Here is a 72,089-nt window from a genome sequence, read left to right as displayed (position 1 = left end):
AGTAAATATGTAGCCCATTGTTAATGTGGCCTAGTTTTAAAAAATAGGTTATTCCGGCCACTAGCAAACCGCGGAAAAAGAACTGCACTGACTACAAGAAAACAAATAAACAAGACAACGGAAATAAATAAGCAAGCAACTTACGCTAGGCTATCACGGCTATTACACATATTACATCCACTGGGCATCAAAGTTCGCCACAAGTGCAAATATAGGGAACAAAGAAACATATAAACGCCGCAACAAAACAAGTCCAGAACTGAAACCACTTCAGAAGAGCTCAAGAAACAATATCCTGGGTACCCATAATGCTGGCAAGATGCTTAGCAAGCTTATTAACTTTCTCTTGTTTGGCGCTTAAATCCAGCACTTGCTATTGCACCAGAAAGTATGCATTTGAATTCTGCAGGGACTTCCTCAGTCCTTCGGCTTCCTATCGCATAACATCTGATCGATGTCTTTCAACTTGAAGTTGAGACTCAAGAAGCCGAACTGATTCAGGCAGCGAGTACGAAGAGCTGGTGCCAGCAGTAGTAGCCAGTAACTCGAACACTACATCAAGATAGGACTTTGGGGTTGTCTCAGTGTATTCAATATAGTTTTTATCAGCTTTCTTGGAAAACAACAGGGATGTCTCACTATCTTGAACCTGATCTGCATTACTTGCTTTACCATTGCATAATGGGGTACTCTTCTCCAATATTTTATCCGCGTTCTAAAGGAGAAACAAACAAACACATCACAGGTTTACAATGTAGTATATGAAACTCATTTTGGTAAACCAGTTCAGTAGTAAGGTGGACAGGATAATAGCATGAAACAAACATATATCTATGTAGTATGGTCACTGTATGGTCTATATCATTCTAGTTTATGTTGCCAAATCAAGATAGATACAGTTCGAATCATATCTATTTAAGACAAAGCAGCATAGACATAATATAAGTGTGGGAAACTACACAGCAATAACAACACTTGTAATGTGCATGGCATGAGAACATAACTGTTTATTCAATTGAAACTAAAATCAACATAGAGCAAGTTACAACAGCAAACATGTTAAAGAAACAGGTTTAAAACATACCTGTTGCGCCACTGGAGTTTCAATTGCAACCTTCAAATTTGAAATTAGTTGGTATGAGTAAATACAGTGATGCAAGAGCAAAGTAGTATGAACCATAGCTACGGAACCTGACCTGAGAATAATTCTTCTTCTGCTCTAAGCGTTGACTTGGGGTTCAGAGTGGTGGTCCTCGTGCTTTGGGCACTGCAGTTGCCTTACTAACTGCTCGTGTTTGGGTGCTCAGTGGTGGAGACGGTGCTGTGTCAACGGGAACTGGGTTAGTATCTGCTGGGGTTGGGGTTAGAAGGGGTGTAGCTGGTTCTCTGTCCAACTGGGTAGGGGTACAATCTATGTGAGTCTGGGTTATGTGTGGTTGGGCTGGTTCTTGGGCAAGTACAACCGTGGTTCTATCTCCATCGACAAGTAGCACGATCTTTTCTGAAGACCGTGTTTTTACTCCCACAGATACTGCCATCACCCCCTCCAATTGAAATGGCTGATAAACAAGAAAAGTAATTGAATGTACAGACATTATAAGATAGAAAGGTGCAATGGATAGTAGGGACGAAAACAGGGCATGAAATAATTCACATTTATGTTGTCTAACCAAACAGAATAGCAGGACATAATTTCAAATATATGATGGCTAATTAAACAGGATAGCATGACACAATTTCACATGTATGATGGCTAACTAAACAGGATAGAATGACATACTTCAAAATATGATGACTATGTAAACAGGATGACATGATATAACTATACGATGTGTCTATTAAAGTGGTTGGCTTGCCATAAATCACAAACATGCTGTCGATGGAAACATGATGGCATGATATAATTCACGGATAGAATGGCACAATTCTAAATATGATGACTACGTGAACAAGATGAGATGATATAACTATATTATGTCTTTAGAAAATGGGTTGGCATGCCATAATTCAGATACATGCTGTCTATGTAAACATCATGGCATGATATAATCAAATATATGATTTATATACTAAGGAAGTGAGCAGTGGGCAATCGCATATATGATGTGTCAACTAAGGGATGGCATTCAATATCGTGTATATGATGTAAAAACTAAGCATTGCAATACAACATATGCATGATATGAGTAATATAACCCTGCCAAGTTTGAGCATACACCTCAGGGGGATAATAGGACTGATCATCTGCCTCTGAATCCTCCTCTGAAGAGCTATCTGTAACTAGCAACATATCTGCTTCACCAGGTAGCATTGTCTGCTCTGAAGACCTTGTTTTCACTCCAGATTTCTCCATCACCAATTCAAATGGCTGATGCACAGGAAGAGCAGTTGAATATACAAACATTGTCGACAAAAACAATGAGAAATACAAAAAAAGGATGGCATGATATAATTCACATATATGACGCTTGGCTAAACAGCATGGCATTGCATAATTCACATATATAATGCCTTGCAACAAGATAGCATTGCATAATTCACATATATAATGTCTTGCAAAAGATGGCATTGCATAATTCACATATATGGTAGTTAGACACTAAACAGGTGGCATTCACACAAATCATGTCTAAACTAAGCAAATGACATAGCAATGCAAGATACCATACACACAATATGAGCAACATAACCCTGCCAAGTTAGAGCATGCACCTGGGGGGGGGGGGGAATAGGACTAGTCATCTGTCTCTGAATCCTCCTCTGAGGAGCTATCTGTAACCAGCAAGACATGCGCTTCGTCAGATAGCATTGTCTGCTCTAAAGACCTTGTTTCCACTCCAGATTTTTCCATGACCATGCTGAATGGCTGATGCACAGGAAGAGTAATTGAATGTACTAAAATTGTTGACAAATTTCACACGTAATAAAAAAATGATGTCATGATATAATTCACATATAAGATGACTGGCTAACCAGGGTGGCATTGCAAAATTCACATATATGATGCCTGGCTAAACAAGATGGCATTGCATGATTCACATATACGATAAAGAAACTAAACAGATGGCATTGACACAAAGCATGTCTAAACTAAGCAGATGACATCTTTGATGTATATAGTAAGCAATGCAAGGCACCATATGCATGATATTACCAACATCAACATGCCAAGTTAGAGAGAAGATCTCATGGGGTAAATAGGAGTGGTCTTCTGCTTCTGAATCCCCCTCAGAACAGTTATCTTCCTCTTGATTACGATCCAAAATTGGTGGAGGGGGGCTGCCTTTGCGCCCACCATGGAGCGCGTCTGCATGACATTTTATTGCCACGCAAGGCTCGTCTCTTTTGCTCTACATGTTCAGTTCCATTGTGTACAATAACTGACATGCATAGGAATAAAACATAGTGAGATTATGTAAGGAGTGCATGCACAAGTCCAGAGTGAAGGTAGCAAACTGTGGATAGACCCAAAACCAATGATAGCAGGCAGATAATAGCTTTAGTTAAAAAATACAGATAATGGCTCCTTTAATGTTTGTTTGCACCCAACATGAAACTCATAGTAGACACCCGAGATTAACCAGATAGTAGATAGATAGTACTAATTGCTGCCCCAATATGTACCCCACAACCATTTAAAAACTCAAGTTTCAGCATAAGTTTGGACCTGAGTCGGAGTCTAATAGGTGAACACGACGATAAAGTAGCATGTCATCATATTAAGCGATGCATAACGTAAGCAGACTCGGAAGAGTGCGACCTCTCTTGCGGACCCGTGTAGTCCTCAAGGTCATCTGCTCAGTTGATGATGGTAATGCAGTTGTCGTGGCTGCCGACGACGGGGAAGAAGATCTGAGGCGGCGAAAGACAGTCTGGAGAGCGGACCCCTGCTGTGGTGAACCCTTCCGTCGTTGGAGTAGCTGAGCTGGGGTGGAATACAGCACCGCAGGAGCAGGACAAACCACACAAGGTTTTCTTTGACACATATCTGTAACAGAAGTAATTGTGTAAGGGCTTGCTTGAATTTGAGGATTCTAACAATGCAGGGATAGGAAATAGATAGGAATAGGATAGGAATGCACGTGCAAAACAGAGAATTTAAAAACACAGGACTTCTGCCAATCTGGGTGTTTGGATCACAAGAATTGGAAGATCATAGGATGCAAAGAAGCATGGTGAGATTAAGTCAAACCACAAGAAGTGTACAACCTCTTTGGCGAAGTCATGTCGATCTCAGCGTGATTGGGTTGGCCGGTGAGGATGCTCCGGCTGACTTGGCTGTCGGAGGAGGGGAAGAAGATCTTAGGCGTCTGGAGATGGAGCCCGAGGTACTGCTCCGCTGTGATGGAGGGTTTCGTCGTTGGAGCAGCTCCGGTGAGTTGTACGATGCCGAGGCTGAAGCAGGACAAGAGAGACAATGTTAACCTGAGTGGAATTCTAATAGCATCTCCAATAGATGACGTAAAATACATAACCACAAAGTGGTATATGTATACATCAGCCGCTCATCTCTGAACTTAACTGTCAACACTGAATTTAACTGTCGAAACTGAACTTAACTGTTGAAACTGAATTTTGCTGTCGAAACTGAATTTTACTGTCGAAACTGAACGCACTAGAGGTGAGGCTACATGTCAGTCCACTGACTTTTTCATCTCTGGTCAGTCGATTTTGCAGCCGTTGGATATGAAATCAAGGGCCTGCAGTTCATCTTCAACCTCCACCCCCCTGAGCCACCAGCCACCACCAGCCAAACAGCCGCCCCCACCGCCCGCGGCCGGCGGTGCACCGCCCCGCCCGCCCCGAAAACACTCCCGACCGCCGGTCCACCGCCGCCCTGGCCATCCCTGTAGGCCCCCGTGCCGAGATTTTTCTCCGGCGATCCCCACGCCACCGCCCCACCACCGCCGGCGACCACCGCCCCCACCCTGAACCCTAAGATATATAGTGGGGTACCTCTCCGGCGAGCCCCCTCCTCGCTGCGGCTGGTTCTTCCTTAACTCCGGCGAGCCCCCCACCCCCTGAAAATCGACTGACCCAAAAGTCGATTCAGTCGACTGAAGTGTAACTAAATCGAAGCAGCATCACAAGCAAGAGCAAGAGCGAGAGCAGCAGCGCGAGCAAGAGCAAGAGCAGACCAGGCAGGGGACCGAGAGCAAGAGCAGAGCAGCAGCGCGAGCGAGAGCTAAAGCAGCAGCAGCTCCTACTGATGTGGACGTCACCGCCGAGGGAGCGACGCCGTGGAGGAAGTGGCCGGCGATGCCGCCGTGGATGGAGCCGCGCTGTGTCGGCTCGGGACCGAGCGCCGGCAGCACCGTGAGATCGAATCAAGAAGAAAATACGACGATTAGTGTACAACCTCTTTGGTGGCGCCGATTAGGCCGCAGCTTCATCCGAGGAAACGGTAATGATGATGCTCTTCCGGTGGTGCAGGTGAAGACGGCGGTGTGGGAATGGAGGTGGCGCGAAAGATGAGGGGAACATCGGGGTGGCTGAACCGGCGGGATGACTAGATCGACGACGGATCCTCATCCGGTATGGTGGATGAGGGACGTCGAGGTGCTGATGTGGACGACGTCGTCGGGGAAGAGGCTCCAGCTGGGTGGCGGACGGAGGAGGGTGTGGGGCTTCGCGGGTTTTGCCGGCCTCGGTGTACGAATGGGTGGGCGGATGGGATGGGAGTGGGGAACCATGGCTTAGGGGCGCGCTTGTCCGAAATGTGGGGTAAGTTATGAAAGTACCCCCACCGATTTGAGGCGGTTCTTTCGGTTCAGGGGTATCACGGGCATTTCGTGTGTCGGGATTTCACAGGAGGTGGGAGTTTTCGCACGCGTTGTAATTTTGGAATAGCAAGGCGTGGGTTGATATGGAGGGAGTTGTCGGAGCACAACGAGTCAAAGATATATCTTAAATATTTTGGGCTAATAAGGCGCGGGTTGAAATTTCCGGACAAGCCTAACGTGTACTGTACCAAATCAATTCGCACTACAAATGTCATTCAAAACTTTGAATTCATGTTATGTTCAATTAAAATATTTCTCTACGTGTATGATGCATGCATCCTAGTACTCAAATGAACGTTTTAGTGCATTCCAAATGTATATACTACTGCTTCAATATGAACTAAATTTGAATTCGTTTCTCATTTGAATAAGATCTACAATAATTATTGTTGTGAAGTCAAAGCATTTGAATTCATTTCTCTGTTTTAATAAGATCTACAACCGTCATTATTGTCAAGTTAAACCATCATTTGTGTATTATCTTCACAGCACACCACATGATTAGTCTCGAGTTACATATGAACTATGTGTACTATATGAACTCGAACTCGATTTTTTTGAATCCACTTTATGTTGATTTCAAATCATAGTACATTTCAAGCTCTAGCTAGATCTTCACAAACTAAACCATGTCTCATATGTACAATGTGTTTATCACATTATGTATGGTGCCCCACCCCCTACGCCTACAAGTATTTAGATGTGAGTTGCAAACACCACACATTACCACAAATTCAAATAAAATGTGAGAATGTTCGATATATAGTATTGTTTAGATTGTTTGATATTTAGTTGTAAGCTGCAAACGCCACAAATTATCACAAATTCAAATAAAATGTGAGATTGTTCGATGTATAGTATGGTTTAGATTGTTCGACATTTAGTTGTGAGTTGCAAACGCCATGCATTATCACATTATGGTATAACATGTGCAAAACCACAACACGCGTATCACCGCTATATTCATGCATGCATATGTTTAAAACACTATGATCTCCTATTCAAATATATGAATCCACTTTCATATCAAATTATGATCTTTGTTAGTCTCTTACACCCACACAATCCTCTAACCTTTGTAGCTACCACTAACTTTCTCTCGTGCATGCACACGCCCTCCTCGCCCTCCCCCTCCCTCAGCATTCTATCCATCGCACACATTCATTTTTTTTTCTTTAGGTCATTCTCCCACAGTCTCCACAACTCCTTTCCGACACACACCGATCGATAAACCTCTCCAGCGATGTCTGCCTACAACATATACACGCACCTTCAATCTCCTCCTTTATGTGTCCTTGCCTCGTGTCTCTCATACGGTCCCACACACGTGTAAACTCTCGGCCCTCTTTTCATCGATCTCACAACCGCACACTCCTCCCCCTATCTAGCTAGTAGCTGGGCCTCTCGCACCACCTCCTAGCTCCATTCTCTCTGTCTATCCGTCTCGCCGGGCCTTATTTGCCTCTAACAAATGGACGTACACCGACCGATCTCCCGCTATACATATAGCTAGCTAGATCCTTATAACTCATTTTTCCCCACGCGTCGATCAATCTACCTCATTAGTTATGTCTCTCCCTTCCTCCGACAAACAACAATTGATCTACCGATCTAGTTAGGTTTGCTTACCAAACACATGGTTCCCCTTCATCATCCATGGATGTGTCCAGACAGATCTATCACGCACAGGCACACACAGAAACACATCCCCACTCTTATTGATAATATTGCAGTTCCACCCTCAGTTTGTCTAGTAGGCCTCTCCCACCATCTTCGAGAAGCAACTCCATCACCCATCCAGCACTCTACCCCTCTCCCTCCCTCCCTCTCTCCTCTCTCTCTGTGTCCCATCCTATTTCCCATCCTTCAGTTATGTATGGATGTCGACCGATCTCCCTCAAGACATAGCTGGGTCTCTCCTTCTCAACACATATACGAGTCGTTCTACCTCTATAATTAGGCCTCTGCCTACCCCTCCCCCACCCCCTCGCACACACACACACACACACCGATACATCGAGCGCTCTAGTCATGTCTCCCTGCCACACACAAACTTGACCTGTGCCCTCTGACGTTCCGGTAGCTAGGCCAGTCGCCCTATATCTTTGACTTGCACACACACACACACACACACAATTTTGATGGATCTCTTCATCGATCTTGCACCCACCACTTGATCCTCTCTTCAACTCTATCGATATCTATGACCCCTCCATCTCTTCTCGTGGATCGCCCGACCCTCTATATATGATATGGATAGGCCTCCATTTCATACACATTGCATGCAAAATTTTGTTTGAGATGTCATCGACACATATTCCCACAAATACATTCACGAAATCACCCCCCCCCCCCAAAATAAAAAAACACTCACGAACGCACAAGCCATTTGTCTAGGTTTGTATCTCTCTCACGCACCCACGTAGGTGGGGAACGTGCACGAAGAGAAGAGGTGCACGCACGGCGCACGTACTCCCGTCTCTTTCCCAACCACACCCGCGCGGGTACATGTGACACCCAAGTTTTTATTTGGATTTTTCAAATGATTTTATTTGACTTGAGGGGAGTGATTTAAATTTTTCTTCAAGAGAACTCTCACTCTCAAATATTTTTCTTTATGGCAAAAGTTTTATTTGGATTCAACCAAGATCTGTCTTTGGTCTTGGAGGTTCTTGCTTTTCATTTGGACTCAAGACAAAACACTTTTCACTTGGGAAATTAACTTTTGAAAATCTTTTGCAAATGCACTATGGCTTTTGGAATAATCCTTTACCACTTTCAACAATTTCCTTCTTGCCATGGCCTTAGTGCAAATCCTCTCTCCTAACCCTTTCCTCACCTTTGGATCATGATTTGCATCAAATCCAGCAAGTTGAACCTCCCCATGTGATTATTTCCATTTATATTTCTATTCAAATAAATTTCTGCCTTCTTTCCTAGCACTTGGAGATTTGCAAAGGAACTCCACTTTCTATCTTGATTTTTGCCCCCAAACCTTTTTCCCTCCTAGTCCTTTGAACCCTCAACCAAGAACCATGAAGATCCACTGGTCTTCAGTTCAAAAATTTCAAACTACACCTGCTGCAAGTTTGGACCAGATTTGTCAAATTTGGTGAAATTCATTCAAAACCTTCTCCAAAAATTCCAAGTAAAATCAGGCAGCCTCTGGGTGCATTGAGTGGTCACCTCACCAAGTTACAGCTCCAGAAAAATTTATCTCATTGCAAAATCCTCCTGTCGAACACCTGCAGTGCACTGTCTGTATCAAGTTCAGAAAAATTCAGAGATTCAGTCAGTGGCTTGCTGTCGTTTTCTTCAGAGAAGGACATCGATCTTGCCAGTACCACTGCGTCGCCTTGCTCCTCGTCCCTGCCCTCTTGTTCCTGCACCGCACGAACGCCTGGCGCCTTGCAGAAGGTGCGCCGCCCCGTGACCGACGCCGGCGGCGGCTTTGCGGACGCCAGGGGGAGACACGGCGCCGACGACGCCACCCAGCGCCGCCCAAACCACCGGAGCTCGCCGCGTGGCCTTCCACTCCCCCGAACGCGCTGCCGCTCTCGTCGTGAACCACAGGGCGCGGAGCGCGCTCTCTGCCGCCGTTGAGCCCGTGCGGTCACCTCACCGTGGACCGACGCCATTACGCCAAGGCCATCTCCGTTTAGCTGGGAAACGACTCCAGTAACCTCCACTGACGCTACCTGGCCGCTCAAACCACCTGCCAGTCCACTGCTCCGCCGTAATCGCTCGCCGAAGATTTTCCGTTCACGGTCACCCCGTCGATCTGCCTATAAATAGAGGCCCCGAGCTTCAACTCGAGCACCCACCATCCCTGCACTCCCCCTAGAGCAAGCCTAGCCACTGGTAGAACCCCGAGGAGATCCCCTTCCTCGACTCCGGCCGCCGCGACCCGCCACGGGATCTAGCCCGATTCGCCCCCGTGTGTGCTTCCCCGCCCCCCATTCTCTTGCCAGTAGCTTCACCTTGCATCCCTCGTTCTGACCCGCGCCTCAATTCGTAGTTTGCAGCCCTCCACCGGAGTTCCCCATCCTCACCCGAGCCGCCGTCCGCCGGAGATAGTGTCGCCGTCGACGTGGTGCTCCCCGTTGGACGAGTCCACCACCCACCGCCGCGGAAGAAGACGCTGAAGCTCTTGGTACCCTCCGTTTCTCCTAACTCGCCGTGGTTCGATGCCGGCGTCCACCGCAGTCTTCGGGCGCCGGCGAGCTTTTTAAACCTGACAGGTGGACCCCGCCTGTCAGCCTCTATTCTATTCTCCTCCGAACCGTTTTCTGTTGGCGCCTTCGGGCAAATACGTTTTCTCCTTTGCGCTTACGCATTCCCAACCGAAGCGTTTTCTGTTTTCTCAGTTAAAACCCTGAAACTTTTCTGTTTCATTACAGATAAGTCCCTGGACAGAAACCTTTATAACTTTTTAATAAAAAGGAATGTTTGAGTGATTCTTTTTCTGACAATCTTCAAATTTTGTCTAGTTTTTTATGGGATTTATTTGAAAATTATTTGGAAAAGTTTCTGTGCAAGTGTTGGTTTTCACGTTAGTGCCCGTTTCGTGATTGCCGTAGGTTCCGGAAGAGGTGACGGAGCCGCGAACTTCGCCGAGCTAGACTCCGACTTCTCCGAACCAGGCAAGCATGTTTTGAACATTTGATATGACAGGTGTTTTACATGTTCACGTGAGAGTTTGTGCGTGGCATATGAGTGTCAGTAAATACCTCGTTGCTTGTAAGGCAACGACCCGGTTGTTCCAAAGTTGCGATGATCTCTGATGAGAGATGGCCAAATCATGTGGTGACATGAAGGGCAGCAAGGTGGTACTGTTGTAGCATACCAGCCTTGCGTCATCCGACTTCCTCCGACGTTAACGTGGTTGGAGCCACGTTACCGTTCTTTCCCCTTTCCGTGCTACCACATGTCTCATTGCCAGGATGCGGTTTAGTAAGTTGGTAACCTCTTTCCGTGTACACACCAAACAGAGAGGCCGGGTTGATGGTACCTTGGCCCAGGATTAAAGCCAGTCATCCAGTCAGGGGGCATGGGTGTTTCCGGTTGGGACCGAGAGGGGGGCACCCCCTTAGAGCGCGCGTATAGAAATTTGATCCCATGCTACGCGAGGTTGTAGCCTCCCCGTCTCAAGGTTTTTCTTGAATGTTGCCGAGGGTGATCCCTGGCTTCGGATGGTTGAATTGGGTGTGTACTGGTTAGACGTGTTTCTTCCAAAACACCGTAGACGGAACTAGTCCCCGTGACTACTGAAATCCGTTGGCTGTGGTTAAGTACAAACTCTGCAGAGTCAATTCTTTCCAAATCATCGTATCCATGATCAAGTAGTGTAAACATTATACCCATATCTATCCGTGTGAAAAACTTGTCCCCGGTGAACAAGCTCAAGTAGTAAATCCAGATTTATTGTTATTCCTATGGATGGACTAGCTTTATATTTGTCTCATGCTTGTGATAATTTATGTTCCCGAACTATTGTATTATTGAGCTGTGATACAAGCCCTTTATGTGACGTCGCGCAGACGTCCGACTGTGGCGTGTTCTTGTTTCTTACTTTAAATATAAGCCCTTTATGTGATGTCGCCCAGACGTCCGATGTGGCATGCACTGTCTTTATTTCCTGTTATAAGCCCTTTATGTGGTGTCGCCTCGACGCCCGACTGTGGCATTATTATTCCGCATTTTCCGCTCGAGGAGTCTTTCAGACACTCGTTTGGCACCTGTATTATTATTCCGCATTTTCCGCTCGAGGAGTCTTTCAGACACTCGTTTGGCACCTGTATTATTATTCCGCATTTTCCGCTCGAGGAGTCTTTCAGACACTCTTTGGCACCTGTATTATTATTCCGCATTTTCCGCTCGAGGAGTCTTTCAGACACTCGTTTGGCACCTGTATTATTATTCCGCATTTTCCGCTCGAGGAGTCTTTCAGACACTCGTTTGGCACCAGTATTACTATTCTGCAGTTTCCGCTCGAGGCGTCATTCAGACCCTCGCTTGGCACCCAGTATTTATTATCTCTATGTCTGAACGCACGGGTTAACTTGTTCATATGCTTCATGTTTTGCATTTGTTATATCTTATGTCCGAACTGTCTTGCGAGTACTTTCATAGTACTCACCTGGCTTGTTGATTTGGCCAGATGTTGACGAAGGCGATCTCTTGGATGAAGAGTTTGATAGCGCGTCCGACGCCTAGAGGAGTCCCAGTCAGTCCTGCGCGATCCCGGATATTGGTCACTTGTATTGTATACGCTTCCGCCACCCGCAATAAGTCTTCTCGAGCCTCACTCCGACGCTCAAAGAGTTGTAGTCTTCTGGAATCATATCACTCGCTTCGCGATGATATTTCCACCACCGTTATTATCGTGAGTTAGTAGTTTGCCACCCTATCCGCCGTCTTGTTTTAGCGGCGTGCATGTAATAAATTGTTGGGCAGTCTCTGCTCAACCTTGTATTATATTTAGTACTCCTGGTATTTTTCTTCTGTGACCAAGATATTGTCTACCAGTGAGAAGGAATTCTTCCTCGCTGGTCCGTAAAAGGGATTGGTCTCTCAATAATTATTTTATTGAAAAACCGGTCGTGACAGTACACGGTGGAGCTCATTTCCGTACGAAAAGGCAGCCCACGTGGTAACTTGACACGTGTACTGGTTGTCCACTAGATGGAGGGAGGATCGTCTACCACGGGTGAACAAACAAATTGTGACTTGACGTGTTATGTTAAAAAAGAGGCAAACCATGTGTGGCCTACCTTAGAGGGAAGGCTCTATACACTGGAGTACTTTTGATGTGTCCCGTCAACTCACAGAACGAGGAGAAGCTTTCTTAGTACGCCGTCTCCCCCGCCCACGGGCGTGGTGGCTCGCAGGATGAGGTGAAGCTTGCTTACTATGCCTTACGCCCGCTCCCTCGCCCACACGCGCGGTGGCTCGCAGGACGAGGAGAAAATTTTACTAGTACTCCCTCCGTTTACTCCTCGTCCTTACCTTGGTTAGAGAGATTATCATATTGTTTGGAATATATGTCCTTTATTAGATTTCAATATGAACTACTAGTACATACTCCAAGCACTGATGTATATAGACGTATTTTAGAGTGTAGATTCAGTCATTTTGCTCCGTATGTAGTCCATATTGAAACAGACGTAATAGTACGCACTCTCCCTCGCCCCTCGACCCTCGCCACGTGGTGGACGTGCAGCAATTCATTTGGTCTCATATAGCCAGAACGATATATACTGTAGTACCATTATTGCTCGACTTCCCGAAGAGGCGAAGAGCCAATCGCAAGGTTAATAGTTTGGAGATGCCAAGCGCAAGGTTTATAGGAGAATGAGTAGTAGGTGCCGCGTCATTTAGAAATAAAGTTTTTTTTTCTTCAGTGGCACATACGCAATATAAATAGGTTCATATGGAGAGAAAAGGAAACCGCTCCACTATATACATAGGCAGGACGAGCCTACATGGTTGCTTGCTGGGGTTGCTCTCTTTAGTTTTCACACTCTCTCGCACAAAACCACTGTGGCCACATCTCTAACATCCCGGCGGATCACGTCCGCCGGGGGAAGGGGTGGATGCTTAGTGTAGATGCGGTCGCCGTCGTCGATGGCGAAAACCCACTGTCGGCACGTCCCGATCAGGGGTCCTCGCCATTCTCTCTCACAAAGCCGGTGAGGTTGCCTTCGTCCATTGCTCACTGCCGCAATGTGGGTAGTTGCCTCCTCTCGCCGCCCTCCTCTAGGTTGAGCTACGTCCCGACATCCCTCAGGTACAACTCCCTTTACAGCCGGCTTGCACCACTGCTCCAGCTGCCCACATCACTCGATGTGGATATTTCTCTACTTCTTTGCCCCACACATACCTCTACTGGCTTCTACGTACTGTATTTGTGATGAGTTTATGTCTCATCAACTAGTCCCAGTAATCTTATTCTAATCACGCTTCTTCAATTTCTTTGCCACATGGATGCTCATCTCGATTTTGGTGAAACTGCACAAAATGATCCGATGGTCAAAGGGTTGCAAACTTCATTTCTTAGGAAGCGTCGACGTTGCGAGCAAATTAAAGCCTGGTTAGAGTTTACGGTTCAAGGGCTAGGGACTGCATGGATCATTTTTTTCTTTAGCTGTCTCTGTTTCAATGGCTAGGGCCTGCATGAGTAGTAGTAGTACTGTACGCCTTATGCCCGCTCCCTCGCCCACGCGCGGTGTGGCTCGCAGGACGAGGAGAAAATTTTACTACTTCCTCCGTTTACTCCTTGTCCCTACTACCTTGGTTAGAGAGATTAGCATATTGTTTGGAATATGTATGTCCTTTAGTAGATTTCAATATGAACTACTAGTACATACTCCAAACACTGATGTATATAGACGTATTTTAGAGTGTAGATTCACTCATTTTGCTCCGTATGTAGCATAAAGTTGAGACACTTATTTTGGAACGGAGGGAGTACATATTTGCTATGATATGTCAATCATTGAGATGCAATAGCATGCATGTTAGTCTCCTTTGTATTTGATGAAATGTTGCAATGGACAACCTTGGATGCAAGATACATGTAACAGAAGCTGGAAGCTTCATAGCATTGTACTATCTCGCTGATAAATTACAGTACGTACTATACAAGTACTTCCTCCGTTCCTAAATATAAGTCTTTGTAGAGATTTCACCATGAACCACATACGGATGTATATAGATGCATTTTAAGCGTAGATTCATTCATTTTGTTCCGTATGTAGTCCACCTAGTGGAATCTCTACAAAGACATATATTTAGGAACGGAGGAAGTACTATGTAAAGAGTTAGGTGTCGCACGGTGTCCGGAAAATATGGTGATAGTGTGAGGTGGGCCATGTAATCAATGAGCCTGCGTGTTTTCACTGCTCTTGCACTCCTCTGCCGTAAGAATGGAGAAAATTGTAATCTAGTAGTACCTCCTTTCGCCGAAAGCGTGGGACATCCAGGAGTCCTACTACCTCAGTAATAATGACAAATGAGCCGTCAAATCACATAGACCCAGCGGTAAGTTGGACGGACGAAGCAACCATCACTCTTGAATCCACTTCTCCCTTCAACGCAGGCACCAGTGAGAGGTCGCGTCTACTCTGCCCGGGCATGAATGCAGCACCGATTCTTGAGCGGCGCTGACCGTTTCAAGCGGGAAGCGCGCGCGGGCGATGGAGGGGCTTTGGGTGGGCCAGGCTGGTCAGGAGCGGGCGTGGCAGCTGTCCTCCTGTTCCTACCGGACGCCCGGAAATGAGAGGATGCACCGACTCTCGCGGCTAAAATCGTACACTACACACCATCTCTCTGATGGAGTAGGTCGATCTATCGCTCTCTCTAACACACATGTGCTGTTAAACACACACACAGGTTCATAGAATAGGAAAATCGTGCGAGTGCGAAGCCACAGGAAGTGAGATACAAATGGAGTACATACAAGAAGAGAGGAGGTGACGAATATTCCATCAAACCTGGACTGAGGAGTAGTACTCCCTCCGTCTAGGTGTTAAGTCATCTTACAGAAATCAGATATTCCCAAAATGGTTAGGCGTCGTCTATTAACTTCACATCTCAATCCCCTCCCGGCCACGTTGCTAGCGAGCGTTGTTACTTAGGGAGGGTTTGAACCCTTAGCAAGAACAACTTATAGTATAGCCGGGCAAGGTTAGGCGTTTGGAACTGTTAAAATATGTTAGCTTTTGTGGGCTAGCTAGCTTGGGTGGGCTAGAAAAACCTTGCTAGCTCAGGAGAGCCAGATCGGCTCGCTTTCGACGGCAAACTTCACGTAGTGGTAACATAGACTAGTAACATATGCATTTTGTACTAGTCCAAGTTACTCACCACTATGACCAGCCTAAGCAATGTAACCAAATGCTCCTTACTCTACCTTGTTATCTCCCCCGGAAACCCAATGCATGGAGCGGAACTATGCGTTGATCAGTCAAGAAATCAAAGTCGGCTTGCATGCGAGTTAATACGCGGCCCTGCATGGTAGCTAAAACGACATCTCTTATTTGTTTGGATTAATTGTTGCATTTAGAGATAGAAATCAAGGCTTTGATTAGAGGAATGACCGGTCAAGTTTCTCCTTCTCCTCCAATCTGCTTGCACCTTGGTCCCGCTACACCTTCTAACGTGGCTTATTACACCTAGACGGAGGGAGTCGTACGAGATACGGTGGCACACTGACTTAGGTCGAATACAAGTGCCCAAAATTGTGTGCATGTTATAATAAGGATTCACTTAAAATAGTACATGAGCGAACAGAGGGATCAATTGGACAGTGTTCCCGAGCAGTAGTGAGATGTGTGAGGTAAGATACACCGCTGGCACTTTTAATTTTTCTTATTAATTTGTTTGTTTCACCCTCTGACTGGTTGGACCCAACGTACTATGTGGAGAGAGGTAAGGTGACTAAGGCTGCATTATTTCTGCACCACTGTGGATAGTCTTACCACCAAAGCCACATGACACGATTATGATTTAAATCCCAATGACTCCCACACACAAAAAAACACGGCATGCTTGTCACACGAATGCAGGAATGTATAAAAGGTTATTTTCCTCTCGTTGAACATAACGGGAGGGTTGTCTAGCTGGTTAGCCTGTTCGCTCATCAAACTTGAGGTCTCGGGTTCGATAACTACACTTGAGCATAATTCGTCCCAGGAGGATTCTTTGACTGGTCAAAATGGATGGATACGGAGCTATACGATCTCGTAGTGACCGTATAATCACCTCATCACGTATAAGTTGCAGCCTCGGCGCTTGTTTTCTAGGGTTTGCACTCTTCACACTCTCTCCAGTAGATATATACACGCTGGAGCCTCAGCGCTTGTAGTTGCTCTCTTCACACTCTCTCACCCTCTCCAGATCTAAAGAAGACTTCGTTGGCCTCTCTCTCTCCCCTCACTGTTGGTCTGCTTGTAGTTGCTCTCTTCACACTCTCTCACCCTCTCCAGATCTAAACAAGACTTCGTTGGCCTCTCTCTCTCCCCTCACTGCTGGTCAAAGAGCCGGCAGGATCCATCCGTCGGGAAGGGAAGGAGGCTTAATGCTGTCACCGTCAGCGAGGGAGGGAATCCACTACCGGCGCAGCTGTTCACTTTCACCCAGTGGCAGCGCGGGAGGGCCTCCGACCCCTTCTTCTTCGCTGCCGTACATAGTGTGGGTCGAACAGCCTCCGGTCGCCCACCGAACCACACCCCAAGAACCTTAAGGTATAATTTACTTATTCCACATGCATTGCTCTAGCTGCATGTGGGCTTTTTCCGCTTCTGCACTCGAATCTAGGTGTTGGATCAAACAGGAAAGTAGTGGGGAAAGTTGTATACCATGAATCTAGGATGTGGTTCAAAGAGGAAAGGAATGGGGAAAGTAGTGGGAAAAGTTGTATAGCATGAATCTAGGACGTGGTTCAAAAAGGAAAGGAAGGGGGAAAGTTGTATCGCATGAATCTAAGACGTGGTTCAAAGAGGACAGGAATGGGGGAAAGTTGTGGGGAAAGTTGTTTAGCATAAATCTAGGACGTGGTTCACAGAGGAAAGGAAGTGGGGAAAGTACTAGTACAGACTGGCTATCCAGCACCTATGTTGGTCGAAAAGGGAAAACAATGACAAACGCAGTACTCATATCTGTACGAACTGATCTTTTGTTTTGGGGGACAAGGCTGTAGAGTTTGATCGGGACTAGATTTGCTGCGCTCACATAGGGAAAGGTGTCTAAAGATAACAAAACTGGGACCAACACAGATATGCTCCTTGGTTGTTTGTTCTTTGTTGCAACAGACTGTGCATCACCCCAGTACATCGGTAGATGCACATGGTGCTGGTGCATCCACTGTCCCGTGCAACTCTTTAGCTGTTGTTAATCTAAGGCCATGTTTGGTTAGAAACTCCCTAGTCCCTACCTGCTTGGTTCTAGGGACTAAACATGGACTAGAGGTTATTAAATGACATGCTAAAAGACCATGTTACCCCTAGTAATGAACTAATAGAGACAAGGTGCGATGCGTGGCAGGGGCAACTGTTGGAAAAAGTCCCAAAAAGACTCTCCCTCGGGGTCTTCTTTCTTTAGTCCCAATTGCCCACTTTTAGTCCCTAAAAGTCCCTCCTGTTTGGTTTAGATGGGACTGACACGGATTTTTTTAGTCCCTCTACCAAAATGTCCCTGTAAACAAGCACCCTCTAATAATACCGCTGGAAAATTGATGCAATGCCACAGTTAAAAGCAAATTACATGTTTAACGAATTTTATTGTTAATATAATCTCTCTGTTAATATTAATCAATGCCGCCGTTTGAGAAATGCTACTGTCTTGCTTTCTTTCCCATTTAGATAAGGTAGATGCTTCTTTTTGTTGGCTTCTGTGTCATCCACCGTTATTGACCACTAGTTGTTTCCTTTGCACCTCTGTGTAAACAGGGTTATCTACTTCACCTCGTTGCCATTGTGACCTTTTGTTGCACTGCACAAAACACTTTTGTTTTAAGAGTGTTTTGTTCAGTTCAACCAAAATGTCACACCGACAATGTTGCTTGATTGCTTGATCTTAGTGGAACTGCACAAGAGATCTTACTTCCTATCCGTGTTGGCAAATTTGGTTCAGGTCTTCTTCTTGTGAGTTGTTTGAATTCCGCATCATGAGAGGTCAGTACTAGCCTTCTTTCACATGATTCTGCAGTGTGCTTTCATATGTTGTGCTACTTGTACGGTAATGTTGCTTGATTTTAGTGAACTACACAAATGGAGACAAGACTTCCAATCTGTATGTGCACCGCAATATCCCATTGAGGTAAGATAAGGATATTTCACAACAGTTGGCCTGTATTTTGCCACTTTCATCAGAAAATTAATGTCATTGTTTAGTGCTATACTTGTGCAACCTAATTGACATGCCAAATCTTACATTGAAGGCGAAGCTTCTCTGTTATTGAACCAAGTGATGAAGGGGAAGAACAAGCGGAAGAAAAATAAAAATCAACTCCTGGTGCTGTAATGAAGCACTGGAACTGTGATGACACAAGTAATGATATAGTTTGCATCTTAATTTATTGCTATGGCTGGAACGAGCAATTGTTTTGCCACTTATTTGATGCCACTCTTAATGTAATACGTAATTATCTCTACTTGTGCAAATAGGGATCTTCTTTGAAGATACCATATATTTTAGTGGAATTGCACAAGAAGATGTTGGAAACATTAATCTAATCGAGGAGTATATAGTAAGCATGGCCACCACAGCAGATAGCAACAGATGGTTCCGGAGAAGTGCTTCATCTGTATGCTCTACACAATAAGCCTCCATACAAAGGTTGCTACTCGCCCACTGATTTCATCCATATGATTGAGCTTTGTCATCTCTATTGGTGTTGTGCTACTATTTAGATACTGTCATCAAAAAGTGGTATTGTCCTTGAGAAGTGCTTCATCTGTGTTGTTTTAAATATTTCCTTTCCTTTTTTTCGAGCAAACAGGGATGCTAGGATTTAGTTATCCTCTTGTCTTTGCACAACAGGATCATCCTCCTCTGAAGAAGAATATGGAGTACGTGAAGTGACTAGTTCCGATTATGCCAGGATGAAGAAGCCCTGTCTATCTTCTCATCAGAAGGAGCATTTGAAGGATGGTTACATTACTCCCCACAAGACCAAACTAACTTCAGCTCAAAAGGACTCACAAATCTCCATTTTCTTGCTGTGATGCGCGAGTACAATGTTGTTCTAGGATTCTTTCCGGTGAGTTCCATTTTCCTAAAAGTTACATGGACCATGTAGGTGCCTGTTTAAACTGTCAATTCATAGTACAGTTTGCTTTATACTAATCACTTTTTTTGTATTTGTGCAAACAGGGGTGCTCAGCTTGATTTCAATGGGAACTGCACAAAATGTTCATGAATACATCGAATCATTCATTTCCACCACAAGAAAGGAGGTGCCGATAAGTTCAAGGCATTGCAACATTGTCACGCCCAATATGCGACGCTATCCGAGAGGAACTCGAAGGTCCCACCAAGGATAGACCCGCATATTGAAACGCTTTTGCAAGGTGGATATCATTACATCAACATTACATAATAGTTGGGGATACATACAAGAGCCATACAAATGCCACAAGAATACATCAATACATCATCCATAAGATCAACATCCGACTACGGATGAAACACAAACAGAAGCTCAAACGACATCCACCCTGCTAGCCTAGGCTGCCGACCCGGAACCTAACCCAAGATCGACGAAGAAGAAGAAGAAATCCAACACGAATAAACATCGCTCTCGCGTTATGATCATCGCATAACCTGTACCTGCAACTGTTGTTGTAGTAATCTGTGAGCCACGAGGACTCAGCAATCCCATTACCATGGGTATCAAGACTAGCAAAGCTTAATGGGTAAGGAAAGTATAGGTGGTGAGGTTGCAGCAGTGACTAAGCATGTATGGTGGCTAGCATACGCAAATAAGAGCGAGAAGAGAAGCAACGGAACGGTCGTGAAACTAGCAATGATCAAGAAGTGACCATGAACTCCTACTTATGTCAAACATAACCCAAAAACCGTGTTCACTTCCCGGACTCCGCCGAAAAGAGACCATCACGGTTACACACGCGGTTGATGCGTTTTATTTAAGTCAAGTGTCAAGTTCTCTACAACCGGACATTAACAAATTCCCATCTGCCACATACCGCGGGCACGGCTCTCGAAAGTTTATACCCTGCAGGGGTGTCCCAACTTAGCCCATTATAAGCTCTCACGGTCAACGAAGGATATTCCTTCTCCCGGGAAGACCCGATCAGTCTCGGAATCCCGGTTTACAAGACATTTCAGCAATGGTAAAACAAGACCAGCAAAGCCGCCCGATGTGCCGACAAATCCCGATAGGAGCTGCACATATCTCGTTCTCAGGGCACACCGGATGAGCAAGACGTCGGGTTGGCATAGACCCTGGTTGCCCAGGGGGCGCCGGACATCGCTCAGTTTGGACCTGCACTTGGAGAAGCACTGGCTCGGGGGGGTTAAAGTAAAGATGACCCTTGGGAGCGCGACTCCCAAGGGAAAAGAAATAGGTGATAGGCAAATGGTAAAACCAAGGTTGGGCCATGCTGGAGGAGTTTTATTCAAAGCGAACTAATAAGGGGTCCCCATAACACCCAACTGCGTTAGGAACGCAAAATCAAGGAACGTAACACTGGTATGATGGAAACTAGGGCGGCAAGAGTGGAACAAAACACCAGGCATAAGGCCGAGCCTTCCACCCTTTACCAAGTATATAGATGCATTAGTTAAATAAGAGATATTGTGATATCCCAACAAAGTTCATGATATCCATGTTCCAACATGGAACAAACTTCATCTTCACCTGCAACTAGCAACGCTATAAGAGGGGCTGCACAAAAGCGGTAACATAGCCAAACAACGGTTTGGTAGGAAGGGTGACAAAGGTTAGAGGTTCATGGCAATTTGGGAGGCTTGATAAGCAAGTGGTAGGTAACGCGGCATAGCGATAGAACGAAGCAACTAGCATAGCAATGATAGTAGTGAGATCCAAGGTGACGGTCATCTTGCCTGAAATCCCGCTAGGAAGAAGAATGAGTCCATGAAGAAGATGAAGCCACGAAGATGAACCAAGCGTAGACGAACGAATCCTCACGATCGCAACGAAACGGGAACTATCGAGAAGAAGCACACAACATGGTAAACACACCACACATGAACAAGGCATGATGCTCAACCAAGTATGATGCATGACAAGGCTACATGAGACTACGCGTGGCAAGAGATGATGCACACAAGAGCAACACATCAAAGCAAGTTTAAATGAGGCCGGAAACAACATATAGCAATTCCGGTAAATCCCCATATGCAAATTTCAAAATTGGTCCAGATCTGAATAAACCTTATGTTCAAGTTGTTAAACAACAAGTTAAGATGCACCAAGATGATCTACACGAAATTCTAGTCAAGTTACATATAAAGTTCATTTAATTTGGAGCTACGGCCTAGAAGATATGAGCAAAACAAGTTAAACAGGGCATTGATGAAAAATGCATACAAACATCAAGCAAACACACTCAAAACATGGATGAACATGATAAGATGAAACTACATGCAATTCTAAGCAAGTTTCATATAGAGCATGCTCAAAACGGAGCAACGGTGCAACACATACACTCCAAACAAGATATAGCAACAATCTGTCCAAAACAGCAACTAGGCATCTTGCAAGCATCATGAAATTATGCTACAACACCTAAACATGAAAACAAAAGGCATGAGCATGATTTACAGGTAAAGCATGACAAAACATGAACACTGAGATATCTCCAGAAACCACTAGAACATGCTCAAAAGGACATGGCAAGATTGCAAATAATAACAGTTCACAGACATAGCAGAAAATCACTGGGCATGACAGAAATAACATCAGGTTGCAATGTTCAGAGCTATAAAACAGCAAGGTACAGCAAGCTATCATGGAAAACTTAAGCATAGAATGCTAATACTGAAGACAAAGAACAAAACTCCCTTACTGAACTAATTCCAAAGATCAACATACAAGATGGTAGCACCCATGCAAACATGGCAAGTGATATGACAGGTTCAGACAGTGAAAATAACAGCACAAGGCAGGAACAACGATAAGTAGGCATGTTGGTGAGCTTGTACCACTCACCATAGAGCATTACATGGCATGAAAAGGTGACCAACAGTAAGAAGACACAATTATGAAGCCAAGAATGGCAAGAGCAAGACCATAGGGTGCATGGATCACTAGCAAAACACATGGCAATACTGGGCTTCATGTTAACAGGCTGACAACAACATTATTTAGCAAGTTTGGAGCAAGATTACAACAAGCTACAGCAGACTATAAATGCAAACAAAGGCATGGATTGATGGAGCACCCCATGTACAGAAAAACATCCTTAGAGAACATCTCTAGAATATGCATGGATTAATTGTTAGCATCAATCAAAGGTAGCAACATGATATAACAGTTTCAGCATTGACAGAACATTAACAGCAAGTAGCCCACTTCATGAGCTTGATGCACTCACCACAAAGCACACAAAAATACATGGATTGCACCACAGAAAAGATAGCATGGAGATGCTTCACGAACATGTAGAAATTACGCTCATAGGATGCACACACAAAATGCAATGAAAAAGACAAATCATCAAGTTCTGATAACAGACAACAGTTAATATCACATAGCAGTCTTGCAACGATGATTAGGGCATCAAGATGAACTCAAACAAGCATGGCACAGTGGAACAAAATGAAGAGCATCTCATGATGAACATTTTGACATATCATGCAAAACGGATGTACGGTCAGAGAGTTATGGCATGATGAACAAAGCAACATAATGCAATTTTTCAGGGACTTGGTCGTTTTAAAAAAACAGGATGAGCGTGGCACATTATATTACGCTCAGGGCGGTGAATAGGGGCTGCTCACCATGGGATCTTGGGCCGGTCGGTTGAGGAGGCAGGCCGGGGCAGAGGCGGTTGGGCCGGTGGCTGCTGGGCTGGGCCTCGCGTGGGACGCGGCCCACGGAGACGCGTGCGGCGGCGGCGTGGTCAACGGCAGCGGGCGCTGCCTCGTCCACCTTGCATGGCAGAAGAAGACCGGCGGCAGGGGGGCCTCTCCGGCGACGGCGACGAGCACGGAGGGGTCTGATCCGGTGGCGGGGACGGTAGATCCGGCGGTGCCGGAACTATTCCGGCCGGATCCGGCGGTGGAGGAACTTGGCGGCACCGGCTGCGGAGCACCATGGAAGCCATGGCGGCGCTGCAGCAGAGGGAGAGGGAGGTTAGGGGAGGAAGGGAGAGCGGGGCGGCGCTGGCCTGGGTCGAGGTGGCCGACGGTGGGCTGCTCCGGCGGCCTTGGTCTCTGGCGGGCAGGATCCGGCGAAGGAGCGGGAGGCGAGCGACGCGAGGATCGAGCGAGAGCGGGAGCTCCTGCTGTGCGGGCGGCGGCGGGAGGCACGGGCTCGCTCGGGGCCCAGATCGGCCCAGGGCGGGCCGGTTGCAGGCCTCGACGGTGGGGAAGAGCGGGGTGAGGTGGCGATGCCACATGGTGGCGGGGCAGTGGCTGGAGACGGCCAGGGGGCGACGTGGCGCGCCTAGATTGGTCCGGGGCGCGCCGGCGGCGGCGCCAAGTGGCGGAGCAGGGTTGGAGCGGCACGGAATGCGAGGAAGAGGGGGGTTGGCTGCAGCTAGAGGTAGGTGGAGGGTGCTAGGATTGCCCAAAAATGGCAAGGTGGGTTGATTAAATAGGCAAGGGGGTTAGGAGAGGTGGTTTTCATCCGTTCTTGGACCGTTCGATCGCCATCGGATGGCCGGGAGCGGAGGGGGAGGTTAGGTGGGTCTAGGGGGCTGTGTAGAGTGGCTAGGGAGAGAATAGAAGACAGGCCCGACAGCAGTTTCAGAGACCGAAACGTCCGACGAATGTACCGGCAACGGTACCGCTACATGTTTAACGGTTGGGCTATCAAACGGGTTTCGAATGCGACGAAATTTGGCAGGCGGTCTGTCTACACTATAATAAGACCGCTCGACAAGTTTCATCCCATTCCGAGAGCATTTTATGCCACTTATAAAATAATATTTCGGAGGTGCCGCGGGCGCGTGCGAGAGTGGTCTGGGCTCGAAATGGACAACAGAGAGAACTGGGAGGACCCGGACGGATGCAAGTTTTGAAAAGCATGCAGATGAAATGCAGATGATGACATGGCAAAATGCAACACGCAAGCAAATGACATGGCAACAACGACGAATAACTGGAAGACACCTGCCGCATCAGATCCGGGGCGTTACAAACATATAAGGGCGAAATCATACAAGCTACGTGCGAATTTGGTTGATTTTGATGGAGCTGCACAAAAAGAACAGCTGATTTATTTAGCACGAGGTGCCATGTCAATGTCCGAACTGATGGCAAACCCTACCCATTCCACAATCGTAGGCATTTGATATTTTGGAATGGGAAAACCTTGTCAAATTTTGCTCATTGATTTTAGCAAGAAGACATGCGTTTGATTCTTTCTTTATTCTTTAGTTGTGAAGTAAATATTGGCTCTGACATGTGAATCACTGAGATGCATAATCATCGATTGTTTTGAATGTTCTCTATGAATTGCCAGGCCTGTGTGTTTGATTGCAATGTACAGGAACGCTAAAAACTGCTCAAACTCTTTGTACTCCTTCTGTTCCTTTTTACTTCGCACATTGTGAAAGTGCATACTTTTTTCTATTAGATTGGTCAAAGTAGAGATACTTTGACTGCAGACAAAACTTGTATGCAGACTAGAAAAGACCGGAGGGAGTACATGTGAAACTGCTGCAAACGAGGTGATCACCCTAGGAATAATGCTAGTACGTATTGTTTTGCATGTTCATCCAATGCCAGTGATACAAGAATTCGAACTAATCGAAATAAATTCATTCATACACGGTCGGATTTCATATAAACATGCCAGATTTCATTACATTTCATACATTCTTCAACTAAAAAGGGGTGCGCTGGAGGTATAATTAATTAACTGAAGCTACCCACCTGTGTCCGGCTGAGCCGAACAGAAGCTTCAGTGACTTAACTACAGGTGCGGTTGCGTAACTGACATGTGGCCCAGATGCCTGTTGGGCCCACGTGTCAATCAGCCAACTGCACCAGCAGTTAAGTAGAAGCAGCGTCCTTCTCCAACATAGCTCTCCGACTCCACGTCGCCGCCAAGAAGCTAACCGGCCATCAGTGGTCAACCCGCATAGCTTTTCATAGGGATTAGGGCAACTAGGAGCCCAATGATCAGGATCCCCACATGACAAACACCTTTCTTCTTGTCATTCTTCTTCTTGAAGTTCGTGTGTTGCACAACCTTGTTCTTCCCATCAAACTTTGCTTTACCATCAAACTTGCCCTTGTTCTTGAACTTGTGGGGCTGGAAGTTCTTCTTCTGTACTAGATTGGCACTAGATCCTCCCTCAATTCCTCGAGCAGATGTGTCCTTTGCTCTCGCCTTTTCTTCCACATCAAGAGTGCCAACGAGATCCACGAAGGAGGAAGCTTAGTGCTGATACCTCCGGCAACAAACTTGTCCGGTAGCATACAACTGAAGTGCTCAAGTTCTCTAGCAAATGACTGTATCTCATGAGCTTGCTCAACCACGGAGCGCTCTTCAATCATCCTGTAATCATAGAATTTCTCCATGATGTACAGCTCAGTGCCAGCACCCGGAGGGTAGCAGCGGTGGCCTTACTTGGACCCGAGCGGCGGCGACCTACCATGTTCTAATCTTTTTCTGTGTGGCACGGCCTCTCGTTGGCAGCGGGGCAGGGCCTCGGCGGAGCCGGCGATGTCCTCTGTCTCGTTGCCGGCGGGCGGTGCCTCGGCGGAGCGGGGGGAAATCCTCCCCCTTGTTGCCGGCAAGGTGAGGCCTCGGCGGAGCCGGCGGTTTCCTCTGCCTCGTTGTTGGCGCCATGGGGCCTCGACGGAGCAGGGCCTCGTCGACGCCAGCGGAGCGGGGACTTGTCGGATCCGGCATTGTCCTCTGCCTCGTCCTCGGTCTCGCCAAAGAACGCCTTGCCCGCTTCATCGCCCTCTTTGTAGGCGGCCGCAGACTCCGCCACCTGCATGCGGTACCGCCAGCGCTCGAGGCGGCCCTCGCGGGTGGAGCGGTACGAGTCGAGCAGCGCCTCCTGCTCTGCCCGCTCCGCGGCGATCTGCTCCTCCGCCTGCAGGTGCTCCTGGAGGAGATGGTGGTTGTAGGCGGCGTCAGCCTGCGCCTCCCGGAACTGCTCCTCACGCTTCTGCCTCACCGTGTCCATATATTGGGCACGAGCCTTGCCGATGGTCATGGTGCAATGCACCAGCGAGGATGGCGCGGAGGAGGGGGTTGGCGCCGGATCGTCGACTACCATGTTCTCCATTGGGATGTCGTCTTCCTTCGGCTGCCTGCCGGCCATCCAGTCGGCAGCAATGGCTGCCATCTCCTTGTGGTCCGTCGTTTGCCCGTCCCGAAGAGCGCTGGAGCACGAGGAAGCCATGGTGGGCAGTAGTGGTGTGGACAGGAGAATAGGAATGGATGCGGATGACTGCGGCTATGGACGGCGCAACAGTTTATATAGCAATGGTGGGCGGCGGAGGGACGGACGTGTGGCGCCGGAGTAGCCGCCTCGGCAACTGCGTATCATTAATGTGGGCGGCAGAAGGACGGACGGACGACACTTGTGTCATTTGAAGGCGGAGCAATTGCATGCACTGGGAAGCGGGGCGGGCGGCGCTGACCGTTTCGGGCGAAAAGCGCACGTGGGCGAGGGAGGCAGTCTTGGTGGGCTAGGGCAGTCAGACTTGTGCTTGGCAGCGGGTCGGTCCAGCAGCCGGACATGCTGGCTCGCCAGCTACCTCACCGAGCTGAGCGACGACAATCAGACGATGGACGTAGCTTCCGACCAGGAGCCGGCGCCACTGTCCAAGCCGGTTCATGCCGTGTTTACCATAGAGAAGGTGCGGCCGCACTTCGACGCCCTAATGGCGGAAGAGCTACCAGCGCAGGAGGACCTATGATGCAACCTCCATCTCCTCAACGAGCACCGGTGAACAAGCGAACGACAATGCCGTCGCGGGCATGTGGCCCTATGATCCTGGCTTCCCGAATGAGCAGCGGGCGCTGTATCAGACCATCCGTAGGGCCTGCGAGGCCCTCTCCGTCGTCCTTCGAGTTGTTGCGCTCGCCGTGGCACCGCTGTCTCGCATTGTCAACATGGTCAACGGACATGAGGATGAGGAGATGAATTTACTTGGAGAGGATGACAGTGGGGACCCACCAGGGCCATAGCCGCACGTACGCAAGTGCTTCCTTATTAGTATATAAAACTATAATTTTTTTGCTTCCTCCTGGTTTCCTGACATCATGGTCCCACACCATTGTCAACCTATGTAGTCAATAAATGAGAGAATTGCACAAGAAGCGGCCGACAGCTGGGACCAAGCAGGTTTTCGAGGTGTGAGCACTGCAGAGTTTTTCATGAGCGATGTTTAGCCCAGATATTAATTTTTCTCCTCCGAACAACAACGAAAACATCGCTGCAGCTATTAACTGGGCGGGCTGTGGCCCGTCTAGCCCAGGCCAGATATCCAGCCCAGATATTAATTTTTTTCAAGCTGAAAATGGCTAGCGCAACTATACTATTTTTAGGAATACCCAGGCAAGGTCAAGTTGTTATTCTCCGCCCCGCTGGGCTGCAAATCTTTCCTAGGAGGGATGCATTAGGCTTAACAAGAAAATGGGCTTTAAGAAATAATAAATGAGATGTAATTATAAAAACTGGGCAGTAACTATAAAAAATGCACCAAACACGTAATTACTTTATAAAATATTATTTTTGGATATTGAAAATTTTAATTTCATTAATTGTTGCGAGCGCAATGTTTCGTTGGATTTTTACGTAATATAATTTTATATTGAAATTGTATTTAATCTGACTAGAAATTTCTGGATGAAAATACTTCGGATCCCATCAAAATGTGGGAAATTTTTATTGAATTCTGTTTTGAACGGTTGGTTGAAATGAGTTGTACTTTTAACAAACTGTAAATGGGCTGTAGTAAATTCCATTAGAATTCAAAAATTGGCTGCACATTCTTACAAATCTCAAATGGGCCATAAGTTCTCTGCCACACACTTGTGGCCTTACTAAGTTGACACGTCCCCTCAAAGAAAGAGAGTTGACGCGTATGCAAGGCTTTGTCAACTTATAGTCAACACACGGTTCTAGCAGCAGTGGCCGTTGGATGTCCATCCAATGGATGCCGTGCTTCTTCTTCAATCTCGGATATTCTAGCTTCACCTGCCCAAAAAATGATTCCTCCCCCTGACATCTGGGGCGCACTGTTTCGGAAGCTGACCCGTGGGCCTACTAAGTTGACGCGTACCAAGGGCTTTGTCAACTTAGTCAATATAAACGATTCTAGCTGCAGTGACTGTACGATGTCCATCCAATGGCCGTCATGCTTCTTCAACCTCTGGTCTTCTTGCTCCAGCCGCCCAAAGCAGCGCCGGTTGTGCCGTCTGCTCCTGCCTCCCGTGGCCGGCTGTGCTGCCGCGCAGGCCTCACCGCCCCTACTACTCCCACCGCTGGCCAGGGCATCCCTCCACTCACCCCACACCCCCTGTTATTCTGCGGCGACGGCAGCTTCACACCGCAGCGGAACCAGTGAACCCTCGTACTCCTCTCCGCGTGGTCATTGCCGCGTCTTCCCCGGCTCCGTGTCGTCCCCTTCTTAGGCTTTGCCGTTGTCCACCGCCCTGGTGCTCTCGGCGCGGCGTGGTCAACGTGGTCAAGGAACGACTTCCATCAAAAGAGTAATGTACGTGGAGAGGCTGACAGCTGGGTCCACGGCAGCCGCAAGGAAGTGCCTCCTTATTATGCGGAAAATAACTATTCCTCCACTTGACAGCAGGGACCCACCGGACGGACGACCGTATTTGGCGAAAAAAATGTTTCCCCCCTGACTGCTGGGACCCACCGGACGGGCCAGTATTTCGCGAAAAAACGCCCCCCCCCCCCGCCCCCGTTGTCAGCTCAGACCCACCGGAGGTGCCTCCTTATTACGCACAAAAAATGAATACTCCCCTTGCTAGTTGGGACCCACCTTGGTGGGAGGATGACTTGTGGGCCTACTAAGTTGACGGGGACGGAGTGCTTTGTCAACTTAGTCAATATGAACAATTCTAGCTCCAGTGACCGTACGATGTCCATCCAACGGCCGTAGTGCTTCTTCAACCTCTGGTCTTCTTGCTCCAGGCGCCCAAAGCAGCGCCGGTCGTGCCGCATGCTCCTGCCTCCCCTGGCCGGCTGTGCTGCCGCAAAGGCCTCACCGCCCCCTACTATTCCCACCGTTGGCCAGGCCCTGCGGCGACAGCAGCCTCACACCGCAGCCGAACCAGTGAACCCTCGTACTCCTCTTCGCGCGGGCTTCCACTGTCGCGTCTTCCCTGGCTCCGCGTCGTCCCCTTCCTAGGCCTCGCCGTCGTCCACCGCCCTGGTGCTCTCGGCGCGGCGTGGTCAACGTGGTCAAGGAACGACTTCCATCGAAAGAGTACTGTACGTGGAGAGGCTGACAGCTGGGTCCACGGCGGCCGCAAGGAAGTGCCTCCTTATTACGCGCAAAATAATTATTCCTCCACCTGACAGCGGGGACCCACCGGACGGGCCACCGTATTTCATGAAAAAAATGTTTCCCCCTGACTGCTGGGACCCACCAGCTACATCTTCGCATGCAAGGAAGTGCGTCCGGGCAAAAAAACGATTCGCCCCCCTGACTGCTGGGACCCACCAGCTACATCTTCACAGGCAAGGAAGTGCCTGACAGTCGGGACCCACCTGGTTGAAGCGTATGTAGCGTTGTCATTCTGGTCGCGAACGTGTACGTACATACTGGTCAATGTAGAGGCGCGCACGTGTCATAGTAGAGGCGCGCACGTAGCATGTACACGTACGTACAGCGGCCAGTGTGCAAGAAAGAAAATACGGCCACATACATACATATGGGCAGGGTCTCGAACGCCTACTCGCGCATACGTACGGCCAGGGCTCGTGTACATGGCTCGGTCGGAACGGAGAAACTGCGTCGTCGCCGTGTTCATGGGGAGGCAACGGAATGCGTCGTGTTCATCGGGAGGCAACGGAACGCGTGGGAGCCAACATGCTAGGACGGAACAGCCGATGGAAATGAGGCATGGCGTACCGCAGAATGGAGGAAACGGCCTTGTGTTCGACCGGCCACGGTCGAAACGGGATCCTGTTCATCGGGAGGGGTCTGGCTTACCGCAAAACGAAGGAAACGGACCTCCTACGGTCGAAACAGGGGTCCTGTTGATCGGGAGGGGTGTGGCGTAGCGCAAAACGGAGGAAACGGACTTGTGTTGGAGCGCTACCGTCAAAACGGGGTCCTGTTCATCGGGAGGGGTGTGGCGTACCGCAAAACGGGACTCCACGGGATACTGTTCATCTCCACCGTCGACCCCCTCCAGCCTCCACGGGCTACTATTATCCACCGTCGACCTCCTCCAGCCTCCACCTGCGACTGTTCATCCAGGGGCTCCTATTCATCCAGGGGCTCCGGTTCATCCAGCCTCCACCGCGCGCTACTCCACCGGCTACTGTTCAACCAGCCCTCTCAACCGGCTCCTGTTCAACCACCCCTCCACGGGCTACTATTCATCCACCCCTCCACCGTCTACTATTCATCCTGCCCTCCACGGGGTGGTCCTGTTCATCCAGCCCTCCACGGGGTCCTGTTCATCCAGCCCAAACCGGGTGTGTCTTTTTTTCGTTCGGCCCAAAATGTCACGGATGTGTCTTTTTTGTAGTGATGGCCTGCGGCAAAATGAGGTACATGCCTGAAAATATGTTCAACAAAGAGGGCGCATGCAAGGTAATAATCTCACAATAATTTTTATCAAATATCAATTTATACTTAAGCATCTTCTTCTTATCATCTTCAATTTGCTTATCCTTCGAGCTTCGGCTCGAAGAACCCCTCAATAATCTCTTCATCATTCTCTGAAAATTTCTGTAATTTTTAGTGACTCAAAATAAAACTGAACCAAACTAAACAAAATTGATAGCAACTACTCCCACAAGTGCCTAGAGACTATATCATGCATTAGAACTACTTGGGACCAAATAAATTTGACATGCAAGCTCAAGAACAGGGTCACCTAAGCAGCAAAAAATTGCAATAAATAAAGCACTAGAACAAAAACTAATTGGACCATTGGAGGAGTCACATACCGAAGAACAATCCCCCAAAGCAGTTTTGTGAGTGGAGCTTTGAGCAAGGCGATCGAAAATCGCAGCAAAATGAGCTAGAACACGAGTTTGAGCTGTATGGTGATTTTTTCTGGAGGAAGACGAAGTGTGTGGGTGCTGGAATAAGTGGAGGGGGCCACATGGGGCCCACGAGACAGGGGCGCGCCCAGGGGGTAGGGCGTGCCCTGGACCCTCGTGGCCAGGTGGTGGCTCCCTCTGGTGTGTTCTCAGTGCCGGATATTCTTAAATATTCTACAAAAAATCATATTTCAATTTCAGGGCATTTGGAGAACTTTTATTTTTGGGGTATTTTTTATTGCAAGGATAATTCGGAAAACAGACATAAAATACTATTTTTGCTTTATTTAATCTAAATAACAGAAAGTAAAAGGAGGGTACAGAGAGTTGTGCTTTCTAACTTCATCCATCTCATGATCCTCAAAAGGAATCCACTAACAAGGTTGATCAAGTCTTGTTAACAAACTCATTCCGAATTGCATGAAACCGGAGAATTTTTGAATAGCACTAGGTTACCTCAACGGGGATATGCACGTCCCCAACAAAAAGAATATCATATTTCTTCTTGGCAGTGGGAACAGGAAATTCAAAACCTCCAATAGTAATCGTTGGAATTTTTCCAATAGAATTGATAGTGTGGACTTGAGGTTGTTTCCTCGGAAAGTGTATTGTATGCTCATTACCATTAACATGAAATGTGATTTGCCTTTGTTGCAATCAATAACAGCCCCTGCAGTATTCAAAAAGGGTCTACCAAGGATAATCGACATATTATCGTCCTCGGGAATATCAAGAACAACAAAGTCCGTTAAAATAGTAACGTTTGCAACCACAACAGGCACATCCTCACAAATACCGACAGGTATAACAGTTGATTTATCGGCCATTTGCAAAGATATTTCAGTAGGTGTCAACTTATTCAAATCAAGTCTACGATATAAAGAGAGAGGCATAACACTAACACCGGCTCCAGAATCACATAAAGCAGTTTTAACATAGTTTCTTTTAATGGAGCATGGTATAGTTGGTACTCCTGGATCTCCAAGTTTCTTTGGTATTCCACCCTTAAAAGTATAATTAGCAAGCATGGTGGAAATTTCAGCTTCCGGTATCTTTCTTTTATTTGAACAATTTCTTTCATATACTTAGCATAAGGATTCATTTAAGCATATCAGTCAAACGCATACGCAAAAAGATAGGTCTAATCATTTCGGCAAAGCGCTCAAAATCCTCATCATCCTTTTTCTTGGATGGTTTAGGAGGAAAAGGCATGGGTTTCTGAACCCATGGTTCTCTTTCTTTACCGTGCTTCCTAGCAACAAAGTCTCTCTTATCATAACGTTGATTCTTTGATTGTGGGTTATCAAGATCAACAGCAGGTTCAATCTCTACATCATTGTTATTGCTAGGTTGAGCATCAACATGAACATCATTAATATTATCACTAGGTTCATGTTCATTACCAGGTTGTGTTTCAGCATCAGAAATAGAAATATCATTGGGATTCTCAGGTGTGTCAACAACAGGTTCACTAGAAGCATGCAAAGTCCTATCATTTTTCTTTTTCTTCCTCTTAGAAGGACTAGGCATATCAACACTAGTTCTCTGAGAATCTTGCTCAACTCTCTTAGGGTGGCCCTCAGGATACAAAGGTTGCTGAGTCATCTTACCCCCTCAAGTCATAACTCTAACAACACTATCATTTTTCTTATTATTTAATTCATTGAGCAAATCATTCTGAGCTTTAAGCACTTGTTCTACTTGAGTGGTAACCATAGAAGCATGTTTACTAATGAGTTTAAGTTCACCTTTAACTCTAGACATATAATCACTCAGGTGTTCAATCATATAAGCATTGCGTTTCAATTGTCTACCAACATAAGCATTGAAGTTTTCTTGTTTAACAATAAAATTATCAAACTCATCTAAGCATTGGCTAGCAGACTTATAACAAGGAATATCACCTTTATCAAATCTATAGAGAGAATTTACCTTTACTACCTGTGTCGGGTTATCAAGACCATGTATTTCTTCAATAGGTGGTAAATTCTTAACATCTTCAGCTTTAATACCTTTTTCTTTCATAGATTTCTTTGCCTCTTGCATATCTTCAGGGCTGAGAAATAGAATACCCCTCTTCTTCAGAGTTGGCTTAGGAGTTGGTTCAGGAAGTGTCCAATTATTTTCATTACTCAACATATTATTCAATAGCAATTCAGCTTGATCAACAGTTATTTCCCTGAAAACACAACCAACACAACTATCCAGGTGGTCTCTGGAAGCATCGGTTAGTCCATTATAAAAGATATCAAGTATTTCATTTTTCTTGAGAGGATGATCAGGCAAAGCATTAAGTAATTGAAGAAGCCTCCCCAAGCTTGTGGGAGACTCTCTTCTTCAATTTGCACAAAATTATATATTTCCCTTAAAGCAACTTGTTTCTTATGAGCGGGGAAATATTTAGCAGAGAAGTAATAAATCATATCCTGGGGACTACGCACACAACCAGGATCAAGAGAATTAAACCATGTTTTAGTAGCACCCTTTAATGAGAACATAAATAATTTAAGGATATAGTAGTAACAAATTTTCTCCTCATGAGTGAATAGGGTGGCTATATCATTTAATTTAGTAAGATGTGCCACAATAGTTTCAGATTCATAGCCATAGAAAGGATCAGATTCAACCAAAGTAATTATCTCAGGATCGACAGAGAAATCATAATCCTTATTAGAAATACAGATAGGTGAAGTAGCGAAAGCAGGGTCATATTTCATTCTAGCATTCAAGGATTTTTCTTTCAGCTTAGCTAATAATTTCTTAAGATCATATCTATCATTGCAAGCAAGAAAGTCTCTATCAGTTTGTTCATCCATAACATAACCCTCAGGTACATCAGGCAATTCATATCTAGGGGGAGAATCTTCATCATCACTTTCATCAATATTATCAGTTTCAATAATTTCATTCTCTCTAGCCCTATCAAGTTGTTCATCAAGAAATTCACCTAATGGCACTGTAGTATCAAGCATAGAAGTAGTTTCATCATAAGTATCATGCATAATAGAAGTGGCATCATCAATAACATGCAACATATCAGAATTAATAGCAGAAGCAGGTTTAGGTGTCGCAAGTTTACTCAAAACAGAAGGTGAATCAAGTGCAGAGCTAGATGGCAGTTCCTTACCTCCCCTCGTAGTTGAGGGATAAATCTTGTTTTTTTCGTCTTTCAAGTTCCTCATAGTGATCAGCAGATATAAATCCCAAGTGACTCAAAGAATAGAGCTATGCTCCCCGGCAACGGCGCCAAAAAATAGTCTTGATAACCCACAAGTATAGGGGATCGCAACAGTTTTCGAGGGTGGAGTATTCAACCCAAATTTATTGATTCGACACAAGGGGAGCCAAAGAATATTCTCAAGTATTAGCAGTTGAGTTGTCAATTCAACCACACCTAGAAAACTTAATATCTGCAGCAAAGTATTTAGTAGCAAAGTAGTACGGAAGTAACGGTAACGGTGGCAAAAGTAACAGTAGCAGTTTTATAGTAATTGTAACAGTGGCAACGGAAAAGTAACTAAGCAAAGATCAATATGTGAAAAGCTCGTAGGCATTGGATCAGTGATGTATAATTATGTCAGATGCGATTCCTCATGCAACAGTTATAACATAGGGTGACACAGAACTATCCCCACTTCATCAATGTAATGTAGGCATGTATTCCGAATATAGTCATACGTGCTTATGGAAAAGAACTTGCATGACATCTTTTGTCCTAACCTCCCGTGGCAGCGGGTCCTATTGGAAACTAAGGGATATTAAGGCATCTTTTTAATAGAGTACCGGACCAAAGCATTAACACATAGTGAATACATGAACTCCTCAAACTACGGTCATCACCGGGAGTGGTCCCGATTATTGTCACTTCGGGGTTACCGGATCATAACACATAGTAGGTGACTATTGACTTGCAAGATAGGATCAAGAACTCACATATATTCATGAAAACATAATAGGTTCAGATCTGAAATCATGGCACTCAGGCCCTAGTGACAAGCATTAAGCATAGCAAAGTCATAGCAACATCAATCTCATAACATAGTGGAATACTAGGGATCAAACCCTAACAAAACTAACTCGATTACATGATAAATCTCATCCAACCCATCACTGTCCAGCAAGCCTACGATGGAATTAATCATGCATGGCGGTGAGCATCATGAAATTGGTGATGGAGGAAGGTTGATGATGACAACGGCGGCAGATTCCCCTCTTCGGAGCCCCGAACGGACTCCAGATCAGCCCTCCCGAGAGAGATTTGGGCTTGGCGGCGGCTCCGTATCGTAAAACGTGATGAATCCTTCTCCCTGATTTTTTTCTCCCCGAACTTGAATATATAGAGTTGGAGTTGAGGTCGGTGGAGCCTCAGGGGGCCCACGAGACAGGGGCGCGCCTAGGGGGCAGGCGCGCCCCCACCCTCGTGGATAGGGTGTGGGCCCCCTGGTATTGATTCTTTCGCCAGTATTTTTTATATATTCCAAAAATATTCTCCGTGAAGTTTCAGGTCATTTTGAGAACTTTTATTTATGCACAAAAATAACACCATGGCAATTCTGCTGAAAACAACATCAGTTCGGGTTAGTTCCATTCAAATCATGTAAGTTAGAGTCCAAAACAAGGGCAAAAGTGTTTGGAAAAGTAGATACGATGGAGACGTATCAATTTGCTTCGATTCCTCTATTGGAAACAATGAACCCGAGCACCTTTCCGGCCGGGACGCCGAAAACACATTTTTCAGGATTGAGCCGTATGTCGTATGTTCGGAGGTTGTCGAATGTAAGGCGCAAGTTGTCCACCAATGATTCAACATGTTTAGTTCTGATGACTACATCATCTACATATGCCTCCATCGTCTTGCGAATTTGTTTTTCCAGGCATGTTTGAATCATGCGTTGGTAAGTGGCGCCGGCGTTTTTGAGTCCGAAAGGCATAGTGTTGAAGCAGAAAGGCCCATACAGAGTAATGAATGCCGTTGTGGCCTGATCGGATTCCTTCATCTTAATTTGATGGTATCTGGAGTATGCGTCGAGGAAGCACATTGAATCGTGTCCTGTAGTTGCATCAATGATTTGGTCAATGCGGGGCAGCGGGAAGGGGTCCTTAGGGCAGGCCTTGTTGAGGTCTTTGAAATCGACACAAAGGCGCCAAGATTAGTCCTTCTTTTGCACCATCACCAGGTTTGCTAGCCAGTCCGGGTGTTTGATCTCTCTGATGAACCCGACTTCAAGTAGTTTGGCTAGCTCCTCCCCATAGCTTGCCGCTTGGGTTCGGAAAATCGCCGCAACATTTGCTTGACTGGCTTAAACCCCTTTATTATGTTGAGGCTGTGTTCGGCCAATCTGCGTAGGATTCCTGGCATATCCGAGGGATGCTAGGCAAAGATGTCCCAATTTTCGCGCAGGAACGCCCTTAGAGCGGTGTCTATAGTTGGATCCAGCTGTGCTCCAATGGCTGCCGTTTTATTAGGATCCGTTGGGTGTACTTGAAATTTGACTATTCCGTGTGCTGGCTTGAAGGAAGTGGATTTGGGCCTCTTGTCGAGGATTACATCGTCCTTGTCCACTGTGGAGCGCAGAGTGCTTAGTTCCTCGGCCGCAAGGGCCTCGGATAGCGCCTGGAGGGCTAGGGATGTAGTTTTGTTTTCGGCGCGGTGTGTTATATCTGGATCACTTGTGATAGTGATAACTCCGTTGGGCCCTGGAATTTTGAGCTTCATATACCCGTAATGGGGTATGGCTTGAAAGCGTGTGAATGCGTCTCACCCTAACAAGGCATGATATCCGCTGTTGAAAGGTGCCACGTGGAAGAGCAACTCTTCGGACCTGTAGTTCTCCGGAGTGCCGAATATAACTTCGAGTTTGATCTTCCCCGAGCTTCGTGCTTCTCAACTGGGGGTGATGCCTCGGAAAGTGGTGCCTCTTTGCTCAATGTGACTTTTGTCCATCTGCATTTTCTGGAGCGTATCTTCGTAGATGAGGTTTAGTCCGCTGCTGCCGGCCATGAGCACTTTGGTGAGCCGAAAGCCATCCACTATTGGGTTTAGGAGAAAGGCGGCTGGTGCTCGGACTGATCTGGCCCTTGGCTAGTCATCGGCGGTAAAGGTTATCGCCATGTCGTTCCAAGGATTTACTGCGGCTACCTGGTTGACTTCGGCAAGGTCGCGTAATGCCCTTTTGCACCGGTTGTTGGAAGAAAAGGTCTCGAAGATCGAAAAAACATTGAGATCGACATCCTCCGAAGAGTGCCTCTCTGGAGTAATGTTGGTGAGGATGGCCTCTCCGCTCTTAGCCACCTGCCGGAGTACCCAACATGCCCGAAGGCTATGTGTTGGTTCGGTATTCGGCGTCGTATGTATCTGATAGGGTTTGTCCAGAAGGTCGTCAAGGACAGTTCTGTGTCCCGTAAAGGGCTTGACCTTTTTTTCCATGAGATGATGATCAGGTGCTCCGTAAGGGTGCATCCTTTTTGTCCGTCCGGTGGGTTGCTTGAAGGCAGGAGGTTCCCACCGAGCTGTCTGGGCCTTCTAGGTGCTTTCCATTGCACTGTACTTCTGTACGATGTGTGCCAAATCTGTAAAGTGCAGTATGCGGCAGAGGTTGAGGGCATTAAGGATTCCCTCGTCCATACAGTTGCGGCAAAATACTGAAACCGCGTTGTCGTCGCAGCAATCTTTGATCTTGTTTTTAACAAGGAGGAATCTGGCCCAAAAGTGGTGGACTATTTCCTCAGGTTGCTACCGTACATACATTAGGTCGCATACATCTGGAGGACCTGAATTTCTTGGGGAATATTGCTTGTGGTGGTTGGGCGGGTTAAAATCCGAACCCTGACCCATTATTGCATCCGGAGTTTGAAGAATTTGCGAGGTCACAGACCCAGGGTCCGGAGTGTCCTGGCGGCCTTTGGGCTCAACACCCGGTTCTATGTTCGGAGGACACGAGGTCTCTTCCCAAAGATGGGTATCCAATTCGCAGGACTCAGAAATCCGAACATAGCTCGTTCTTAACTTAGGGGAACAAGTATTCTCAGCTTGTTCCTCCACGACCGCTACCAGATGGGTGATCGGCGGGGACCTGATTTCCCTCTGATCGGGTTTAATCCCAATCCGATCATAGTCTGTTGCAACTCCCAGGGCGGCGATGCGATCAAGTAGCTCGTTTAAGGATGAGACATCTGCTGGATCCATCTTTTCGGGGTGTTCAAGGCCGACGCGTAGACGATGTTTAGCGATCTCGAGGGCTGCCTTTGGCTTAACGGCCGCATGGGCGCCCATGGTGAAACCGCCGAGCTGGAGGAGCTGTCCCAAAGCTAGGGCCTCTCCAGAGGTAATGTTGTCGTTAATGACAAGGCGAGCCATCGATCCCACCATCGACGACACAGTGGAACACTCAATGAAAGCACCAATGTCGATGTCAAAACCGGCCGATCTCGGGTAGGGGGTCCCGAACTGTGTGTCTGAGGATCGAAGGTAACAGGAGACAAGGGGACACGATGTTTACCCAGGTTCGGGCCTCTTAATGGAGGTAATACCCTACTTCCTGCTTGATTAAATTTGATGAGTATAGGGGTTACAAGAGTCGATCTACCTCGAGATCGTAATGGCTAAACCCTAGATGTCTAGGCTCCATGATTTGTAATAGCCTCTACGGACTAAACCCTCCGGTTTATATAGACACTGGAGGGGCCTAGGGTTGTACAAAGTCGGTTTACAGAGAAATGAAACTACATATCCGGACGTCAAGCTTTCCATCCACGCAAAGGAGAGTCCCACCCAGACATGGGGGAAGGCCTTCTATCTTGTATCTTCGTGGCCCATCAGTCTGGCCCATGCTACGCAGCCTGGACACCCGGGGACCCCATAATCCAGGACTCCCTTAGCAGGTATCATTATTTTCTGACCTTCACAGAAGATTTGAGCAGATATAGGTATATCTACTTAATGAAACACAAGTCTGAAACATTTGAAAAGTTCAAAGAATTTCAGAGTGAAGTGGAGAATCATCGTAATAAGAAAATAAAGTTTCCACGATCTGATCGCGGAGGCGAATATCTGAGTTACGAGTTTGGCCTTCATTTAAAACAATGTGGAATAATTTCACAACTCACGCCACCTGGAACACCATAGCGTAATGGTGTGTCTGAATGTTGTAACCGCACTTTATTGGATATGGTGCGATCTATGATGTCTCTTACCGATTTACCACGATCGTTTTGGGGTTATGCATTAGAGACAGTTGCATTCACGTTAAATAGGGCACCATCTAAATCCGTTGAGATGACACCATATGAACTATGGTTTGGCAAGAAACCTAAGTTGTCGTTTCTTAAAGTTTGGGGTTGCGATGCTTATGTGAAAAATCTTCAGCCTAATAAGCTCGAACCCAAATCGGAGAAGTGCGCCTTCGTAGGATACCCAAAAGAAAATGTTGGGTACACCTTCTATCACAGATCCGAAGGCAAGATCTTTGTTGCTAAGAATGGATCATTTCTAGAGAAGGAGTTTCTCTCGAAAGAAGTGAGTGGGAGGAAAGTAGAACTTGATGGGGGTAATTGTACCTTATCTCGAATTGGAAAGTAACTCATCACAGAAAACCGTTCCCATGATGCCTACACCAACTAGAGAGGAAGCTAATGATAATGATCATGAAACTTTGGATCAAGTTACTACCGAACCTCGTAGGTCAACCAGAGCACGTTCCGCACCAGACTGGTATGTGTCGGATCACGGGTTCCGGCAAAACCCTCAAGGTTCGAACACTGGGGTGCGCACGGAGATTTCCCCCCTACCGATCCACGTCCTAGGTTTGCTAAGATCTTACGGGCTAACTCGATGAACTCACAACACAAGGGACACAAGATTTATACTGGTTCGGGCCACCGTTGTGGTGTAATATCCTACTCTAGTGTGGTGGTGGTGGATTGCCTCTCGGGCTGAGGATGAACAGTACAAGGGGGAAGAACAGCCTCCTGAGGTTGAGGTGTTCTTGTGCTTGGCGAACTTGTGTGGGTGAGGATTCGACTAGCTCAGGCTCAGTTGCCTTCTACTGTGGTGGCTAGTCCTATTTATAGAGGCCCTGGTCCTCTCCCCAAATATTGAGCGGGAAGGGAGCCAACAACGGCCAATTTGAAAGGGGACAGCTAGTACAGCTTATCCTGACAAAAGTAGTCTTCGCCTGCAAAAGGTTCTGGTGGTGACGCCGCCTTGGGCTCCATGGTGACCTCCGTCTTGCCGTCCTGCTGGTCTTGGTCTCGTTGCACTGAGATGGAAACCTTTTCTTGACGCCTCGGTACTCCGCGCCTGCGCTTGCCTCCTTTGCACCAAAGAGGAAACAAGGATGCTGCGCACGCTGGCGCCCGCCTGGCGCCCGCCAGGTCTCGATCATCATGGCTCACGTCACGAGAACCTCACGAGGTTTGCCTCGCCTTGATCTCTCCGCCCCTCGCGAGCCTGCCTGGCGAGGCCGCTCCTGAGGAGGTCTTGCGTCATCCGCCTCGCGAGGCTTGGCCCCTCGCGAGGGTCTTGGATGCCTTGTTGATGAAGATGGGCCGTACAGGCCTGCTAGCAAAGCTACGCCGTGGGCCGTAGGCAGGCAAGTCTGGGGACCCCCGTTCTCAGAACGCCGACAGTAGCCCCCGGGCCCAAGGCGTGCTCAGGCTTGGCTTCGAGGCGAAGCCAAAGGTCAAGTACGGAGCTCCGCGGTCCCCAATAGCCTGCGGCCTTGGTCGATGCATGGTGGTTGATTGGACGTGGGCGTCTCCGCTTCCCCACGCTGCCTCGGAAACTGCCCGACTTGACAAGTCCCTGCGACATGCAAGGAAAACCATAATTACCTGTGATCGTGGGGGCGCTGGTTGGCCTTCTCCTGCTATAAATGAGGAGGGGGCAGAGCCCCCGTCGCCATTTGTTCCCATTCCGCTTGCTTCTTCCTCCTCTGCTCCACCGTCGACATCGATGGCGCCCATCCGAAGGTTTTCTGCTGCGGAGAAAGGAAAGACTCCCCTCGACGGGCCGGCGCCGCTCCCGCCGAAGAAGAGGCCGGTTCGCCGCGACGCAGCGGCGATGCAGGTGGTGACGAGGCCTTGGTGCGAGCGGCCTCCTCCTGGGTATCCGTTGCCCCTATACGCCCAAGCCGAGGGCTCAGGAAGGAGAGGCGACGAGTGTCGGCGCGCGCGCCTTGGCCAAGGTCGACGTGCCGCCGTGGCGCGGGTCGCCGCCCTAGGGTCCACGCCACTGAATCCTTGCGCGAGCTTGTGTTGTGGGTGGCGATGCCCCCGAGTACTTGGATCCGCTTCCCGTGGTTCTTCTCCGACGTGATGCCGCCGAGGGGACCCCTCGAGCTTTGGTTGCAGCATGTCGACTGCGACTCTCCGGCGACCGGAGCAGAGGATGAAGCGGTCTCCTCCGGCAAGGTGTTCATGACCTGCGGCTGGGGTGAGGTTGCGCGGGTTTGCCGCGCTAAGGGCGCCCTCGCGATCCACTTCAATTATGACGGCGCCTCCACGCTGTCCTTCAAGGTCTTCGATGCGGAGGGCCGCCGCCTGGAGTGCTGCCATGGTGGGGAGCACCAGGACGATGCGCGCGTGATACGTCTCCAACGTATCTATAATTTATGAAGTATTCATGCTATTATATTATCTGTTTTGGATGTTTATGGGCTTTACTAAACACTTTTATATTATTTTTGGGACTAACCTATTAACCCAGAGCCCAGTGCCAGTTTCTGTTTTTTCCCTTGTTTCAGTGTTTCGCAGAAAAGGAATATCAAACAGAGTCCAAACGGAATGAAACTTTCGGGAGAGTTATTTTTGGAACGGAAGCAATCCAGAAGACTTGGAGTGTACGTAAGGGAAGCAACGAGGAAGGCACGAGTCAGGAGGCGCGCCCACCCCCTGGGCGCGCCCTCCACCCTCGTGGGCCCCTCGTGGCTCCCCTTACCGACTTCTTTCGCCTATATATATCCATATACACTAAAAACATCGGGGAACAGAATAGATCGGGAGTTCCGCCGCCGCAAGCCTCTATAGCCACCAAAAACCAATTGGGACCCTGTTCCAGCACCCTGCCGGAGGGGGGATCCCTCACCGGTGGCCATCTTCATCATCCCGGTGCTCTCCATGACGAGGAGGGAGTAGTTCACCCTCGGGGCTGAGGGTATGTACCAGTAGCTATGTGTTTGATCTCTCTCTCTCTCTCTCGTGTTCTTGAGGTGATACAATCTTGATGTATCGCGAGCTTTGCTATTATAGTTGGATCTTATGATGTTTCTCCCCCTCTACTCTCTTGTAATGGATTGAGTTTTCCCTTTAAAGTTATCTTATCGGATTGAGTCTTTAAGGATTTGAGAACACTTGATGTATGTCTTGCGTGGGATACCCATGGTGACAATGGGGTATTTTATTGATTCACTTGATGTATGTTTTGGTGATCAACTTGCGGGTTCCGCCCATGAACCTATGCATAGGAGTTGGCACATGTTTTCGTCTTGACTCTCCGGTAGAAACTTTGGGGCACTCTTTGAAGTTATATGTGTTGGTTGAATAGATGAATCTGAGATTGTTTGATGCATATCGTATAATCATACCCACGGATACTTGAGATGACATTGGAGTATCTAGGTCACATTAGGGTTTTGGTTGATTTGTGTCTTAAGGTGTTATTCTAGTATGAACTCTATGATAGATCGAATGGAAAGAATAGCTTCGTGTTATTTTACTATGAACTCTATGATAGATTGATCAGAAAGAATAACTTTGAGGTGGTTTCGTACCCTACCATAATCTCTTCGTTTGTTCTCCGCTATTAGTGACTTTGGAGTGACTCTTTGTTGCATGTTGAGGGATATTTATATGATCCAATTATGTTATTATTGTTGAGAGAACTTGCACTAGTGAAAGTATGAACCCTAGGCCTTGTTTCCTAGCATTGCAATACCGTTTACGCTCACTTTTATCATTAGTTACCTTGCTGTTTTTATATTTCCAGATTACAAAAACCTATATCTACCATCCATATTGCACTTGTATCACCATCTCTTCGCCGAACTAGTGCACCTATACAATTTACCATTGTATTGGGTGTGTTGGGGACACAAGAGACTCTTTGTTATTTGGTTGCAGGGTTGCTTGAGAGAGAACATCTTCATCCTACGCCTCCCACGGATTGATAAACCTTAGGTCATCCACTTGAGGGAAATTTGCTACTGTCCTACAAACCACTGCACTTCGAGGCCCAACAACGTCTACAAGAAGAAGGTTGTGTAGTAGACATCAGCGCGCTGCCTGTGGCCCCTCCAGCAGCAGCGATTCTTGGGAGTCCAGTGGTTCTCCTGAGCTCTACGAGACTCCGGAGACGAGCGACGACAACTACGTGCCCCCGAGCTCTCGCCGTGCCCCGAGCAAGGCTGCAGCGTCCAGCCGCCGCCGTCGCTGATCTGGATGGGGTTGGCGCCGACCTCCCGTGGCCCACTGTTGATGATGACGTCGGCCGCAGGGGCGTGTAGATAGGATTCTCCTATGTTCTCGTCTTTTGTTCCCTGCGAGGAATCAAGTAGTACCCCGTGAGGGCACGTAAAGGGTCTGTAATGTCTTTTGTTGATATTATCCTTATTATGGAAATTTGTGAACGCATGTCCTGTTTCGGCTCGGTATCCCCTTTCCAACCTCGCGGCGGTTTGTTGCTCTACGCTGACAGGTTCCGGTCCCCAGGCGAGCTGCAGCCGTCGCTGGTATGCCAGGTCGCGTGCCGTGGTCAAGGCCAGGAGGTGCGGCCCAAGGTCCAGTAAGAGCTCCTGAGGCGCGATGCTAAGGAGGTCCCCTTTAGCGCTCAAGAAGCCGTGGTAAGGTAAGAAAGGGAGGCGGTGTTGCCGCAACAGGACTGCGGCGAGCATGACCCCCAGACTCCAACGATTAGCTGATCTGAGCGTGTGACTTATCTTGACGAGTCGGGGTTGATTCTTCACGATGGGCCAGGTTCGTGCGTAGGCGTCCGCAGAGTAGCCAGGTCAGGCCCATACGAGCCTCCCCCTCTTCCCCACGCTCTCCCTCATGCTCTACATCCTCAGGTCCCGGCCCCCGAGCGAGCTCAGCCGCCGCTGGTATGCCAGGTCGCGTGCCGTGGTCAAGGCCAGGGGGTGAGGGCTGGAGAGCCAGTAGGAGCTCCTGAGTCGTGATGCTCAGGAGCCCCCCTTTTAACGCGCAAGCAGATTGCATGTGAGAAGAGGGAGCTCGCAGTGCCGCCTGCTGTCATTCTCACGAGATTCCTGTAAGCCAGCACAAGGAGAAACACAGTTTGCCATCATGGTTGCCGGTCGGGCGCCGGTTGCTTCGCAAGGGAATAACGACACTGAGGGCCTGGTGAGGTGACGTACGCGGGGCGCGCCGCGAACAAGAGCTTAGCCGCTCAGGTTTGTCGATGCTGCAGGGACAGACCCGTGCACAAGCATCGTGCCAACGTGAGTAGCCCCCGTGGTGGGTGACGATCGAACAAGTAGCAGTCATAAGCAGATCAAGCATGGAAGCAGCAGGCTTAAGTAAATGCAAGGGAGATATATGCCACTGGGTCAGGCCCGAGCGTCTTGGGGATGATGCAACCCGAGAGGCGCTCCCAGCGAGGTAAGCTAAAGACATAAAAGGGATACATGCCACAGGGACGGATCCACGCGGCCTGGGAATGATGCAGCCCTGGGGGCGCTCCCAGCTAAATAAACTTGGAAAATGTCACCTGGTTCTGTTGATGAAGGAGAGTTGGGGCAGTTGAAGGTACGCGGCGAAGGGGTTGCTCCTCATGAGCCACCGGGGCCCTGAGCCTCGGGAGGCTCTGGGGGTCCTGGTGGTTCCTTGAGGACCGTCTCCATCTCCGTCAGGACGGCGTGATGCCTGGCCTCCTGAGCCGCCAGGATGCTCCGCAGGTTGCGCTGATAGGCGGACGCCACACTCGGTAGGCCAAAAGGCATGCGGACGTAGCTGTGAGGTGGGCCCTCGCAGTGTCCCACGCACGAAGGCCAGAAAAGCTCCTGAGAAGCGGCCCTGTTGAGCCCTGGGACGTCGATGTAGATGCGCAGGCCGGCATCCTCACCTGGATGGGGAGCTGCGCCTGGTGAGCGGTGGCCGCCGCGCATGGCCCTTGCGTCTTGCAGTTCCTGAGTGGTCTTGGTGATGAACTCTTGAGCGGTGGGCGCTCCTCGCCCTGTGTCCTCCTGTCAGGACCCCGATTCCAAGTCACTTTGCGGCCTCACGCACGGTATTCCCACGGGTGTCGCCTTACCATGGCCCGGGACCGTTTGCGTCTTTTGGCTCACGTATATGATAGTGTCGCTAGCATCCATATGACAGAGAACCCGGGCCGACATGACTAGTCGTGAACCCAAAGTGGCACTAACTTACGGGGATAGGCATACATGAATCAACATCGAGCATGTCGGTCAGCAGCGTGCGAATCCGGGCTGTAGCACTGGGCTAACAGGACTCCGGTGAACCGGGCTGTAGCAGGCTAGGCAGGACTCCGGATGTCACCGCGTGACATTTCCCTGAAGGGACAGACACAGGAACGAAGTGAATCACATGCCGGCCAGTCAAGTGTTCCGGAGCAGTAGTGCTGGGCTAGTAGGACTCCGGTGAACCGGGCTGTAGCGCACTACTATGGCTCATGGAAGCACAAGACTACATTTCCCCATAAGAGAGGCTACCAAGGATAAAAAAACTAGGTTGTCGGATCCCACACATACCAAGCATTTCAATCATACACACAATATGCTCGATATGTGCAAATACAACATGGCATCACAACAAGACTCTACGACTCAGAGTATTTATTCATTAGCCTCCGAAGAGCTAGATATTACAGACATGGGTCTCATGACCCAACATTCAGAGCATACAAGCAACAAGCACATGCGGAAGCTTAACTTGTCTGAGTACAGACAACTACAAAAGAAAAAGGCTGCGAAGCCTGACTATCTACCAGATCCTGCCGAGGGCACAAGATCGTAGCTGAGGTATCAAGCTAAACGTCGAAGTCCACACGGAACTACTAGCGAGACTGACGTCTCTCTGCAAAACATAAAATAGGCAAACGTGAGTACAAATGTACCCAGCAAGACTTACATCAGAACTATCTACATAAGCATCGGTATCAACAAAGGGGGTGGTGGAGTTTGACTGCAGCAAGCCAGCTTTGACTCGGTGGCTATCCTAAACTATGACTGCAAGTAACTCTTTTGAGGTGGCGCACACGAGTCCACATATTCACCATATCAATACACCACTATGGATCCGCTCCCGTCTCCCTACGAGAACGCCATCCATAGCACTCACGCTTATCTTGCGCATTTTAGAGTATCCACTTTCACTTGTCTATGAACTGTACAGGCAACCCAGAAGTCCTTTACCGTGGACACGGCTATTCGAATAGATGATGTTAACCCTGCAGGGGTGTACTTCTTCACACACGCTCTCGCCACTTACCACCATGTACACGTCGTGTACCTCGGCAACCTTCAAGCGGAAGCCCGGCGAGGGAGTCGGCCACGACCTGACTAACCACACAAGTCTCTAGTCCAGGTTTATCGCCTATTCGGGTTCCATCCGCAAGGAGATCCGGCCGGGGTGTCGCTCACGGCCCCAAACGATGTGTGCAGGGTTCCCAAGCCCACCTCGACGGATGGATCTACGCTTGGTACACCGTGCCATGGTGCCTAGTCTGTCCCAAGCCCACCTGTACCGGGTACCACTTGGTAGACTACTAACACTACCTACAAACACCAGAAACTAGTTGCAACTCCTGGACAGAGATCAAGTTGATTAATAAGTCGAGAGGGGCACTTAAGCATTCCAATGTGTGGTAGTAACTGTTCATGGATCACAAACACAGAACTCAGTTCCTGAGGACGGTTTCAATGAGACAACCCACCATGTACTCCTACATGGCCTCTCACCGCTACCTTTACCAAATCGTGTTCACACCCTTAGCTCTCACACAGTAGGACATGTTCACCACTTTCCAATTCATTCCCGATGAATCAGACCTGACACAACTCTAAGCAATAGCAGGCATGACAAACAAGCATGGATGAGTAGGCACATCAGGGCTCAGACAACTCCTACTCATGCTAGTGGGTTTCATCTATTTACTGTGGCAATGACAGGTCATGCAGAGGAAAGGGGTTCAACTACCGCATCATGTAACAGATGAATCGTTGTTATCCTAATGCAATAAAAGAGAGCAAGAGCGAGAGAGTGGGATTGTATCGGAATGAACAAGGGGGTTTTGCTTGCCTGGCACTTCTGAAGATAGCATTGAGTCTTCATTAGTGTCAACGATTGAATCGCCGGAACGTCGTCTACTGAGAGGGGACAAACACCGGCAACAGAGAGGAAACACAATCAATGCAATGCAACAATATGATGCATGAATGTGACATGGCAATATGCTGTGAATTGAGCTAATGCAGCTAGCAACAGAAAGGTTTGGGTTGATTTGAACTCAAGGTTCAAATTCAAGTTCAAACTATGAATTCAAATAGTGCATTATCATGTTTTGGACTAAACAGTGAGGTTAAGTTGTTCAAACATGCATGAAAATTCCATATTCGGATTCCTTGGATTTTTTTGATCATTTTTCATATATAAATTATTTCATTTGGAGTTACGGTTGATTTTCTATGATTTTTAGAAGTTTATAGGATTTTCTGGAATTTTCTGAATTATTTTAAATCCAGAAAATTATTAACTGCGTCAGCATGACATCGTGGTGATGTCAGCAGGTCAAAGGCGCCAGCCCAGGTCAAACCTGACGGCTGGGACCCGCATGTCATTGAGACAGTGTTAAACTAAGTTAATTAGGGCCTGGGCCCACATGTCAGTGAGTGTGGGTTCAATTAGTGGCGCCATTAGCTGCTAATGACGCTGCCACGTCGGCACGGCCGGAGTTAAGCCGCCGGCGAGGTCAGCGACGACGGAACAGCTCGGGTTTCGCCCTCCGGCGACCAAACGCCGCGCGGATAGGCTCTGTGGGTTCCTGGCAATCGTGCGCATCCGTAGGAGGCGACGGGAGGATGCGGGGTGGTCAGAGCTCGCCGGAGTGGAGCTTGCGGCGGCGGCCGGAGTTCGACTAGATGCGGGCACGGCTGGAGCTCGCTTCCGAGCAAACGGAGCGCACAGGAGGTAGCTACTGGCGGCACGAGCTTGACCGAGTACTCAGCCGCGACGTTGGCCCATCGCAGCGACGACGGCGACAAACGCGGCGGCGGCGAGCTTCGGCCGCGGTGGCCAGGGGGCTAGAGGAGGGATTGGACGGCGGGGAGAGAGGGGTTGGGAGCAGGAGCTCACAGGGAGGCGGCGCAGTAGGTCAGTGGGCTCGGGGACGTCCTTGATGGTGCGAATCAACGACGAAGAGCTCGGGTGCCCGAGGTTGAAGACGAGGTTGGTGAGGCCGTTTCAGGGCTGCCGACGATGCGTGGCTCAGCGGAGAGCTTCAGTGCGAGGAGACGGAACTCGGGGATGCGGAGAGGGAGCGAGGGAGTGGCTGTGGCCGTGGTGGAGCTCGTCGGTGGCGGCGGCGCGGTTTGGTGAGGTGGGGAACAGCGAGGGAGAGGGAACCAGAGAGTGAGGGAGAAGTGAGAGGGGGTCGGGGAGGTGCCGTGGCACTCGTGGAGGCGTCCAGAAGCGGTGGAAGCAGGAGGTGGCCTCGCGCGCGGCGACCACACGCCCGGCGTCCCTCTGGCGTCCTTCTGGCGCGAGGTGGGAGACGGTGGCGGCTCTGGTGGGCTGGGCCAGCTCCTGGGCCGTGGTGGGGCGCCAGGTAAGTCCAGGTGAGGGGCCCAGTGGCCTTCTCTCTCTCTCTTACTTAATTGTTTTTGTTTTCTAGTTTAATTTGTTTCTGTTTTCTATTTATTCTATTTTGTTTTGATTTAGTAAAATACTAAACCATTTTATAAAATCCTGGACCCATAACAATTTCCAACATTTTTGGAGCACCTAAAATGTATATAGCATTTAAATAGCTCCAATTCAAATATGTTTGAATTAATTCAAAGACCATAAATGCCTTGGAAAAATGTGCATGACCTCTGGTAAAGGTTTTAACCTTTTTCCATAAATAATGAACATTTTTGAAGGGCATTTTGGGTTTAATGAAAATATTTTTATTTTGAACCTAGTTGAATTCATTTGGTGCTAGGGTTTGGTCATCCCCAATTCAAATTCATTTGAATTAAACATGATGACATGAATGCTTTCATGCAATTAACTACAAGCAATTCTAGGGCTGTGACACCTCCTGAGGGAAACGTGCCGTGAAGCACGCCTCCAAGTGGTGCCCAAGCACCTCCCCCGTGATGTTGGCAAAGTCTGAGGCCCTTCCAGAAGAGAGCCCCCGAGCCCTGCCCAAGAGGGGCGCGGGGCGCGCTTTCCTATGTGATGGAGGGAGGCGCCCCAGGTGCGGGTGCCGATCCTGACGAGGCGCCGCATGCCTGAGGTCCTGCGCGGTGCAGCTGCTTCTTCTTCTTGGGGGTGGCCTCAGGAGGGCGCTCGCCCTTGCTGCCGGGGTCGTCGATTCCTGCAGCTAGGAAGGCACGCTCGAGGGAGCACACCACATCTCTTTCTTTGCACGGGACTGTGATGATTCCGCCGCTTCCCGACATCTTGAGGACATTGTAGCCGTGATGGGTCACCGCCATGAACTTGGCCAGGGCTGGGTACCCGAGGATCGCATTATATGGCAGGCGGATCTAGGCAACGTCGAAGTCGATGAGCTCGGTGCGGTAGTTGTTGCGTTCTCCGAAGGTGACAGGGAGGCGGACCTGCCCTATCGGTGTGGTGGAACCGTCGGTCACTCCTGAGAAAGGCTTGGTAGGCTGAAGCTGGTCATACGGCACTTGGAGGTTGTCGAACGTGTTGACGGACAGGACGTTGAGCCCTGCGCCGCCATCGATGAGGGTCTTGGTGACTTGCACATTGCTAATGACTGGTGAACAAAGCATTGGGACGACGCCTGCAGTAGCTGCGGACTTGAGTTGATCTGCCGAACTGAACGTGATGGGGCACTTGGACCATCTGAGCGGGCGCGTGGCCTCGAGCTTGGGGAGGACTGCATTCACTTCACGAGCAAACTGCTTCAAGATACTGAAGGAAATATGCCCTAGAGGCAATAATAAAGTTATTATTTATTTCCTTATATCATGATAAATGTTTATTATTCATGCTAGACTTGTATTAACCGGAAACATAATACATGTGTGATACATAGACAAACAGAGTGTCACTAGTATGCCTCTACTTGACTACCTCGTTAATTAAAGATGGTTATGTTTCCTAACCATAGACATGACTTGTCATTTGATTAACGGGATCACATCATTAGGAGAATGATGTGATTGACTTGACCCATTCCGTTAGCTTAGCACTCGATCGTTTAGTATGTTGCTATTGCTTTCTTCATGACTTATACATGTTCCTATGACTATGAGATTATGCAACTCTCGTTTACCGGAGGAACACTTTGTGTGCTACCAAACGTCACAACGTAACTGGGTGATTATAAAGGTGCTCTACAGGTGTCTCCGAAGGTACTTGTTGGGTTGGCGTATTTCGAGATTAGGATTTGTCACTCCGATTGTCGGAGAGGTATCTCTGGGCCTACTCGATAATGCACATGATAATGGACGATTATATTCGGGCAACAGAAAGGTTCCGAGTGATTCGGGTATTTTTCGGAGTACCGGAGAGTTACGGGAATTCGCCGGGGAGTATATGGGCCTTATTGGGCTTTGGGGGAAAGAGAGAGGAGAGGCTGGGCGCCGCCCAAGGCCTAGTCCGAATTGGACTAGGGGGAGGGGCTGCGCCCCCTCCTTCCTTCTCTTCTCTCTCCCCTTTCCTTGACTCCTACTCCTACTACTTGGAAGGGGGGAATCCTACTCCCGGTGGGAGTAGGACTCCTCCTAGGGCGCGCCATAGAGAGGGCCGGCCCTCTCCCTCCTCCACTCCTTTATATACGGGGAGGGGGGCACCCCTTGGAGACACAACAATTGATCTCTTGATCTCTTGGCCGTGTGAAGTGCCCCCCTCCACCATAATCCACCTCGATAATATCGTAGCGGTGCTTAGGCGAAGCCCTACGTCGGTAGAACATCATCATCGTCACCACGCCGTCGTGCTGATGGAACTCTCCCTCAAAGCTCGGCTGGATCGGAGTTCGAGGGACGTCATCGAGCTGAACGTGTGCTGAACTCGGAGGTGCCGTGCGTTTGGTACTTGATCGGTCGGATCGTGAAGATGTACGACTACATCAACCGCGTTGTGCTAACGCTTCCGCTTTCAGTCTACGAGGGTACGTGGACAACACTCTCCCCTCTCGTTGCTATGCATCACCATGATCCTGTGTGTGCGTATGATTTTTTTGAAATTACTACGTTCCCCAACAGTGGTATCAGAGCCAGGTTTTATGCATAGATGTCATATGCACGAGTAGAACACAAGTGAGTTGTGGGCGATACAAGTCATACTACTTACCAGCATGTCATACTTTGGTTCAGCGGTATTGTTGGATGAAGCGGCCCGGACCGACATTACGCGTACGCTTACGCGAGACTGGTTCTACCGACGTGCTTTGGACACAGGTGGCTGGCGGGTGTCAGTTTCTCCAACTTTAGTTGAACCGAGTGTGGCTACGCCCGGTTTGTGAGAAGGTTAAAACATCACTAACTTGACGAACTATCATTGTGGTTTTGATGCGTAGGTAAGAATGGTTCTTGCTCAGCCCGTAGCAGCCACGTAAAACTTGCAACAACAAAGTAGAGGACGTCTAACTTGTTTTTGCAAGGCATGTTGTGATGTGATATGGTCAATACGTGATGAGATATAAGTTGTTGTATGAGACGATCATGTTTTGTTGAAGTTATCGGCAACTGGCAAAAGCTTTATGGTTGTCTCTTTATTGCATAAGATGCAAGCGCCAAATAATTGCTTTACTTTATCGCTATGCGATAGCAATAGTTGCAAGAGCAATAGTTGGCGAGACGACCATGTGACGACACATTGATATAGATCAAGATGATGGAGATCATGGTGTCATGCCGGTGACGATGAAGATCATGACCATGCTTTGGAGATGGAGATCAAAGGCACAAGATGATGATGGCCATATCATGTCACATATTATGATTGCATGTGATGTTTATCTTTTATACATCTTATCTTGCTTTGATTGACGGTAGCATTATAAGATGATCCCTCACTAAATTATCAAAGTATAAGTGTTCTCCCTGAGTATGCACCGTTGTGAAAGTTCTTCGTGCTGAGACACCACGTGATGATCGGGTGTGATAGGCTCTACGTTCAAATACAACGGGTGCAAAACAGTTGCACACGCGGAATACTCAGGTTAAGCTTGACGAGCCTAGCATATAACAGATATGGCCTCGGAACACGCAGACCGAAAGGTCGAGTGTGAATCATATAGTAGATATGATCAACATAGTGATGTTCACCATTGAAACTACTCCATCTCACGTGATGATCGGACATGGTTTAGTTGATATGGATCACGTGATCACTTAGAAGATTAGAGGGATGTCTATCTAATTGGGAGTTCTTAAGTAATATGATTAATTGAACTTAAATTTATCATGAACTTAGTCCTGATAGTATTTTGCAAATTATGCTGTAGATCAATAGCTCGCGTTGTTGCTTCCCTATGTTTATTTTGATATGTTCCTAGAGAAAAATTATGTTGAAAGATGTTAGTAGCAATGATGCGGATTGGATCCGTGATCTGAGGATTATCCTCATTGCTGCACAGAAGAATTATGTCCTTGATGCACCGCTAGGTGACAGACCTATTGCAGGAGCAGATGCAGACGTTATGAACGTTTGGCTAGCTCAATATGATGACTACTTGATAGTTTAGTGCACCATGCTTAACGGCTTAGAATCGGGACTTCAAAGACATTTTGAACGTCATGGACCATATGAGATGTTCCAGGAGTTGAAGTTAATATTTCAAGCAAATACCCGAGTTGAGAGATATGAAGTCTCCAACAAGTTCTATAGCTAAAAGATGGAGGAGAATAGCTCAAGCAGTGAGCATGTGCTTAGATTGTCTGGGTACTACAATCGCTTGAATCAAGTGGGAGTTAATCTTCCAGATAAAATAGTGATTGACAGATTTCTCTAGTCACCATCACCAACTTAGTAGAACTTCGTGATGAACAATAATATGCAAGGGATGACGAAAACAATTCCCAAGCTCTTCGCGATGCTAAAATCGGCGAAGGTAGAAATCATGAAAAAACATCAAGTGTTGATGGTTGACAAGACCACTAGTTTCAAGAGAAAGGACAAAGGGAAGAAGGGGAACTTCAAGAAGAACGGCAAGCAAGTTGCTGCTCAAGTGAAGAAGCCCAAGTCTGGACCTAAGCCTGAGACTAAGTGCTTCTACTGCAAAGGGACTGGTCACTAGAAGCGGAACCACCCCAAGTATTTGGCGGATAAGAAGGATGGCAAAGTGAACAAGCTATATTTGATATACATTATTGATGTGTATTTTACTAGTGTTCGTAGCAACCCCTCGGTATTTGATACTGGTTCAGTTGCTAAGAGTAGTAACTAGAAACGGGAATTGCAGAATGAACAGAAACTAGTTAAGGGCGAGGTGACGATGTGTGTTGGAAGTAGTTCCAAGATTGATATGATCATCATCGCACACTCCCTGTACTTTCGAGATTAGTGTTGAACCTAAATAAGTGTTATTTGGTGTTTGCGTTGAGCATGAATATGATTTGATCATGTTTATTGCAACACGGTTATTCCTTTAAGTTAGAGAATAATTGTTGTTCTGTTTACATGAATAAAACCTTCTATGGTCATACACCCAATGAAAATGGTTTGTTGGATCTCGATCGTAGTGATACACATATTCATAATATTGAAGCCAAAAGATGCAAAGTTAATAATGATAGTGCAACTTATTTGTGGCACTGCCGTTTAAGTCATATTGGAGTAAAGCGCATGAAGAAACTCCATGCTGATGGGATTTTGGAATCACTTGATTATGAATCACTTGATTATGAATCACTTGATGCTTGCGAACCATGCCTTATGGGCAAGATGACTAAGACTCCGTTCTCTGGAACAATGGAGCGAGCAACTGACTTATTGTAAATAATACATACTGATGTATGCGATCCGATGAGTGTTGAGGCTCGCGGCGGGTATCATTATTTTCTGACCTTCACAGATGATTTGTGCAGATATGGGTATATCTACTTGATGAAACATAAGTCTGAAACATTTGAAAAGTTCATATAATTTCAGAGTGAAGTAGAAAATCATCATAACAAGAAAATAAAGTTTCTACGATCTGATCGTGGAGGAAAATATTTGAGTAACGAATTTGGCCTTCAATTAAAACAATGTGGAATAGTTTCACAAACTCATGCCACCTGGAACACCACAGCATAATGGTGTGTCCGAACGTCATAACCGTACTTTATTGAATATAGTACAATCTATGATGTCTCTTACTGATTTACCACTATCGTTTTGGGGTTATGCATTAGAGACAGCTGCATTCACATTAAAAGGGAACCATCTAAATCCGTTTGAGACAACACTGTATGAACTGTGGTTTGGCAAGAAACCAAAGTTGTCGTTTCTTAAAGTTTGGGGTTGCGATGCTTATAAGAAAAAGTTTCAGCCTGATAAGCTCAAACCCAAATCGGAGAAATGTGTCTTCATAGGATACCCAAAGGAGACAATTGGGTACACCTTCTATCACAGATCCGAAGGCAAGATATTCATTGCTGAGAATGGATCCTTTTTAGAGAAGGAGTTTCTCTTGAAAGAAGTGAGTGGGAGGAAAGTAGAACTTGATCAGGTAACTGTACCTGCCCTTTATTGGAAAGTAGTTCATCACAGAAATTTGTTCCTGTGACTCCTACACCAATTAGTGAGGAAGCTAATGATGATGATCATGTAACTTCAGATCAAGTTACTACTGAACCTCGTAGGTAAACCAGAGTGGTACGGTAATCCTGTTCTGGAGGTCATGTTACTTGACCATGACGAACCTATGAACTATGAGGAAGCGATGATGAGCCCAGATTCCGCGAAATGGCTTGAGGCCATGAAATCTGAGATGAGATCCATGTATGAGAACAAAGTATGGACTTTGATTGACTTGCCCAATGATCGGCGAGCCATTCAGATCAAATGGATCTTCAAGAGGAAGACGGACGCTGATAGTAGTGTTACTATCTACAAAGCTAGAATTGTCGCAAAAAGGTTTTCGACAAGTTCAAGATGTTGACTACGATGAGAGTTTCTCACTCGTATCTATGCTTAAGTCTGTCCGAATCATGTTAGCAATTGCCGCATTTTATGAAATCTAGCAAATGGATAAACAAAACTGCATTCCTTAATGGATTTATTAAAGAAGAGTTGTATATGATGCAACCAGAAGGTTTTGTCAATCCTAAAGGTGCTAACAAAATATGCAAGCTCCAGCGATCCATCTATGGACTGGTGCAAGCATCTCGGAGTTGGAATATACACTTTGATAAGTTGATCAAAGGATATAGTTTTATACAGACTTGCGGTGAAGCCTGTATTTACAAGAAAGTGAGTGGGAGCACTACAACATTTCTGATAAGTATATGTGAATGACATATTGTTGATCGGAAATAATGTAGAATTATTCTGCAAAGCATAAAGGAGTGTTTGAAAGGAGTTTTTCAAAGAAAGACCTCGGTGAAGCTGCTTACATATTGAGCATCAAGATCTATAGAGATAGATCAAGATGCTTGATAAGTTTTTTCAATGAGTGCATACCTTAACAAGATTTTGAAGTAGTTCAAAATGGAACAGTCAAAGAAAGAGTTCTTGCCTGTGTTACAAGGTGTGAAATTGAGTAAGACTCAAAGCCCGACCACGGCAGAAGATAGAAAGAGAATGAAAGTCATTCCCTATGCCTTGGCCATAGGTTCTATAAAGTATGCCATGCTGCGTACCAGATCTATTGTATACCCTACGCTGATTTTGGCAAGGGAGTACAATAGTGATCTAGGAGTAGATCACTGGACAGCGGTCAAAATTATCCTTAGTTTAATAAGGATATGTTTCTCGATTATGGAGGTGACAAAAAGGTTCGTCGTAAAGGGTTACGTCAATGCAAATTTTGACACTGATCCAAATGACTCCAAGTCTCAATCTGGATATATATTGAAAGTGGGAGCAATTAGCTAGAGTAGCTCAGTGCAGAGCATTGTTGACATAGAAATTTGCAAAATACATACGGACCTGAATGTGGCAGACCCGTTGACTAAACTTCTCTCACAAGCAAAACATGATCACACCTTAGTACTCTTTGGGTGTTGGTCACATGACGATGTGAACTATGGGTGTTAATCACATGGTGATGTGAACTATTGGTATTAAATCACATGGTGATGTGAACTAGTTATTGACTCTAGTGCAAGTCGGAGACTGAAGGAAATATGCCCTAGAGGCAATAATAAAGTTATTATTTATTTCCTTATATCATGATAAATGTTTATTATTCATGCTAGAATTGTATTAACCGGAAACATAATACATGTGTGAATACATAGACAAACAGAGTGTCACTAGTATGCCTCTACTTGACTAGCTCGTTAATTAAAGATGGTTATGTTTCCTAACCATAGACATGACTTGTCATTTTATTAACGGGATCACATAATTAGGAGAATGATGTGATTGACTTGACCCATTCCGTTAGCTTAGCACTCGATCGTTTAGTATGTTGCTATTGCTTTCTTCATGACTTATACATGTTCCTATGACTATGAGATTATGCAACTCTCGTTTACCGGAGGAACACTTTGTGTGCTACCAAACGTCACAACGTAACTGGGTGATTATAAAGGTGCTCTATAGGTGCTTCCAAAGGTACTTGTTGGGTTGGCGTATTTCGAGATAGGATTTGTCACTCCGATTGTCGGAGAGGTATCTCTGGGCCCACTCAGTAATGCACATCACTATAAGCCTTGCAAGCATTGTAACTAATGAGTTAGTTGCGGGATGATGTATTACGGAACGAGTAAAGAGACTTGCCGGTAACGAGATTGAACTAGGTATTGAGATACCGACGATCGAATCTTGGGCAAGTAACATACCGATGACAAAGGGAACAACGTATGTTGTTATGCGGTTTGACCGATAAAGATCTTCGTAGAATATGTGGGAGCCAATATGAGCATCCAGGTTCCGCTATTGGTTATTGACCGGAGACGTGTCTCGGTCATGTCTACATTGTTCTCGAACCCGTAGGGCCGCACGCTTAAAGTTCGATGACGGTTATATTATGAGTTTATGTGTTTTGATGTACCGAAGGTAGTTCGGAGTCCCGGATGAGATCGGGGACATGACGAGGAGTCTCGAAATGGTCGAGACGTAAAGATTGATATATTGGACGACTATATTCGGACATCGGAAAGGTTCCGAGTGATTCGGGTATTTTTCGGAGTACCGGAGAGTTACGGGAATTCACCGGGGAGTATATGGGCCTTATTGGGCTTTAGGGGAAAGAGAGAGGAGAGGCTGGGCGCCCCCCAAGGCCTAGTCCGAATTGGACTAGGGGGAGGGGCTGCGCCCCCTCCTTCCTTCTCTTCTCTCTCCCCTTCACTTGACTCCTACTCCTACTACTTGGAAGGGGGGAATCCTACTCCCGGTGGGAGTAGGACTCCTCCTAGGGCGCGCCATAGAGAGGGCCGGCCCTCCCCCTCCTCCAATCCTTTATATACGAGGAGGGGGCACCCCTTGGAGACACAACAATTGATCTCTTGATCTCTTAGCCGTGTGCGGTGCCCCCCTCCACCATAATCCACCTCGATAATATGGTAGCGGTGCTTAGGCGAAGCCCTGTGTCGGAAGAACATCATCATCGTCACCACACCGTCGTGCTGACGAAACTCTCCCTCAAAGCTCGGCTGGATCGGAGTTCGAGGGACGTCATCGAGCTGAACGTGTGTTGAACTCGGAGGTGCCGTGCGTTCGGTACTTGATCGGTCGGATCGTGAAGACGTATGACTACATCAACCGCATTGTGCTAATGCTTCCGCTTTCGGTCTACGAGGGTACGTGGACAACACTCTCCCCTCTCATTGCTATGCATCACCATGATCCTGTGTGTGCGTAGGATTTTTTTTGAAATTACTACGTTCCCCAATAGATACGCTGCGAGGCTGGGGCTTGAGCTCCGCCCAAGATGCAGGCGATAGCACGCGGCTCCTGAAAGCCCCCAGCCCCCTCGTCTTGATGGTGGTCATCGTTCCTTCTTGGTGGTGGCGGTAGCGGAGGAAGACCGGCGTTGCCCTGAGGACGATCCTCACGCGGCTGATCCCTCCAGGCGCCCTCGCGAGGCTGATCCTGCCAGCGGTCCTCACGAGGCCGATCGCGCCACTCTTGGCGCAGGCCGCGGTCATCCCAGCATCCGCCACCATGTCCTCCTCCTCGGCCGTAGCCCCGGTTGTTGCGCTCGGGGCGTCGACCGAAGCGTCCTTCTCGAATGGCTCTGAGCTCCTGGCAGTCGCTGGTGTTGTGGCTATGCAGGTTATGGAAGGCGCAGAATGGTCGGCTGCTCTTGGATGACTCGGGCTGGTCCTTGCCGCGCTACGTGTCCGGCTCCGTCGCGAGCACGGCTGCTCCCTTACGCTTCACGTCCTTGGCCTTGGCTTTCTTCTCCTCTGGGTCCACAGCTAGGAGGTCGAGGAGGGAGAGGCGCCCCTCCTCAGCTCTTGCGCACTTGGTCGCCAGGTTGAACAGCTCTAGAGACGTGCACAGCTCCTCGTGGATGGCGAGCTCCTCTTTCATCTTGACGTCACAGACGCCATCAGAGAACGCGGAGATGATGGCCTCGTCCGTCACCTTGGGAATCTTGAGGCGAACGTTGTTGAAGCGCTGGATGTATTTCTGGAGGGTCTCTCCTAGTTGTTGCTTAACGCGGCGCAGGTCACCCGCGGCCGGCGGGCGGTCGCGAGTGCCCTGGAAGTTGGCAATGAAACGGTTGCGCATCTCGTCCCAGGAGGAGATCGAGCCTGGAGGCAGGTTCAGGAGCCAGGAGCGAGCGCCATCCTTGAGAGCCATGGGGAACCAGTTCGCCATGACTTTCTCGTCGCCATTGGCCGCCTCAATGCTCAGCTCGTAGAGCTGCAGGAACTCCGCGGGGTCGGGGGTGCCGTCGTAGCGAGGAGGTAGGTCCAGCTTGAACTTGCCAGGCCAGGCGACACTACGCAGCTCAGGGGTGAAGGCGCGGCAGCCTGCCGTGGTCACAGGGACTCGACGCTGGTGGAGAACTTGTTCTTGGTGGGGTCCGCGCACCTACACCGCAGGTGGCGCGCGGTCTTGCCGTGGTGGTGCAAGGAGCGCGGGGGCGTTTTCACGTGGCCGTGGGACCACTTGGCAGCTTCTTTCTTCTTGCACGGGCGCCGCACGCGGCAGGCCGCGCAGTGGGGCCGCTCGCCTTGGCGCCAAGACTCCGTCTTGGGGGCAGAGGTGGCAGAGGCGCTCCATGGGCCACGCCGCCCATGGCTGACGGAGGACAAGGCAGCGAGAGGGACGACGCAGGGGAGCCCCCTGCGGCGCTGACGATCTCGGCGATGCGGTCGAGCCAGTCCTTGTAGAGGTCGTCGATGGGGCGGTTGCGTAGGAGCTCGCGCGCCATGCACAGAGCAGCCTGCGCATCCACGGGAGCGCGAAGAGCATGGGATGACGAACCGGCCAGGTTCAGCGATGGAGTGGCGGTGCGGCCGTCCCGCCGCACCGAGGGGTGCAACGAGGATGCTTGCTGCTTGTTCCCCGCCGGGCCGGTGGCGGCGTTGGCGGCAGGCGACGGAGAACGACGGGGTCGCCCGCCGACGGGAGCCGTCTGAGCAACGCGGGCGGCGAGGGTAGCCCGGCGCTTAGCGCGAGCACGGTGAGCGTCCGCCATGGAGACGATGAAGCAACGGAGCGCAGATCGAAGGGAGGGAGGCTTCGGTGCACCCCTACGTGGCGCGCCAAATGTCGGATCACGGGTTTCGGCAAAACCCTCAAGGTTCGAACACAGGGGTGCGCACGAAGATTTCCCCCCTACCGATCCACGTCCTAGGTTTGCTAAGATCTTACAGGCTAGCTCGACGAACTCACAACACAAGGGACACAAGATTTATACTGGTTCGGGCCACCGTTCTGGTGTAATACTGTGATGCCCCTGATTCAATCGTACACTAATCATGCACGCAAACGTGTACGATCAAGATCAGGGACTCACGGGAAGATATCACAACACAACTCTAAAAACATAAATAAGTCATACAAGCATCATAATACAAGCCAGGGGCCTCGGGGGCTCGAATACAAGTCCTCGATCATAGACGAGTCAGCGGAAGCAACAATATCTGAGTACAGACATAAGTTAAACAAGTTGCCATAAGATGGCTAGCACAAAGTGGGATACAAATCGAAAGAGGCGCATGCCTCCTGCCTGGGATCCTCCTAAACTACTCCTGGTCATCGTCAGCGGCCTGAACGTAGTAGTAGGCACCTCCGGTGTAGTAGGAGTCATCGTCGACGGTGGCGTCTGACTCTTGGGCTCCAGCATCTGGTTGCGACAACCAGGAAGAAAGGAAAGGGGGAGAAAAGCAACCGTGAGTACTCATCCAAAGTACTCGCAAGCAAGGATCTACACTACATATGCATGGGTAATGTGTAAAGGGGCCATATCGGTGGACTGAACTGCAGAATGCCAGAATAAGAGGGGGATAGCTAATCCTATCGAAGACTACGCTTCTGGCAGCCTCCATCTTGCAGCATGTAGAAGAGAGTAGATGGTAAGTTCACCAAGTAGAATCCTATAGCATACTCCTACCCGACGATCCTCTCCTCGTCGACCTGTGAGAGAGCGATCACCGGGTTGTATCTGGCACTTGGAAGGGTGTGTTTTATTAAGTATCCGGTTCTAGTTGTCATCAGGTCAAGGTACAACTCCAAGTCGTCCTGTTACCGAAGATCACGACTATTCGAATAGATAAACTTCCCTGCAGGGGTGCACCACATAACCCAACACGCTCGATCCCATTTGGCCAGACACACTTTTCTGGGTCATGCCCGGCCGCGTAAGATCAACATGTCGCAGCCCCAACTAGGATCAACAGAGAGGTCAGCACGGCGGTCTAAATCCTATGCGCGCAGGGGTCTGGGCCCATCGCCCATTGCACACCTGCACGTTGCGTACGCGGCCGGAAGCAGAACTTGCCCCCTTAATACAAGAGCGGGTTTACGTTCCAATCTGGCGCGCGCCGCTCAGTCGCTGACGTCACGAAGGCTTCGGCTGATACCACGACGTCGAGTGCCCATAACTTTCCCACGTAGTTGGTTAGTGCGTATAGACCAAATGGCCAGACTCAGATCAAATACCAAGAACTCGTTAAGCGTGTTCTTTTTAAGTATCCGCTGATGCCGACCAGGGCCAGGCCCACCTCTATCCTAGGTGGTCTCAACCTGCCCCGTCGCTCCGCCACAAAGTAACAGTCGGGGGCCGCCAGGAACCCAGGCCCACCTCTACCGGGATGGAGCCACCTGTCCTTTCAGCCCCCTCATCAGAATCACTTGCGGGTACTCAACGAGCTGACCCGACTTTAGTCACCACATGTGTCATGTATATAAAGTATATAGTATATACCCGTGATCACCTCCCTAGTGATCACGGCCCGATAGTATAGCATGGCAGACGGACAAGAATGTAGGGCCACTGATGGAAAACTAGCATCCTATACTAAGTATTTAGGTTTGCTGGTAAAGGTAACAACAGTAGTAGCAAGGACGGGCTATGCAGCAGAATAGGATTAACCGAAAGCAGTAACATGCTACACTACTCTAATGCAAGCAGTATAGAGAAGGAATAGGCGATATTTGGTGATCAAGGGGGAGGGGCTTGCCTGGAAGCTCTGCAGACAAAAGGAATCTTCGGAAGCGTAGCCGTAGCCGAACACCGAAGCATCAAAGGTCTCGGGGTCTATCGCAGTATCAGAGTCTACCGAAAAGAAGCAACGAAGAGGAAACAAATAAATAACAGAGCAAACAATAAGATCACAAAATATAACAAGGCAATACGCGGTGCCACGGGTGAACGCAGGGATAGGTGATACCGACGAAGGGGGAAAACAACCCGGAAAGTATCCCCGGTGTTTCGTGTTTTCGGACAAATGAACCGAAGGGGGAAAGTTGTGTGTTCGATATGCTAGGGGTGTGTGGCGGATGAACGGGCTGCGTATCCGGATTCGTGTCGTCGTTCTGAGCAACTTTCATGTAGAAAGTTTTTCGATCCGAGCTACAGATTATTTTATATTGATTTCTAAAGTTTTAAAATCATTTTTAGAATTAATTTAATTCAACATAATCCAGAATAGTGCATGCTGACGTCAGCATGATGTCAGCAGTTAACGGAGGTGTTGACTAGGTCGCTGACGTGTGGGTCCCGCATGTCATAGGTACAAAAACCTAATCAACCTATTAATCAGTTTAATTAGTTAATTAGGTAACTAATGTTTCATTAGTTTAATTAAACAGGATTAATTAATTTAGTTGCTTAATTAATTAGTTAACATTTTTATTTATTTTCTTAAATCTTTTTTTAACGTTCTATGGGCGGGGCCCATATGTCATAGGCCCTAAGGGCCATAGCGGGTTCGGGTGGGCGTAGCGGGCATCCGGGTGAAGGGGTGCCCGCACGCCCGATCCACCACGGGGTGCGGCGAGGCCGTAGAGGCGAGGGTGGTCGTCGGAGCACGCCCACTGTGAGCAGGCGGAGCAAGGCGGCCGCACGGGGGCAGGGGCGCGGGCATCACGCCCGACGTGCGTGCAGGGGCGCGGCCCCGAGCGGCATGCATGGGAGGAGGCGAGCGCAGCGCGGCGGCGATGGTGATGGCGAGTGCGGGCTGCGGAGCCGCGGCCCTAGGCAGCCGAGGCCCAGGCGGGCACGTGGCTGGGGAGGCCGGAGCGTGCCCCAGGCGAGCGAGCGACAGGAGCAAAGCAGGCGCGCATCAGTGGGGGTAGCGGCGCGGGAGGCGAGCGACGTGCGGACGGCGTCGACAGCGAAGCGAGGCTGGCGCGCGGGTAACGCGCGGGTGTGCGCGTGCTCACCGTGAGCACGAGCACCGGTCGGCGCGTGCATGACTGCGGGACAGCGCGAGGAGCAGAGAGGAAGAGAGGCCGGGGGCCTCACCGCGGATCCGTAGGGTCAAGGCAGCGGGGCTCTGGGAGGATTCGGGATGCGGGATCCGGTGACGGGGCGGCAACTCGACGGCGAGGTAGCTCCGGGCGGCGTCAGGCAATGGCGGTAGGCGACGGTTCCTCGGCGTGGGCACGCCGGTGAGGTGGGGCTCCGCACGGCAAGGGGTCGGGCGCGGGGGCGGCTCCTGGACAGCTGGCGGCGGCGGGGTGGTGCTGGTGCGATGGCGCCGGGTATGCGTCGGGGGCGGGCGTCGGGCTCGATCCAGATCGAGCGAGAGGGGGGACAGGGGGAGTGGAGATCGTGGGGTGGGCGTTAGGGTTAGGCTGGGGCAGCGGGGTCCTTGTAGGGGCTATCTGGGCCGGCCTGGTGGCCTGCTGGCTGAGGCCCAGTTGGGGGGGTTACCCCATTTGTTTTACCTTGTTTTTGCTTTGCCTTTTTTCTTTTATTTATTTTAGTTCTTTTTTGTTTTATTTAATTTTAGTTTTACAAAATACAAAAGTTGCAGCTAAAATAATATTATTAATCATGCCACTGTCAAACCTAGTTTGGACCCAAAATAAATTAGTTTAATATTTCTATATTTTCAAAAGCAAATAAATTTTTATTTTAGCCACTGGTTTTAATTAGTTTTAGGGCATTTAAACACTTTGAAAAAGGTTGGTTCCACCACCAAAACTAGTTAGGGATTATTTGCCACATGATGAACATTTTAATTTCAATATTTGAAAACTTTTATTGTTTGCTTGATTTTGAATTTGAATTTGAATCGGTTTTAAACTAACGCGAGTTTATCGACAGTAACCGAGGTGACATGGCATCATTAGCAGAGGTTCACTGTAGCTTAATTACCTGGGCATCACAATTCTCCTCCACTACAAGAAATCTCGTCCCGAGGTTTAAGAGGTAGTGTAAGGGGGAAGGGATTTGATTACGAAATTCTAACGGGTCTTCTCGGTGTTGGTTGCTCTTCTCGAAGAGGTCGATCCATTACATTGACGTCCTCATTCCTCTGCTTCAGGCCATCATGACGAAGCCATCATCCTTTCTTCGGGAACTCCGTCGTACTTACAAAAGAATAAAGGGGGTATTCCAGGAGAATGGACCTCTGCAAGGTTGACTATCTGGTAGCTAACATCGGGGAAGGTGGCAGAAAGTAACTCTCGAACTAGAACTTAAGAAAATATCGAGAGCAAAGTAAGAAGGTACCATGAGAAGTTTCAAGCGGGTAGGCAATCGTTCGATGCCTGAAACAAAGTGTAAAAGGGGTCCAGAGCAATGGGAATAAGTTTTTTGTCTGATACCAGAATTGATGATATCTCGGAAGGTGGCTCGTGAATTACATATGAGGCCACGCGCGAGGAATAACTTTGGAAACAGGGGGTGTATAGGAGAGTCAGGTTTCGATCCTGTGGAACTGTGGGTTATGGGCCCACCATGTGGGTTAAAAGCAGGAAGGCGCTAACATTTGCACGGTCAAGATAGCAAAGTATGTCAGAGGATAGCCTGTCAGTTTTGTTGGCAACAACGTTGGTACCTAGGGCGAGGGACGAAGAGAACCATTATCCTGCTCGTTGAAACGAGGCGGACCAATAGGCAAAGTTCTCGTCCATCGGTGGTTACCAGAATGCCATCAACAAAAGCAACATGGTCTTACAGACAGAGTTGTACATCGAGGTGTTTACATAAGTAGTAAATTATTACTGCTTAGATCATATAGATCACAAGAAAGATTAAACAAAACAATGGAAAGGAAAATATGTTTAAACACATATTTCAGGGGTATATCGTTCCCAAGGACAAGTAGAGCATTATATCCATGACAGGATATAATGTAGAAAACCCTTTAGGTAAGGGGGAGAAATTTCGTGACATTACCCAGGCAACGGTGTTTGGATAATTGAGCAAGAAACATTTAGCATTGGGCTTCAAATGTTTTTGTTGAAAATCGAAGTACCACAGGCATGCTTCGAGATAGCATTGTCATGGTCTTCAAGCAAAGGTCAGACTTTGGATACACAAAGGATCCATCAGGATAAACTTATTAAATAAGGCATTCAATTTACTCATGGAAAAATGGTTAACCTTGTTAAAAAGGAAACTATAACAGCAGGTCATCCGGCCAGGTGTCCTGGGCATGCCATCACCTTACCGGATCATAAAAAACAGTGTTATAACTCTTGGAAAAATGTTCCAACCATCATATCTGACCGAGATTCAGATCTGATCGGTGTTACGATACCTCAGACTCGGGATGCCTGAGAAGAAAAGGTGCAATACAAATTGACGAGATGACATTGTAAAATTCTCGAGAAATGAACTATGGAAGTGAGTTCCGAAACAAGAGTTCATCGTTAAACCAAGGAAAGGATGAGTAGGTGGTTGATGGACTCAGCGACAATTCATCGAGATTACCAACAAGACGGATTCCACGATTAGGTGAACAAGGAGATAACATTTGTGAGATGAAATGGTATAATGATGTATGCTCGAGGGAAACATACGCAATTAAACATTGGTTGAAAAGGTGCACCCGAGATATGGGCTTAGGTAGCATCACCGATGTTAGAATGGTGATTCGATAATCGATGGTCTAAGAATAAAATGTCAACCATTAACTTCAAAGCAATAAGGTTGCTAGAAGGGCAGAATCCAAACAGCATATTCCACCTGTTGCTATCCTGGTTAGAATCAACACGGGAACCTGGAAATGAATGGAGATGGCGAGAAGTATTACTTTATCAAGAATTCTCAAGAGGTGGAGCAATCCTCACAACATCTTTGACATAAAAGACAGTAATACTTCAAGATGGAACATAACATAAGCTAGATAGCAAGGAGCTCCATAACATAATCAAGTTTGAATTGGAGGGAGGGCAATAACGTTGCCGATGATAACACAAACCATCGAGAGGCAAGGATGGTATTTCTCATCATGAATTCAAGTGATATCCTGGAAGAACCCAGAATGTTGATGATGATCATGACACATTTGTCGAGAGATTCCATGAAGATGTAATCGATCGGCGATGACATCAAGTCAAAGGTATGATGAAGCAAAAGGTTATTGGAACCATGGGTACGACACACACTCGGAATCAAGCTTGATGTTCAGAGCGAATTGATAAGACGAGGAAGATCGACGTAAGCTTGGCTCATTGTCAAAAGTTGTGCTCCGGGAATAAGGACCAGGTAGCACAGTTAAAATTTAGCACGATAATGATATAGCTAATCAGGCTTGGGATGAATTGAAGGATTATTAAACTCATAAGCAACGAAAATTACTTCGAGTTATTGAATCAGAGTGCGGACTCGATTCACTATTTGGTGTTCTCGGTTGACGACAACCCAGAACCCAGGAAAATTGGAATTGGTGAGAAATAACAGTTCATGAAGAAACCATAAGAAGTTATGCAGTTCCACGATAATCTCGACATACCAGAGTGTAATACTCGATGACAGATCAAAGTATTGGTTGGACTAGGGTATTGCTCTGCAGAAGACAAGTGCTTAAACTTGCACGAGAAATGGTATTTAAAGGAGAACATGGCCGGAACCACGATTGCAAAAGGCCAGATCCCAGATATAAGATGCACTTATAAAAGGAATATTAAATTGAAAGAAGTTTTAATGATAAGATTTACATCGTGTCCACGGGCATGAACACAAAGTTCAAGGTCGACTCCCACTTCTTCAATGCATAATCTTTGATTCACTTCTCACGTTCGAGGAAGCTGTAGTGTTGAAATTTTATCTGGCAAAATACCAGAAGAGTATGACTCGTGAAAACTTTCGAGTTCACACATATTAAGGAAGGCATAGGTTCAACCCATTGGGGCATCGTGGAAACATATACCACAAGCTTCAATAGTAAATATCACCGACTCAAAAGCAGAGCATAGTTGGCAAAATCAAGGAATAGGATTTACCAATGGCATTATGTATCAGGGAAAGAACTTCTCAAGGTTTTTGTATACAAAGGACACTGTCGGATGATAATTCAACAAAGGATCCGACGGTCCATAATGGAACTGATGTGAGCATCGGCACACAATCAGAGGAAGAAACAATACAAATGTATTGGATTATAGAAACAACTGACTAATTCAAAGCTCAAATGTAAAGAATTATGATTTCTGATTCAAGGGATTAGAAGCAAACGCTCTGATTAAGGATGGGTAAGCTGAATAGACTTAGGGGTACAATCGACGACAATTTGATTGGTCGATAAACAGCTCATGTTCAAAATGACATCTCAGCCGAAAAGATAATTTTAAAAGGATCAATCGATGATGGCGTGCATTCGCACTCATGGTGAATCAATAGGATTCAAAATGACGGTGTCAAAGGAGACCAATGAATGTTGCTAGACCTATGGGAAGCACCCATAATGCAAGCAGACAAGTATATGTAGAGCAATAGTTTTAAAGAGGATTCTCGAAAGATCAGATAGAATTTCAAAGTATCATATGAAACATATGAACAACTGGGGATGGATGAATACTCGATAAGTGCGAGTAATTATTTGCAAGGGTATTCATGTGGTAAAGAACTGCAAGGCAGTAGACACAAGGGATTCTTAAAAGTCGAAGAATAATTCGATGCATCTTGTAATAACAAGAGCAGCTGGGAATGAAAGTAGGAAGGACAGGTGTAAGTATTTATCCATAGGGATGTTATCGGGGGTAGGGGATTGCAAACACAATGAGCACAAGTTCTCGGGATAATATCGGAGAGTATCTTCGAAATCTTCTGGTGCAGCAAGCGATCATCTGGAGTGGGGGGCTCTCTGGGAGAAAGTATTTTCGAGAACCTAAAGTTAGTCTGTTTTTAGCAAAATCATTTAACCCGAATAGTAGAGAGATCAGATTCCCAGAGCATAGATGAGGAGTAAAAGATCCTAATACCACCCAATGGCGGCGTGGGCCCGTAAGCCGCACAGCCATGTTAGCAAAAAAAATTTCAATGACTAGACTCAACTTCGGCCAAGGAGTTGGAAAGGGGGATTCCTACAGGCAGTCGGCTCTGATACCAACTTGTGACGCCCCCGATTCAATCGTACACTAATCATGCACGCAAACGTGTACGATCAAGATCAGGGACTCACGGGAAGATATCACAACACAACTCTAAAAACATAAATAAGTCATACAAGCATCATAATACAAGCCAGGGGCCTTGAGGGCTCGAATACAAGTGCTCAATCATAGACGAGTCAGCGGAAACAACAATATCTGAGTACAGACATAAGTTAAACAAGTTGCCATAAGATGGCTAGCACAAACTGGGATACAGATCGAAAGAGGTGCATGCCTCCTGCCTGGGATCCTCCTAAACTACTCCTGGTCATCGTCAGCGGCCTGAACGTAGTAGTAGGCACCTCCGGTGTAGTAGGAGTCGTCGTCGACGGTGGCGTCTGGCTCCTGGGCTCCAGCATCTGGTTGCGACAACCAGGAAGAAAGGAAAGGGGGAGAAAAGCAACCGTGAGTACTCATCCAAAGTACTCGCAAGCAAGGATCTACACTACATATGCATGGGTATATGTGTAAAGGGGCCATATCGGTGGACAGAACTGCAGAATGCCAGAATAAGAGGGGGATAGCTAATCCTATCGAAGACTACGCTTCTGGCAGCCTCCATCTTGTAGCATGTAGAAGAGAGTAGATGGTAAGTTCACCAAGTAGCATCGTATAGCATACTCCTACCCGACGATCCTCTCATCATCGACCTGTGAGAGAGCGATCACAGGGTTGTATCTGGCAATTGGAAGGGTGTGTCTTATTAAGTATCCGGTTCTAGTTGTCATAAGGTCAAGGTACAACTCCAAGTCGTCCTGTTACCGAAGATCACGGCTATTCGATTAGATAAACTTCCCTGCAGGGGTGCACCACATAACCCAACATGCTCGATCCCATTTGGCCGGACACACTTTCCTGGGTCATGCCCGACCGTGTAAGATCAACACGTCGCAGCCCCAACTAAGCTCAACAGAGAGCTCAGCACGCCAGTCTAAATCCTATGCGCGCAGGGGTCTGGGCCCATCGCCCATTGCACACCCACACGTTGCGTACGCGGCCGGAAGCAGAACTAGCCCCCTTAATACAAGAGCAGGCTTATGTTCCAATCTGGAGCGTGCCGCTCAGTCGCTGACGTCACGAAGGCTTCGGCTGATACCACGACGTCGAGTGCCCATAACTTTCCCACGTAGTTGGTTAGTGCGTATAGACCAAATGGCCAGACTCAGATCAAATACCAAGAACTCGTTAAGCGTGTTATTTTTAAGTATCCGCGGACGCCGACCAGGGCCAAGCCCACCTCTCCCCTAGGTGGTCTCAACCTGCCCTGTCGCTCCGCCACAAAGTAACAGCTTGGGGCCGTCAGGAACCCAGGCCCACCTCTACCGGGATGGAGCCACCTGTCCTTTCAGCCCCCTCATCAGAATCACTTGCGGGTACTCAACGAGCTGACCCGACTTTAGTCACCACATGTGTCATTTATATAAAGTATATAGTATATACCCGTGATCACCTCCCTAGTGATCACGGCCCGATAGTATAGCATGGCAGACGGACAAGAATGTAGGGCCACTGATGGAAAACTAGCATCCTATACTAAGTATTTAGGTTTGCTGGTAAAGATAACAACAATAGTAGCAAGGACAGGCTATGCAGCAGAATAAGATTAACCGAAAGCAGTAACATGCTACACTACTCTAATGCAAGAAGTATAGAGAAGGAATAGGCGATATCTGGTGATCAAAGGGGGGGCTTGCCTGGAAGCTCTGCAGACGAAAGGAATCTTCGGAAGCGTAGCCATAGGCGAACACCGAAGCATCAAAGGTCTCGGGGTCTATCGCAGTATCGAAGTCTACCGAAAAGAAGCAACGAAGGGGAAACAAATAAATAACAGAGCAAACAATAGCGTCACAAAATATAACAAGGCAATACGCGGTGCCACGGGTGAGCTAACGCAGGGATAGGTGATACCGACGAAGGGGGAAAACAACCGGGAAAGTATCCCCGGTGTTTCGCGTTTTCAGACAAATGAACCGAAGGGGGAAAGTTGTGTGTTTGATATGCTAGGGGTGTGTGGCGAATGAACGGGCTGCGTATCTGGATTCGTCTCGTCGTTCTGAGCAACTTTCATGTAGAAAGTTTTTCGATCCGAGCTACAGATTATTGTATATTAATTTCTAATGTTTTAAAATCATTTTTAGAATTTATTTAATTAATTTAATTCAACATTATCCAAAATAGTGCATGCTGACGTCAGCATGACGTCAGCAATCAACAAAGATGTTGACTGGGTCGCTGACGTGTGGGTCCCGCATGTCATAGGTACAAAAACCTAATCAACCTATGAATCAGTTTAATTAGTTAATTAGGTAACTAATGTTTAATTAAACATGATTAATTAAGTTAAATAATTTAGTTGGTTAATTAATTAATTAACATTTTTATTTACTTATTATTTATTTATTTTTTAAATCTTTTTTTATTAAACGTTCTGAGGGTGGGGCCCGTATGTCATAGGCCCTAAGGGCCATAGCGGGTTCGGGTGGGCGTAGCGGGCAGCGGGGCGAAGGGGTGCCCGCACGCCCGAGCCACCAGGGGGTGCGGCAAGGCCGTAGAGGCGAGGGTGATCGTCGAAGCACGCCCACTGTGCGCAGGCGGAGCAAGGCGGCCGCACGGGGGCAGGGGCGCGGCCCCAAGCGGCATGCAGGGGAGGAGGCGAGCGCAGCGCGTCAGCGATGGCAATGGTGAGTGCGGGCTGCGGAGTCGCGGCCCTAGGCAGTCGAGGCCCAGGCGGGCGCATGGCCGTGGAGGCCGGAGCGTGCCCCAGGCGAGCGAGCGACAGGAGCAGAGCAGGCGCACATCAGTGGGGGTAGCGGCGCGGGAGGCGAGCGACATGCGGACAACGTCGACAGTGAAGCGAGGCTGGTGCGCGCGTGCTCACCGCGAGCACGAGCACCGGGCGGCGCGTGCACAACTGCGGGACGGCGCGAGGAGCAGAGAGGAAGAGAGGCCGGGGGCCTCACCGCGGATCCGTAGGGTCAAGGCAGCGGGGCTCAGGGAGGAGTCGGGGATGCGGGATCCGGCGACGGGGCGGCAACTCGGCGGTGAGGTAGCTCCGGGCGGCCTCAGGCGA

The sequence above is a fragment of the Aegilops tauschii genome, chromosome 4 (genome assembly GCF_002575655.3).
Source record: "Aegilops tauschii subsp. strangulata cultivar AL8/78 chromosome 4, Aet v6.0, whole genome shotgun sequence".
Lineage (NCBI taxonomy): Eukaryota > Viridiplantae > Streptophyta > Magnoliopsida > Poales > Poaceae > Aegilops > Aegilops tauschii.
This window is presented reverse-complemented; position numbering follows the sequence as displayed.